Source organism: Solanum dulcamara, chromosome 9 (assembly GCF_947179165.1).
Source record: "Solanum dulcamara chromosome 9, daSolDulc1.2, whole genome shotgun sequence".
Classification (NCBI taxonomy): Eukaryota; Viridiplantae; Streptophyta; class Magnoliopsida; order Solanales; family Solanaceae; genus Solanum; species Solanum dulcamara.
The window spans coordinates 16,746,696-16,818,784 of NC_077245.1; the positions used below are offsets into that span (position 1 = coordinate 16,746,696).

The 72,089-nt window shown below is 35.5% G+C and overlaps 2 protein-coding genes across 4 annotated transcripts; one reads left to right on the forward strand and one right to left on the reverse strand.

Annotated features, from left to right (window-relative positions):
* Positions 1–12,387: 12,387 nt before the first annotated feature.
* Positions 12,388–15,084, forward strand: LOC129904370 (glutathione S-transferase TCHQD). 2 transcript variants are annotated; one of them, XM_055979934.1, is made up of 3 exons: positions 12,388–12,602; positions 13,607–13,850; positions 14,246–15,084. In XM_055979934.1, exons 2-3 carry the CDS (start codon positions 13,642–13,644, stop codon positions 14,838–14,840), a joined length of 804 nt encoding a protein of 267 aa, XP_055835909.1. In that variant the 5' UTR covers positions 12,388–12,602; positions 13,607–13,641; the 3' UTR covers positions 14,841–15,084. The 2 variants fall into 2 exon arrangements, with proteins under 2 accessions (XP_055835909.1, XP_055835910.1); XM_055979935.1 differs by lacking the exon at positions 12,388–12,602 and having other exon boundaries at positions 13,589–13,850.
* Positions 15,085–15,693: 609 nt separating this feature from the next.
* Positions 15,694–49,204, reverse strand: LOC129903115 (histone-lysine N-methyltransferase ASHH2-like). 2 transcript variants are annotated; one of them, XM_055978609.1, is made up of 18 exons: positions 49,025–49,204; positions 46,457–47,993; positions 46,080–46,287; positions 44,880–45,046; positions 44,692–44,771; positions 42,848–42,976; positions 42,645–42,761; positions 31,241–31,333; positions 30,605–30,682; positions 23,630–23,686; positions 20,952–21,792; positions 20,816–20,871; positions 20,278–20,357; positions 20,081–20,163; positions 19,919–19,998; positions 19,393–19,472; positions 18,704–18,749; positions 15,694–17,101 (listed from the first exon to the last, which is right to left on the reverse strand). In XM_055978609.1, the coding sequence occupies exons 2-18, from the start codon at positions 47,661–47,663 to the stop codon at positions 16,292–16,294; spliced, it is 4,212 nt and encodes a 1,403-aa protein (XP_055834584.1). In that variant the 5' UTR covers positions 47,664–47,993; positions 49,025–49,204; the 3' UTR covers positions 15,694–16,291. The 2 variants fall into 2 exon arrangements, with proteins under 2 accessions (XP_055834584.1, XP_055834585.1); XM_055978610.1 differs by lacking the exon at positions 49,025–49,204 and adding an exon at positions 48,151–48,172.
* Positions 49,205–72,089: the final 22,885 nt, after the last annotated feature.

Consider the following 72,089-nt stretch of genomic DNA (forward strand, 5'->3'; position numbering starts at 1 on the left):
TTTGAAGTTGGTGAAGCCGAGTTGATTAGGCCTGATTTTTTTCATCAAGCCATGGAGAAGGTGCGAGTCATTCGAGAGAGGCTAAAGACAGCCCAAAGCCGCCAAAAATCTTACACCGACGTGAGGAGGAGAGACTTAGAGTTTGAGGTGGGTGATTGGGTATACTTGAAAGTGTCACCCATGAAGGGCGTCATGAGGTTTGGAAAGAAGGGGAAACTTAGTCCTCGATATATTGGTCCTTACCAAATTTTGAGGCAGATTGGGAGTGTTGCTTATGAGTTGGAGTTACCCTCGGAGTTAGCTTTTATCCATCTGGTATTCCACGTTTCAATGTTGAAGAAGTGCTTAGGCGATTCTTCGTTGGTAGTCCCCATTGATAGTATTGGAGTTAAGGATAGCTTATCTTATGAAGAGGTTCCGGTCCAAATTCTTGATCGCCAAATTCGCAAATTGAGGAACAAAGAGGTCGCCTCAGTCAAGGTCCTGTGGAGGAATCAATTTGTTGAGGAATTCCACATGGGAAGCGGAGGAAGCCATGAAATCTAAATATCCACATCTATTCGTGCCTACCGAGGAGAATGTTGAAGGTAATGTCCATTTCCTTGACATTGAATTCATTTGTGCATTTTGAGTCTTGATTGATAATTGATAGAGAATTTGATTGATCGATTGACTGAGTTTAGATTGTGATTTGCACCCCGAGTCTATTCTTGATTTCTCGCCATTCGAAGACGAATGATCCCAAGGGGGAGATAATGTAACACCCCTCAAAAATTTTCCCTAAGATTCGGACCCTTCTTGTGTTCGGGTAGGGTTGGACTCAAGTATTGTGGAGAATTCGCGTGAGTAAGACGAGTCTTTGAGAAATGTAGCAGCATTTGAGGTGATGTCGGGTCATGAAGGACCCCTAGGACCAAATTAAATCCAAAGAATCGTCGTAGCTAAGTTGAGGAGGAGTTTGCATAAGGGGTTGACTTCTAACAACCTTATCTTTTGAAAGAAGGCAACCTAGGTGGCCCACGATCTATTAAATCAAAGGTCGTCGAGTCTTCTTTCCAACGCCACCAAGAATGTAAATTTTGGAGTTCGAAGTCGAAAGATATGACGATCCTAAGACGGACTAGCACGGCAGGAATTTCAGGCCTGGGGCTCAACTACTGGAAATCTGGGCTTGGCGCCGCAGTGGCGCGATGCGACACTATCGCGCCAGGAACACGCCTCAGTAGTTTGGCCCCTGGCGCGATGCGCCACTAAAAGTTGTACATGGTTTTTCAGGCCAAATTTCTAGAACCCAGAAACTTTAACCTTGGCGCTATAAGGGCGCGCCGCGCCACTATCGTGCCATAAATATGCCTCAGTAATTTGGTCCTTAGCGCGGCGCGCCACTACGAGGTGTGCAGGTTTTAGGCGTAATCGGCCTGGCGCTGCAATGGCGCGACGCACCACTATCGCGCCAGGTGCATTTTTGCCTATTTTTCAGAATTTTTGAGGAGGGTTAATTTGGGAATTATCCCAAATTATATATGTATCAGCCTTAGCACATTTTGGGATTATTTTCAATCCCTCACTCTCTCTCTAAATGCCCTAGAAACCTCTCTCTCTCTCTCTTTTTCTTCTTCTTCTTCTTCTCCATTTCCAACAAGAAGAGTTCCAAGAGCTTCAAGGTTTGAGTTCTCCATTGAAGACTCAACCACAAGGTTCTCTTCAAGTCTTCACTAAGGTATGTAAGGCTATCCAAAACATGGTTTGAGTCCACCCATGTGCCCTATTCTTGCCTTGAGGTTAGATGTTCATGAAAATGGAGTTTCTTGGTATGGTGCATGTTTGAATGAGTTTTGTCCCCAATTTATTTGGTTCTTTGTGTGTTGATGTTGTTGAGCTAAGAAGTTCCTAAAATGAGCCCTTATGTGAGTATGAGTTGATAAAAATGAGTTGTTAAATATGTTATTGATCTTCTCAACTATGTAGATTATGATAAAGGATGTTATTTTCTTAAAACTGTTGCTTATTATAAAATGTCAATTTAAAGTCTTGAAATTGTGATGAGTCTCAAGGATTTCTCAAATGGATGGAGGGAATGATTGATTATATCTAGATGTTGCTATATATGTGCATTTAAATTTCTTTTGAAGATATGATTGAGATTGATCGGATAGTATGATTAGAAGAGGTTTGATTGTGATAGAGTTGATGAGTTGATAAGGTTGTAATGAGACTTGTCGATATGATTTGATTGAGTTGATCGGATGGAGTTTTATGAGCATTGAGTCTTGGGAGGAGTATCGAGCATCGAATTGGGCAAGAGTATAGTCCATACTCGAACCCAATAACTGCGTCGCCAAACGTAGGGGGGATGCAACCGTTAAAGTCGGATGCTTCCCCGAGAGATTTCTCCTGACATTATAGGACCTGGTTGGATTGGATCCATGATTGATTGATTCGTTCATACCCTGGCAAAGTATGAACGGACGCGGCAACAATGTAGGTTTGTTGTACTTTCACTGGCTCATAAGTGATGGTTGTCGGGTAAGAGAAACTCCCAAATAGGTCTTGATAGTACTCTGAGTCAGATTGAGTTTTACATACTCGTACATTCCATGTACTGACGCCATTTGGCCTGCATCGTCTTATGATACAGAGACAGGTACTAGAGATCATCAACCGGCGCTCCGTTGAAGATCCACATACGCTCTCAGCTAGTTGGTGAGTCCTCCTAGTTTCCGGAGGATGTTGAGCTTTCTCGTACAATTTTGTTGTCGTTCCTTTATTTTGATTGTTGGTAGCCATGGACTTGTCATCGGCACCTCTTAGACTTTGATAGAGGCTTCATAGACTGGAGTGTGGGGAGGTTGAACTGTTATTTTGAAGAGTCTTATTATATTGTTTTGATGGCATGAAATGTTTGGCCTTCGGCCTCCATATTGTAAATAGTATTTCCTTAATTGAGTTTCCGCTAAGAGAATGTGATTGTATGAATGTGTGACTGGACCAGGTGGTTCGTTCGGAAGTCAGAAATGGCCTTCGAGTACCGGCCACGCCTAGGGTACCCTCCCGGGGCGTGACATAGACATAGATACAAATAAAACACATCATACGAGAGAACATACATAGTTTCACTTCCGTTTCTCCTTTCTTCCTTCATATTCTCTCTGTCTCACTTGATATATTTAGTTTATTTTCATTACACATTATCAGCACAAAGCTCTGCTATTTATTCAAGGTAACAAAAGTGGTAAGAGTTTTATTTAAATTTATTTTTCATAAAATATCAAATATTTCAAAAATTGAATTTACTGCTCTTGATATCTCTGGAAAAGGCTACTCATCATGGGCACTTGATGCCGAAATTTATTTAGAATCAATGGGTCTGGCAGACACCATTAAAAATGACAATATGGCATCCAATCAAGACCGTGCTAAAGCCATGATATTTCTCCGTCACCATCCTGACGAGGGGCTAAAATTACAATATCTCACATTAAAAGACCCCCTTAAATTATGGAAAAATTTAAAAGAAAGATATGACCACCTGAAGTTGGTCATGCTTCCACAAACTCATCATGATTGGCTAAATCTGAGATTAATGGATTTCAAAAATATAATTGAATATAATTTTGCTCTGTTTAGAATTATAGCTTAGTTAAATTTATGCGGAGAAGAGATCACTGAGCAAGATAAACTTGTAAAGACATACTCCATATTTCCACCCGCGAATATGCTCCTACAACAGCAATATCGCGAAAAATAATTTAAAAAATATTTTGAATTACTTTCTCACCTTCTTATTGCTGAAAGACATAATGAACTATTAATGAAAAATCATGATAGTCGGCCAGTTGGTTCTTTGCCACTCCCTGAAGTGAATCAGGCAAATTCTAACCAACGAGAAAGAGGCCATGGCCTCAGTCGTGGTCGTGGTCGTGGTCGTGGTCGTGGTCAAAGAAGAAATTTTAATCATGATACTCGGCTGGCACCGAGAAATGACCAGCAATATAAAAGACAGGGTAAAAAGCCAGAAGTTTTACCTAAGAAAAATTCAGAAACAATATGTCATAGATGTGGAGGTGTGGGGCACTGGTCCCGGATTTGTCGGTCATCAAAGTGCCTTATTTAGCTATATCATGCATCTCTAAAAAGGACAGAAAATAATCCAGAGACGAATTTTATCTCTGAAGATAATATTGAGCCCATGCATTTGGATGTAGCTGATTTCTTTAATTTTCCGGACGAAAATATAAATATTGATAAGACTAATAATATGTAAATATATTTCTTTTTATCTGTATTAAATATAATGTTTGTATTTTCCTAGTCAATGTAAATAAATAAAATTTGTGTAATATATCTTGTGTTAATATGTATTTTATTTCTTATTGAAGAAAATATGAAAATGCCTCAAATCGTGTTTGGATCAATGATAAATCAAGAGGATGTTTGTGTAATTGATAGTGGAACAACTCATGCTATTTTAAAGACAAGAAATATTTTTCCAATTTGCTTAGAATAAAAGCTAATGTTAATAAAATATCTGGTAATTCAAAAATCATAGAAGGCTCCGGAAGAGCTACTATAATTCTGCCTAAAGGAACAAAAATTATTATAGAAGATGCATTATTCTGAATATCTTGGGATAACCAAGACATTATAACAAAAATTGTTATAGAAGATATTCGCAGAAATGGATATCATGTTAAGACACTAAATGAAATGAATACTGAATATCTTGGCATAACCAAGAGTGTCTCAGGCCATAAATATATTTTGAAAAAATTACCAACTTTGTCATCGAGCCTATATTATCCAAAAATTAGTGCATTTGAAGCACATATGATCGTAAACCAGAAGTTTACTGATCCAAATACACTTGTGCTATGGCATGATCGAATAGGTCATCCTGGATCAATAATGATGAGATGAATTCTTGAAAATTCAGCTGGACATCCGTTAAAGAACCAAAAGATTCTTACAAATGATGAATTTTCATGTGCTGCTTGTTATCAAGGCAAATTAATTGCCAGACCATCGACCCTGAAGGTTGGCATCGAATCTCCTGGCTTTTTAGAGCGTATACATGGAGACATATGTGTACCTATTCATCCATCTAGTAGATTGTTTAGATATTTTATGGTCCTAATAGATGCATCATCTAGATTGGTCTCATGTGTGCTTATTATCATCTCGCAACCTGGTGTTTGCGAAGTTGTTACCACAAATAATAAGATTGAGAGCGCAATTCTCAGATTATCCAATTAAGACCATTCGCCTTGATAATGCTGGAGAATTTACATCCCAAGCTTTTAATGATTATTGGTTATCAATTGGGATAAAAATTAAATATCCGGTTGCTCATGTTCATACTCAAAATGGCCTTGCAGAGTCATTTATAAAGCGCCTACAATTGATAGCAAGACCTCTACTAATGAAAACAAAATTGTCAATTACTGTTTGGGGTGATGCTATCTTACATGCAGCAGCACTTGTACGTCTTAGACCGACACATTATAATAAATACTCTCTCTCGCAATTAGTATTTGGTCATGAAACAAATATAGCCCATTTAAAATTATTTGGTTGTGCGGTATACGTGCCTGTAGCACCACCACAACGTACAAAAATGGGCCCTCAACGAAGGTTGAGCATATATGTTGGGTTTGACTCACCCTCCATAATTCGATACCTTGAACCGTTGACTGGAGACTTATTCACTGCTTAATTTGCAGATTGTCGGTTTGATGAAATAATTTTTCCGCCATTAGGGGAAGAGAAAAAAGGAACCCGAAAAAAAAAGAAATTGCATGGAAAGTTTTATCACTATCACATTTTGATCCACGTACCCGCACATGTGAACAGGAGGTCCAAAAGATCATCCACTTGCAGAAAATAGCAAATCAAATGCCAGATGCATTTACTGATTTGAAACGGATAACTAAGTCACATATCCCTGCAGTGAATGTACCTATCCGAATTGATGTCCCAAAAGGACCATCTACAAGTATCATAGCTTCTAAATTCCAAACACGCCAGAAGCGTGGTAGACCGTTAGGTTCAAAGGATAAAAATCCTAGAAAGAGAAGCGTGAGAAATAATAAAGATGATACTACAAAAGAACCTCCTGAAGAAGGTCAAGATTTGAGTAATTCTGATATTCCTGAAGAAATCAGTGAACCCGACACTCAAGTGAATGAAGAAATTTCAATAAATTCTTCTGGTGATGAGATAAATTTAGATCGATCTAAAATCACGATTGATAATGTTTTTGCATATAATGTTGCACTTAACCTCATGCAAGATAGTGAAAGTCTTGAGCCTAAATCCGTCGAAGAATGTCGACGTAGATGTGATTGGCCAGAATGGCAAAAGGCAATTCAATCAGAATTAGACTCACTTGCTAAACGTGAGGTTTTTGGACCAGTAGTCCAAACCCCTGAAGGTGTAAAACCAGTTGGTTACAAATGGGTTTTTGTGCGAAAACGAAATGAGAAAAATAAAATTGTAAGATACAAGGCACGCCTTGTTGCACAAGGATTCTCTCAAAGACCGGGAGTCAACTATGAAGAAACATATTCACCTGTTATGGATGGAATAACATTTCGATATCTCATCAGTTTAGCTGTACATAAAAATCTTGAAATACACCTAATAGATGTAGTTACAGCTTACCTTTATGGTTCACTTGATAATGAAATTTACATGAAAATCCCAGAAGGATTAAAATTGCCTGAAGCATGTAATAAATCTCGGGAGATGTACTCAATAAAACTGCAAAGATCATTATATGGTCTGAAATAATCAGGGCGCATGTGGTATAATCGCCTAAGTGAGTACTAAATAAATGAAGGTTATATTAATGATGTTATTTGTCCATGTGTTTTTATTAAGAAAACGGAATCAGAGTTTGTCATACTCGCCATTTATGTTGATGACATAAATCTCATTGGAACCCCTGAAGAGGTCCAAAAGGCAATTGAATATCTAAAGAAAGAATTTGAAATGAAAGACCTTGGAAAGACAAAACTTTGTCTAGGTCTACAAATTGAACATTTAGCAGACGAGATTTTTGTTCATCAATCTGCCTACACTAAGAAAATCTTTAAAAGATTTTACATGGACAAAGCACATTCATTAAGTACTCCAATGGTTGTTCGATCACTTGAAGTGGAAAAAGATCAATTTCGACCTCCAGGAGAGGATGAAGAAATTCTTGGTCCTAAAGTACCATATCTAAGTGCTATTGGTGCACTTATGTATCTTGCTAACGCAACTAGACCTGATATAACATTTTCTGTTAATTTGCTAGCAAGGTATAGTTCATCCCCAACGCGAAGGCATTGGAACGGTATCAAACATATTTTGCGATACCTGAAGGGTACTATTGATATGGGTTTGCAGATGCAGACCTTATTGGTTATGCAGATGCAGGTTATTTATCAGACCCACATAAAGCTCGATCTCAGACAGGCTATCTATTTACACACGAAGGAACTGCTATATCATGGCGATCTACAAAACAGTCCATTGTTGCTACTTCTTCAAATCATGCTGAAATAATAGCAATTCATGAAGCAAGTAGAGAATGTGTGTGGTTGAGATCGATGATACAGTTCATCAAAGAAAGATGTGGTCTGGAAAATAATGTTAAAAGTACCCACAATTATATTCGAAGACAATGCCGCGTGCATAGCTCAATTAAAAGGTGGCTTCATAAAAGGAGACAGAATGAAACATATTTCACCAAAATTATTCTTCACACAAGATCTGTAAAAGAATGGTAATATTGATGTACAACAAGTTCGTTCAAGTGATAATCTTGCAGATTTATTCACAAAGGCATTACCAACATCAACTTTTGAGAAACTAAGATATAAGGTTGGAATGCGTCATCTCCAAAATATCAAATGAAGTTTTCATCAGGGGGAGTAAAATACGCGCTGCACTCTTTTTTCCTTAACCAAGGTTTTGTCCCACTGGGTTTTTCTTGTAAGGTTTTTAATGAGGCAGCATTCAAGGCGTATTACCATATATGTGTACTCTTTTTCCTTCACTAGGCTTTTTCCCACTGGATTTTTTCTAAATGAGGTTTTAACGAGGCACAACATCTATGGAGGTTCAGAATAACTATTTATATTTATTTATTTTCTAGAATATTTTTAGACATCCAAGGGGGAGTGTTAAATTGTGTATGGATGTCTTTGTCCCAAGTGGGGCCCACTAAAAATGGGCAATTTGCCTACTTGGTATTCATTTTTCTTTGTCCCACTATCTTCCTCTTTCTGCCTATATATAGGCATAGACATAGATACAAATAAAACGCATCATACCAGAGAACATACATAGTTTCACTTCTATTTCTCCTTTCTTCCTTCATATTCTCTCTGTCTCACTTGATATATTTAGTTTATTTTCATTACACTTAGTAAATTATTTAGCTCTTGAAATCTACTATTCATTGTTCTTATTAATATCAATAAGATTAAACTTATCCAATGATGTTGTCAGCTACCAGCATCAGATCTCAAGCTCATTCTATTCACTTAATTTATTTTTTCATTTTAATTCTATATTTATTATTTATTTTATTGTGTTCATACTCTTAAAGACAGTTATAATATACAAACCACATGTTTTGATCATCTTAATATGTTTTTTCTTGAGCCATGTCTATAAAGTTGATTGTACCATTTTAAGAGTAAACCGTTTGTGGCGGTGCTTTAATGGTGGAAGGGATGAATATCTAGTATATGTTTGATGTATGTTACTGTATGATTTATTATACATAACAACAATATAGACCTGACATATGGTTACATACAAAGGCAAACATGTGTGTATATACATATCACTGTATATTATGTATATGGATTGTGTATATCAATATAGATTTATTGTATATCAAGTGTAAACGTTGGCATACGCATGACATCCAGTGATATAACAGCTACACGGAGAAATTCTAAAAGCCATGAAAAGAGAACTTCACCAAGGAAGAAAACTTCAATAAGAAAAAAAAGCTTTGAACAAAGGACGAAAATATAGAAGAGCATAACATAAAATAGGCTTATGATCTAAACTCTATCATGTTGACAACTTATATAAAATTGGTTGCGTGAAAACGACTAATTTCCTAGATATATGAAATTCACAAAAATGTGGAAAAGAACAAGAATAGTTGATTATAATCAAGTTTTTAGTAGATAAGAGATAGTGAGGTAAGTGCCCTTAAGAGTTGCACAAAAAATTATAATCAATCTCTAATTTGTTTGCACTTAATGAATGTCAGAATCTGAGTAAGTCAAATCTTATGTTATTAAATGAGTTTGTTTTCACTAAGATTTAAGCATTTAATTGATCTGAATATGTCTTAGTCATTAAGATCGTGAACAAAGTTTTAAATTATTGAAAGGTATTCTTGTGTCGATAATATTCATCATCTCTCTATCCACAAGCATCAGTCACCACCACTAACCACTTTGGTCATTACAACCACCACCACCATTATCAGCTACTATTATCGTTGTCGACCATCAACCACCTCTGGAATCACAAACACCATTTGGCAACCAACATTGTTGCCAACCACTATTGTCAGTCGTTATCACACTTACCATCTCTGTCATGATAATATATATCTATTGTCATTATCATCGCCGTTACCGCCTCCACCACCAACCAGTAACACCACTGCAACCAATGTCTACTATCAACCAACTCCACCATCACAACTACCACAACCATCAATGTACTACCACCAACACATTGTCAATCACCCCACATTCTTCAGTCAACTCCATCAACACTGTCAACTGCTAATATCAACCAAATTCACTATCACAATCATCAGCTCCACTACGAATCGGCACCATCATAACAGTTAATACAACATCAACCACCTCCATCATCATAACTATTATCACTATTGCTAGTCACTAACACCAATCATTACCATCACTACAAATCATCTCCTCCATCCCTAGCGAACATAAATGTTTCATTTTTTTAATTAAATAATAATTTTATTTTATTAAAATAATTTTTCCTGATATTTGATTATTTTTTTATTTAAATATGTTTACAAATTAAATAAATAAATTATGTACATTCAGTTGTTGAAAAATAAACAGTATTAATCATTTAGTGTTCAAATCTACAGATAACATTTTAATGATTCAAATGTACATCAAGATTCAAATATCTTAATCTTAATAAAACAAAATGAAGCCTAAATATCTCCGTTATTTTACTAATTAATTTAATAACTTGGTAAATAAACACTAAAAATAAGAATTTGTTATGAAGTTCATCGCTAACTATAGTTAATAATAACTTTTTTTATGAATTGATTGTCAAATAAGATTTTTAATTTTTAACAATAGAAATTGGCCGTGGAATTTGGGTGAATCAATTTTGTTTTGAGTGGAATTGGAACAGAATAGATGAATCTGAGGAGGAATTTGGCAAATCAAACTAGTAGTTTCCTTCCTTACCTGATACCAGTCTACTCTACTGCACTCAAAAGGATATCCTACAATAGATGGGTTGGTTTCTTTATTAATCAGAAGTCTTGAATTTGAGCTTTGAATATAAAAAAAAAATTAGTATAAAATATTATTTTGAAATAAAATTTTACGCAACATAAATTCAAATTAGTCTGATTTCAATAGAAATATTGAGCGAATATCGGATAAGAAACGGAAAAAATATATATCAATCTACTACACCTTATTCGACTCCGCGTGGCTGATGGAGAAAGCAACTTGTAATTTATTTATTATTTATTGAATGACTTTTTAGTTCTAACTTATTTTTATACTAAAGAAAAAGGGAAGGGGCGGCGGAGGTTGGCACAAGGCTTGCAGTTGACTACATTATTGACGGTACTTAGTTGCCTTTCTATTTTACTCATTTCTCCCCCTTTCTATAATTGATTGAGACCTCTTTAGTATACTTTTCTTTTATCCTTGGATTTGTCGTCATTAAAAGTTTTTAATTTATAAACTTTCGTTTGATTTGATGTTCTATTATTTCAATTCAAGTGCTTTATTATTAATTATGTATATTGTGAGGAGATTAATGAAGAAATATAAAAAAAATTATATATATGATGTTTATTGACTTTAAAAAGAGCCTACGATACAATTTTTAGGGAAGTTCTCTAGAGATTTCTAGATGCTAGAGGTGTATTGATAACTTACATTAGCGCGATAAAATACATGTATGATGGAGTCCTCGAATTAGAATGGTGAGAGAGACGCAGAGTACTTTTCATTTGAGATGGGATTGCAACAAAAATCAGTTCTTAGCACGTTCGTATTTGCTTTGGTGATCCATAAATTGATACATCATATTCAAGATAAGGTGTTATGATGTGTGTTGTTTGCGCAAGATATAGTATTGATTGATGAGACAAGCCACATAGTTGATGCTAGATTAGAGGTGTGCAGACAAGTCTAAAGGGCTAAGGTTGAGCAAGATCAAAAATAAAATATGTTGAGTGCAAATTCAGTGATGCAATGCATGAGGCAGGCTTGGAAGTGAGGCTTGACACACACACGATTCCCAAGAGAGATAATTTTAAGTATCTTGGATCTGTAATCCAAGAAAGTAGTGACATCAACTATGATCTCAAGGCTTTCCTCATGAGTCTTGTGATAGAAAGGTACCAATTAAACTTAAACGTATGTGGTGGTTGAATTGACTTTGTTGTATAAGGTGGAGTGTTGGTTAGTCAAGAACTTTTATATTTCGAAGATGTAAGTTGTAGAAATAAAAATATTAAGATGGATGTGTGGACATACTAGAAATGATAAAATTAGGAATGAGGATATTAAGGGTAAAATTTGCGTATACTCTATTTTTTTCTATATTTCAGTTGTAAGATTTCAATGATTATGCCATGGGTGAAACACTTCTCCCAAAAAAATTATGAAAACACACTAAAAGTATATCAATATGTTTGGACAGTCGTTACATATTCACAATATATCTTATTATATTGTATTGATGAACGTAATACAATACACCATCTTATGAAAGGCAAACATCTAATATTATAAAGAAAAGGTAAGGTACGTATAAAATTATTATTAAAAAAGAGGGTAAAGAATAAATAAAATTATTAAATAATAAATAAAATAAAAAAATAATAATGTAATGACACGATCACATCGATAAATCAGTGATTACATAAAAAGACACACTCATAATTATATAACATCAATTTTTTAAAATACAATGTAATATATTTAAATAATAATCAAAATAAATATATAATATTTAAGATCATAATTTAAAAAAATCTAAAATTAAATTATTTTTAATATATTTATTTCTTTGAATCAATTTAGTAAGGAATTGCTAGTCGCTTTCCCATTTCCATGATTACCAAGAAAAAGGCAATTCGAAAATTGCTTTTCTTGGTTGTCAAATTCTCTCATAATTCCACTCTTTTTCTCTCTCTCTCTCTCTCTCTCTCTCTCTCTCCACAAAAAGGTATAAACCCCTTTAAGCCAATTTATACTCTTTTCTCCCTCTGTGTGTGCGCGCGCGACCCCCAATTCTCTTACACAGCTTTTTACCAAATTGAATTCTCTACTGGATTCCATTAGGTATGTTCTGTTTTTGCTACTTTTAGTTTCAAAAAGTTTTTCTTTTTATGCTGATTAAATTTGTTAATTTAACCAATTCTTGGGTTTTCTGGATTGCTCTGTTAGTTTCTGGAAATTGTGGGTTCTGATAATAAGAGAGTGATTTTTTTTATAAAAAAAAAATTACGGCCAAGCTTATAGGCTAGTGGTACTGATTTGAATCTTGTACACAGCAGTTGTGGCATGTTTGACCTTGAAGCTTGAAAAATTGAGTTTTAGAAGTTTTGGAATTTGAATTTGTGTTTGGACATGCATTTATTGGGAAAAAAATTTGAAATTTTGTGAGTGGAAGTCCCAAAAACCCATGATCAGTTTTTTTTTGGGAACTTGAAAATATTTGTAGATCAAATTTCATGGTAAAATAGATACTATTTGTAGATTTTTTGAAAAACTATTCTCAAAATATATGGTCAAACGCTAGCTTAGTGTATCCAACTTTGTGGGTGGGCATCAGTTTGATTTATAGGGGTAGTGATTAGAGAGAGTTCTTAAAGTTGTAGATGAGTATGTGAAAACAACAAAGGTGACAAAAAGAAAAGAAAAAGGAATGTGATAATTTCTTATGAAGTTTATACATATGCATTAGTGGTTCTCTTTTGCTCTGAGTTGATTGCAGAATACCAATTTGTCATTAATCTTCAGATCAAAATTTGAGAATTAGGCAATATCAGTTTTGTGGCTTATTGTTGTTTGCTGACATACTTATATGATTTCTGCCGTCTTCTGTTTTGTTGCTAACAATCTTCATAGGATTTATCAAAATTAGTTTTCTCCTGTCTTCACAAAGTCCCGTAAGAAGAAATGCTGTTTTCAAGTTCTTAGATTACTGCTTCCATGTCACTGTTGTTGCATACTGAAGCCAGAATTACTAACTTGTGCTAGGAGATTATTTCTTTCTTTCAATTTTAGATAAATTTAGATATTCGGAGGTTGTTTAACTGATGATTTTGTTGTAACTGGTGCAGGTATAACATTCTTGGCATTCTATGTTGATAATACCATGCAGCTATATCATCATGCTTTTTCCTTGGACAGCCAGAAGGTGAGACTTACTTTGGAGGAGAAAGGTATTGATTACACGTCACATCATGTGAACCCTTTGACGGGCAAGAACATGGATGCATTTTTCTTCAGTATGAATCCAAGTGCGAAAGTTCCTGTATTCCAGAATGGTTCTCACATCATATATGATACAATTGAGATAATTCAGTAAGTCTTCTCTTCACCTTGCTTCTATACTTTTCTCCTATCAGCACAAAAATGTAAGCATGAAGGGTTAAAAAGGAGTATTGCAAACTGTGTCATTAAACATAATTGATTGATTTAATAGAGGAATAGTCATGAATTGTATTTTGATCACCGGGTTGTTACCCTCTGGGGATCCTTTCGCCTAACAAGAATAGAGTTGCACTGTGCTCTCATGACGATAACGTTTTAGAATACTTATGATCTGTAGAGCATATATCTAGGCAGATGGATAGATAATGTACATCTTGATTAGTATAAGTATATTGGCTGAATGATAGTTTGTATTTTCTTATTTTCCGACTTTTTTAGGGAGGTGTTTGTAGAGGAAGAATATTTAACTGTTCCAACATGCACAGGTATATTGAAAGAATCGCAGAAAAAGTGTCGTCTGGCGGAAACAATCTGAACCTCAGCAGCAGAGAAGTTGTCGGATGGATGCATAAAATACAAGAATGGGATGCAATGTACTTTACCCTTTTCCATGTCCCTGAGAAGTATCGGCTATGTGTTTCTAAATTCTTGAGACGTGTAATAATTGCCCGAATGGCTGAATCTCCCAACTTAGCAAGTGCTTACCACTGTCAGTTACGACAGGCATATGATACGGACGACAAGTTGAAGAACGCTGACGTTTTGAGACGAAGTGAAAACCATCTAGTAAGACTTCTTGATGAAGTGGAACTCAAACTTGGTGAAACATCATATCTAGCCGGGGAAGAGTTCAGTCTAGCTGATGTAATGCTCATTCCTGTTCTAGCTAGAATAGAACTCTTGAACTTGGAAGAGTACATAAACAGTCGTCCAAACATAGCAGACTATTGGGTGTTGGTTAAGCAAAGACCTAGTTATAAGAAGGTGATTGGTAAGTATTTTGATGGATGGAGAAGACGAAAGACACTGCTGAAAACATGGTGCTTCATCCGTGTCAGAAGCATGCTTCGAAAATATTGAGAGTTCAATGTTGGAGAAGACAAGCACTTATCTAGTGCAATACAACTCTTTTCCTTTTCTTGCCGTCCAGTTTATTGTCTGTCTTTGTTTTTTGGGAAGGAGGGGAGAACTCACAGCTGCATAGTACAACAATAATTGTTAAGATGGTACTATATTGTACTTCGTTTCTGTTTGCACTTTTTTGTAACCAGAAAGAAAGTCATTTGCAATTGTTAATATATATGAAAAGTTGAACGTTTGATCATTGTTGAGGTTTGAGATTACAATATTCTTCTTTACTAAGTGGCTCGACTTCTTTGAATATTGTCAAGAATGCCTGAAAATCGGAGTAGAGACGATCAGTTTTTGTTAAAGTTAAATGTAATTGTGTTGGCAGCAGTATAGACTAGAAACAACTTGATGTGCTGATGACCAGTGCACTTTATCTGATGTACGTCGAAGGTTTAATCAACCTTTTGCTCTTTTTCAATGGACTTTAGCAAATCTTGTTATAGATTTTGTATCTCATTCCTGCATTTTCAGCCCCCACAATGCAATTTAAACCTGAAAGAATCACGAGGACGTTCCAACGATACATGAAAGAACAATCTCTAATCAAGTTAAGCCTGCTGCAAGTACAGATCGAAGGAACAATTTAATACGAGACCTTGCTGAATATCTGTCCCTTTTTCACTAGTGTAACTCAATAATTTGTTTCACAGGAAGCGTTTGAACGTGTTCTGGAACAAAAAGAAAAAAAAGGATCACAACTGAGATCATATACTTCTAATGCCTGTAGCGGGATCAGTTTTCAAGGTAAAAATGATACATTTCCACAACAGAAAAAACGCCAGAAACCAGATGGGGAACACAGTTTGGCACAGCAACAACTAGAATGTAGCAACATAAATATATCAAATTTTTCTGACACTTTCCATTTCAAGAATAAAATAAAAAGAATTAGGAAGGTTACCTCTGTGAGGCATGAATAATGATATTGCCAATGCAGCACACAGTCAAATAAGAGTTTTTTTTTTTTTGGCTAAGCCTTAACAACAGGAAAAAGGGAAAAAAGAATTATGGACTCAGACACCCAAAAGAAGAATAAGTGCTTTACAATTCTGTTGGTGGCAAAGAATTATCAGTACAAAGGAGCACTGGAGAAAAACTTGGAAGCTCCTGAGGGCTTTCACCTATGGAAGTTAAAAATAAAAACTCTGTTGTGAATGATTCTGTTGAGAAGTATACCCCAGATTATCTGTTCAACGGATATGGAAACTCCTAGATTCATTCTCTCTGCTTGCTACACCTACACTGCACATACTATCTTTTGAGTTGTTAAATGTGCATCCCTGCGCCACTTCTTCCCCTATGCCACAGAGGCCTTTCTGAATTAATACACTTCTGCTGCCAAAAATATTTTCTTCCCAAGTTATGATAGCCCCTAGCTCGTTCAACATCAAATTGATTATTTACAGAGTCTTCCGGAGGCTTGCCCCAGATAGGCATGGAGGATTATGAGCAGAGTGGCCCGGAGAACAAGAATGGCAATCTTGTCCAGGATTTTGAGGTGGCTCGCTAAAAATTCCAGCATTATCTGCAGGAGATATAGGATCTCTTCTACCACGGGGATACGTAGGCAACGGAGGAAAAGGATGAAATGGTACTCCTGGGGCAACAACCCAAGCATCACGTCTTTCTTTTTGAGGTGACCCAAACTGCTGTACTTTGGAAAGTGGAATACCATAGGAGACTGGCAATCGTGAAATAAACCTCTGCTGCAAATACCCTGTGACCATTGGATGTGGATGCTTCTTGCAACTAGGTTCTTGGAGACTACAATCTGCACTTGAAGAAGCACCACATGAGATTCTAGAGGCCTTCCTGGGGACTGAAAACCCAGGGGGGGCATCATCTATGTCCTGCATTCGATCATCAGCCGCATTGGTTTCAATTCTTTGATCTAAATTTAGTTCTGCCTCTTGATCCCATCGACTCTTACGCTTACGCTTCCCTGCCCCATTAGGTGCCCCATCAACACATGAAGTAGATGAGCCATCAAAGAAACCAGTATCTGTCGTAGTAGATTCTACCATTAGATGTGAAGTACATTCTTCTGTTTCTGAAGGTTTCACACCACAATGGTCTTGTAATGGTGAACACCTATTGTACCGTGGACAAGGATGCAAGTCAACCTGGCTGTCATCTCTGTCATTGCAGCTACTTTTCCTGAGAGGTCTACGTATCCACCTATCTCTGAAGGTCCTTGCAATTTGATGAACCTGAGACACCGTAAACACAGTAAATCAATCAAACTAATGTCAAAAAATTTAATGCACAAATGGTATTATACATGAAACCAAGACCTCCGGATCAAGATAGGTGATTTCAACTACTAGAACCACACCCACACCCACACACCCACCCACACCCACACACCCACACACCCACACCCCAAAAAATAAAACACAGAAACATTGCATGTCCTTGAACAATCATTTTCATGGTAATAATCAAACTAGCAGAACAACAGAAGATCCAAGGAAAAAGTAGAATCAATTACATTATGCTTATCATATCTATAGGAGGACCTAGCACGCTTCACATATAAATATAGATCAAGCCTTCCAGAAACGAGCCAATAAGATCTCGTATCCCAATCAAAAGCAAGAAGCTAAAACATCAAAGCAAATTGTATCCAAGTTCTCTAGAAATTTCCTTCTAGTTTTTAAGTCAAGAGTTCCTTCCAAGTTATCTTGATCTCCTTAATCAAGTTCTAATAACTTTTTTCTAACGAAGATCAAAAGAGAAATTGTTCTTCAACATAAAAAAAGGGCAGCCAGGTGCACTAAGGCTCCCGCTATGCGCAGGGTCCGGGGAAGGGCCTGACCACAAGGGTCTATTGTACGCAGCCTTACCTTGCATTTCTGCCAGAGGCTGTTTCCAAGGCTTGAACCCGTGACCTCCTGGTCACATGGCAGCAACTTTACCAGTTACTCCAAGGCTCCCCTTCAAATTGTTCTTCAACATAGACATGCAAAATCTGGAGCTAGAATCTTTTTCTCTTAAACTAGTTCCCTCTTCTGTTAACCACTCCATTACTTTTTTGGGCGGCTCTGGGAGAAGGTTCCATCCTGAAAAGTCAAGAGTTTCCTCTTTCCCTCCATCTAATTCTCATTAAAGCTATTTGCGAAGTATAGACACTTTCTTCAGCACACAAATGAATCATCAACAAATGCACTTACCTTTTAACATAAATAAGAGGTTTCCAACCATAAAACCAAACTCTGGGGCTTTCAGGTTGTTGGACTGAAGAATATGTCATTGGTAGTCTCAGTTATTTGAGAAAAAACATAAAAACAAAACAAGCTCAACAATGCGGGTACAATCTTGTAAGGCATCTAGTATCTGTGATCTCCCCTTGAAACAATATGGTGAAAACAGTCTATAGGCCTCTGCATGTTTCCCCCTGACTGCCACATTAGTAGAGCTTCTTGTCCGTGCGGGGTAGTGTCTAAGTTTTGGTCTAACAGATTCTAAAGATTTTTGAAGACAGATAAGAGGTGGTGGTAATGTGTGCCCTCCCCTTTATATTCACCTCATTTTGATATTAACTTTCTTGTATAGATTATAATTATAATGCCGACTTAGGAGAGAAGAAATCAGTATTTTTACTTTAAATACATCATACAGCCATAGGTTTCTCCAATCATCACACAAGCACAAAACGGGAAGCATTTCAATTCGCACTCAAAACCAAGAAAAGTAAGGGGAGAGGAGCAATACAAAAGAATCAATCAAACTGAAATATTTTGTTAAGTATAATTAATAGAACATTTACAACTTGATGAAATGAATTGGTGCATAAAGCAAGAACAGATTACCTGTTTGTCTATGTGTTCTGTCAATCCCAAAATTGAGACCCTAAAGCTGCAAGAGAAATAAAAACATACCTTCAGTATCAATTTTGAAATCTCAAGTTTTCGCTTGATAAAATATGGCCAAAAGTTAAGAATTGAATATGCTATTCCAGTGACTATCTCATCCACTATTCCGACAACTATTCCAGTCTCTTCCAGCCATTATTCATGCAGCATATTCATGTTCCTATAATTCTTATTTATTCATATTTTTTTAAGACTGATTCACTGTCCATCTTAGCAGACCTATCAAAGTAGCTTAGAAATTCACCCTTTCAATGCTCTTATATTTTTTTGCGACTGATTCACAGTTCATGTGACCTTTCAAAAGTAGATCCTTAGCAGCGCATTTTTCCTTTTATCATAGGATTTTTTAGAACTAGTTTTTTTAGATCATTAACCTTTCAAGTTGCAACTCTTTGAACATTTAGAATCTCCCATCTAGTGATTTCTGTAGTCATCCTGATTTATCTCTTTCCCTTTTTCTAAACTGTATAAGAGAAGACAATCTATGGATTGGCGAGTTGAGTTTTTGTGCTTTTTGTTCATGCTGTGATTCATATAAGGCTTACGGTGGAGTTACTTTAGATCCTTAATAGCGCAGTAAGTTGAAATGACTTCCATGTATGTGAAATGCAAGAGTATATACTAACCTCTCTACTCCTGGTCTAGAGGGACCTCCATTAATGTGCTCATGTGAAAGAATCTCTCTCACAGCCAGATACTCCAAAACCTGTAGAAAGGAAAACAGTTGACATATTATGGCCAAAAGCTTGATAAGATCTTAATAGCCACATTGAGTCTACTGAGCATTTCCAAGAGCACACTCTGGCGCCAAAATAGTTTCATCCATATAAAAAGCAAGAAACAACTTTGTCCTCCCATTGTAGTAAAAATGGGACCTAAGGAAGCTATGGAAACAATGCTCAACTGCATATCCTCAATTGTTAAATGGCTATTCGATGCTTTAGCCATCCTATAAGAACTTATGACCACATAAGAGTGATGTCAATGAATACATTTTTAAGACACTTTGACTTCTTGCTCAAACCAATTCCATCAAGATTACTAATAAATATAAAGCTCTCTCCACAGCCTCTCTCAAATCCTGGTACTGCTAAAACAGCTAGTTCATCAGTCAGTAAAATTACTTGGACTGCATTATTCTAAAGTAATTACCTTAAGCAACTTTCGGAGGATTGGGATCTTATTGAATTCCCTTCGATATCGTTTCATTATGTTGTGTAACATCTGCAAACCTAACAAGCAAGAAACAATCACACTCTTAGGGACAAAAATAAAAAGAAGAATTGTAGCATGCAATAAGCACCACATTACTACCATTCTTGTTAATAATATCCACCAAAACAGTGCGCGACTTGGTCTTCAAAAGTGCATCAAGGATCATAGAAAGATCCCGGTTACTGCATATAAATATATATTAAAGAAGAAAAGGAGAAAAATAGATTATCGAACAAAAAGTATCACCAATTAAGCATGGCAACTGAAGAATTTCCAATAGAAAAGCCATCTACTACCTCTGAATAGCTTCACCATTGCAGTTATCCCCTGAAGCAGCAGTTAAAAGGAGGAGCTTCAAGTAGCACCTAGACGCATCCTGCAGAGAAAAATGGTTAACGCATTCAAATGGAGAGTAATCTAACATTAATCAACCGCACATTAATCATAGCATAAGCGAGACTGTAAAGCGGACAAATGAAGACCTAGAAATGGAGACATCACTAAAACCTATATCAAGTGCCAAATCATAAGCCAACTTTCACCCCTCTATGAGCACCAACCAGGACTCCCTTCCACAATTTTTGTCTATGGTGTTTCATCAATACACAACAAAGAAGCCACGACAAATGGCAGTGGAAGGATGGACAGAAAGCTGAGGAAATGTGCATTCCATAAATAAATAATAAAAAAAAGGAATGATTACTTTTTCCAAAATCCGTGACCTAAGCACTAGAAACACAACCTGACGAAAAAACAAAGCAGCCACTACTTCTGATCCCGAGCAGAAGAAAAGAAGGTAATATAGACTTCATCCGGTAGCTTGGAACTACTTACCCTGCGTTTGCTTATTCCACCATCATGATCCAGCAACTCATTAAGCTTCTCTTCCACTGCAGATTCAGGTGCAAGAGGTTATTTAAATGATATTTCCAAATCCACAGATTCCAAAAACTTGATAATAATGATATACCTGCTTCAAAACGACCATTTGAGGAATCATGTGTTGGTTTCTTGAATTTAGATTGTGGAATTTGCGATTTGTTGTTCACATCAGGTACAGATGTTAAATTCACAGCACTATCCTTCGACTTTCCCTTTTTAACCGAAGATGATCGACGAGAAGATTTCAACGATTCATCACTGGCTTCCCCATTGCCTGATTTCTTTCTCAAAGACTTGTTAAGCACAGCATTTGGAGATGGTAGTGCAGAAGAAATTTTTTCAGCATCTAAGCACTCTCTTTTGACTTCAGATATGGTTTTAGTGGTTATATCTTCCGATTGCAAGGAATTTCCCACAGGTCGTACAGAAGAATGCAACTGGCTCTCTAGCCCCTCCATTGCCTCAGATGATTCCTTCTTCTTCAGAGATAACGAAGGAGATTCATTATGGAACTTGTTGCTTTCCTCCATGATCTTCAAGCTAAAAGCAGCAACAGAGTTATCCATGTTGGAATTTTCTTGTTTCATTATATTCCCTGTGTATGTTTGGGTGGTATTCTCCAGGTTTCCAGTAAAAGGTTCATCCAATTTATATTCGTTTTTAGGTGTTTCCCCTGGAGTTCTAATTTCTGTGACATCAAATGAACTTCTTGCAGATAGAATTTTGTTTAGTTCATCACCCATGTCACCATCCTCGCAGAAAACAACGGGTTCAGGATAGTCATCATCTGAATCAGCCTGAACTATCACTTCTGCATTCTGCAGATCTCCACCTATATAGCCCCGACAGCGAGGCGAGCCACAGACACATTTTTTCGCTGCAGCCCCGAAGACACGCACATAATTGTAATCAAATGTAACCTCCTCACCCTGTACAAGCAACCCATAAGCATATATTAATTGGGAACATAACAGAAACAAATGAAAAGACATTTACTTAGATTGCTAATTTGTGATAACTCAAGATGTGATCCATAAAGGTTATGCAATCAAAAGCCTAGTAAGGAAACAGCTAGCAACTTGTGAAGCAAATGGGTTCCAGGAACCAGTTGGAGAAGCATACCTATTTACTCCTTCCCATCACTCTCACTCGCCTCTCACCAGAAACATGAAAAGCAGAGAAGGAAAAAAGGCTTCTCCTAAAGTAGGGGAAAAAGATAAAGACAGCAGAATAGGACAGAATATTCCTAAAGCAGAAAAAGCACAAGAGGTTTCATTTGGTTTCACGCCTTTAACAAATTTAAGGGTAGCAGGTGACGGCTCATACCCAAGCACTTAATTTGTTGCACTATAATGATGTTGGTTAGAAAATTAGATGACAAACAAGGTCAATGCATATATATTACGTAAATCCTATTCAATGAGGGGAGAGGGAGAGAAGAAAAGGAAAATACTTAAAGTATATTCCCGAGTCAAAAGTACTTAAACTTTCCTTCAAGAATTCAGCAGCTAATACAAGAGTACTATTAAAACTACATCATTACTTATTTGAAGAAGAAGACTTCCTAGATAACAAGTGACAACAGGACTACAATTAAAACCCATAGGCAGATGATCTATCATAAAGTCATCAATTAAGTGCTTGAAGAAACAAACTCGACAAGTCGGACTCAGACTACAAAAATTAGAGCATTTGTATTTAACTTTGAAACACCAACAAGTAGCTACCTAGCAATACCGATGGTTAAACTTTCTTGTCATTGAACCTATTCAGACTTGGAACTCATTACATAGAAATATATGAATCCTATAAATAGTGTAAAAGACTGAAGGGCGAGGAAACTTATTGCAGTCCACAAGAAACAACAGGATAAACCTCGAAATAAATTATGAGTCTTTCAAGTCTTGGGTTCCAAAGTTTTAACAGTTAATCCGCAGTTTATAATGGTGTGTTACTCTTATAATTCTCGATAATCATGTATTGAGCACAACTAAGAATAGCTACTAAACCCTCTTCAAGAGTCCCTAAATAGAGTTTTGACAAGCCTCTCTTCCAATCTGGAATTGGGGTCTACTTACTACCATGCAGATAAGTTTTCAAAAAACTGAAACCCTCAGATGTATGATTTTTATTTTTACCTGAAACTTATTAGCAGTTACGTTGATCATTTTTGTTTGAAACTGATGACTGTTAACATAATCTTGATATATTTCAGCATAAAATTCCTTTTTTCACAAGAACGAAGTAAGAGAGAATGCAACCCAAAAACATCTCTGTATTCAAGGCTTAAAGGCTAGAACAACTAAATGAACCATCTAAAACTAGACCCAGATTCTACCAACAATTCCACCATGCACTGCCCTCTACAGCAAATCTTAAACCATAACAGTGTCTTTTTTGGCTATTCATACTTTTTTGTAAGAGTAAATTTTCTTCACAAGCAGTATGGCATATATTCATTGGCAAGCTAATAAAATTAGAAGCATATAAAATATCACCGAAGGACTGGCTAAAAGTGATAATGGAATGGTGATTTTAACAAACCAATAACTATCACGAGAACCATAATGCAACTGTCCTCAGCTTAGGTGCTAAAGATCTCAGAACTACTTCTAATGTGTTTGTTGACCATACATATAACTGGAATGTCCATTAAGATGAGAGAAGAATCCATTTTTCTACTTCACTAACCAGGAAAAAACAACAAATATCCCGTAAATTGCACAACAGTTAAAGCCAAATTACAATCAGAAGGAGACACTTTACCTTCTTGATATCCCTTAGAGCAAAGAGTCCAATGCAAACCTCTCCATTGACCATCCACTGTGTTAGCAAGTGAAAGAAAGTTGAGTTACAACAGTACTCAAAAATATATCAAGTAAGAGCGGGGGCAATTGATAGTTCATTCAATTAACAAACCAGCGATAAAAGAAGAAGATGAAAATCAATCACAGAGAGTAGATATGCAGGGTTATGCATGTATTAGTAATATATGAATTAGTTATGAAGAAACCTATGTATTATTTTAGTTATTCATGTTACTTGTTCCACCCTCTATCCTGCAAAATATAGTACATAGATTCCCTCATAACTTATACATATATTAGTTATGGGGGTTTCTAAATTGCAAACCAAACACTATTAATTTTTTTTGAGAAAGGTCCAGAGAGAGAATCTAAAAAGAAGGGGGAAACAGCGGCAAAAGGCTACTATGCTTGGTGAATTATGATCAGAGGGAGATGAAGCAAAACAGGAGGAAATACCAGTCTTTTTCAGGATGAAAGTCAAACTCCTAAGTTGGAATGTTAGGGGGTTCAATGACAACAGGAAACGGGACACCATCAAATCTCTAATAAAAGATTGGAAGCCAGATATTCTCTAACTCCAGAGAAACAAAACTGGAAAACTGGAATAGGATTCTAGCAAGACAGTTATGGGGTACAAGATGGGCTGATGGGGAAGAACTCAAAGCCAGTGATACTAGGGGAGGCATCATTATTACGTGGGACATAAGATAGTGGAATTGCATTAAAGCTCATCAAGTAATTCACTCTATTTCAAGTTTGCTGGAAAACACTATTGAAAATCTCAGATACTTCTTCACAGGAGTGTATGGGCCACACGCAAACTGGAAAAGAGAAGAATTATGGCATGAATTGGGGGCTGTCAGAGGAATCTGAGATGAACAATGGGTGACTGGAGGTGATTTCAATGTGTAGCTTCGGAAGCGAAAGACATAATTGTGTTAGAAGATCAAGGGCAATGACAAGATTCTCAGATATTATTCAAGATCTTTGCTTAGCTGATCTTCCATTACAAGGGGCCCGCTACACCTGGTCTAGAGGGGAGGAGTTTATCCCAGCCTCAAGGATAGACAGGTTTCTAGTATCATCTGAGTGGAATGACACTTTTCAAAAGATTAAACAAGTTGCCCTCCCAAAAGTCATCTCTTATCATTCTCCTTTAATGTTGGAAAGTGGAGATTGGGACAAAAATCCATCATACTTTAAGTTCGAGAACATGTGGTTAAATTCAGATGGTTTCTTGGACAAGATCAAGACATGGTGGCAAAGCTATGAAGTCAATGGAAGTCCTGACTTTATTTTGGAGACCAAATTGAAGCTTCTTAAAAAAGATCTCACAATTTGAACAGAGAAGAATTTGGTAAAATAGCAACAAGAAGAGCAAGAGCCTTGGAGGAGCTTTCATTTATTGCAGCAACATTCTGAAGGTAGAGCTCTAGCTCAGGAGGAAAAAAAATCCAATTCAATGAGACATCAAATCGAGATTCAACTGTTGGCTAAAGCAGAAGAAGTCTCCTGGAGACGGAAATCAAGATGTCTTTAGCTCAAAGAAGGGGACAGAAACATCAAGTTCTTTCAAAAGGTTGTCAATGCCAATAGAAGATCTAGCTGCATTGACACAATCAGAGTTGGAGAAGAGATCATTGAAGACAAAGCTTTAACCAGAGCTGAAATTTTAGATTTCTATCAAAAACTATACACCGAAAATGAAAGCTGGAGACATCAATAAGGTTGGAAAATGTTGCAACACTAACTGGAGAAGAGAAAGAGGGGCTGGAAAGACCATTTGAAGAAGAGGAAATTTTGGCCATTATTAAAGCTTTTGCTCCTGATAAAGCTCCAGACCCAGATGACTACACTATGGTTTTTTTCCAGAAAGCTTGGGTGGTTACAAAAAATGATATCATGGGATCCCTCCAACACTTTCATAAGAATAGAAATCTAGTCAGATCTTGCAATGCCTCATTTATAGCTCTAATCCCTAAAAAGAAAGGAGCCACTGAATTGAAGAATTACAGACCAATTAGCTTGATTGGCAGCCTCAAAGATCCTAGTTGAAAGGTTAAAAAGGGTGATAAGGAAGGTTGTATCAGGACACCAAAATGCCTTCATCAAAATAAGGCAGATCACAGATGCAACCCTAATAGCTAATGAGACTTTAGACTAGAAGATGAAATCTGGGCAACTTAGTCTACTTTTCAAACTTGACATTGAGAAGGCTTTTGACCAGCTTGATTGGCATATTTGATCAACATACTCAGGCAGATGGGATTTGGAGAATGTTGGATTAGATGTATCAAATTTTGTATCACTACAGTCAAGTACTCAATTCTGATCAATGGCGGACATGTTGGGTTTTTCTCTCCCAAAAAAAGGTCTTGGACAGCGAGATCCTCTTTCACCCTTCTTGTTCATTCTTGCTATGGAAGGGCTAAGTAAAATGTTACACAAACCTAATCATCTTCACATGGATGGAAGGTTTTAAGGTGGGGGATGCAGATGGCAACTGTGTGATAGTATCCCATCTTCTCTATGCAGATACACTGATTTTTTGTGAAGCTGACAAAGCACAATTCCTATATCTTAATGCCACTTTGATGATCTTTGAAGCTATCTCAGGCCTTCATATGAATATGCTGAAAAGTACCATATATCCCGTAAATACAGTTCCAAACTTGAAGAGCTTGCAGAAGTTATGCGTTGCAAGGTGGGTTCTTTCCCTACATCATATTTGGGGCTTCCACTGGGAGCTAGGTACAAGTCTTTGAATATTTGGGATGGAGTGACTGAAAAAATTGAAAAGAAATTGACCTCCTGGAACATGCAGTATCTCTCTTTTGGTGGCTAGTATGTTGGACAACATTCCTACCCACCTCATTTACCTATTCCCACTAGCAACAAAAATTCAGGAAAGACTGGATCGGTTAAGAAGAGATTTCTTATGGAAGGTAACAGTGACACACACAAATATCATCTGGTTAAAAGGCCAAAAGTTATTCTGCCTAAGAGACATGGAGGGCTAGGGACTAAAGATCTGCTCTTGCACAACAAGAGTATGCTAATGAAATGGCACTGGAGATACAACATGGAAAATCATGGGCTATGGAAAGTTGTAATACAAGCAAAGTATGAGGTGGAAATCAACTGGTGCACAAGTCAAAGTAGAGCTCCCCATGGCTCATATCCCTGGAAACACATTTCAAAGCTATGGGGGAGTTCCAACTCAAGTCTTCACTTAAGCTGGGGAATGGAGATCATATCTCTTTCAGGAAAGAGAGGTGGTTAGGGGCAGAGATCCTGAAAGATGAATTCCCATCTATTTTTCTAATTGCCAATAATCAGGAATCCACTATTTCTCAGTACTGGCGGGACAACTCTTGGAGCCTATAGTTCAGAAGGGAGATTCAGGAATGGGAGTTGAATGACTTGAGATTGCTTACAAGATTATTAAGTGTTAAGGTCCAATTACATGACAAACTGGAATATGGAGAATCAAAAGACAAAGCATATACTCTCAAAAGGGGATATGACGATCTATGTTTTAACAAGGAATTGATTGACAAATGGCCATGGAAGCTTATATGGAAAACTAAACTACCCCAAAAGTAGCTATCTGGACTACCTTCTATGAAGCATGGCTTACCAAGACAATCACAGCAAAAGAAAAATTCAGATTGTAAATGGATGTTATGTGTGCCATCAGACAAAGTTGGAGAGTGTTAGGCATCTATTTTAACACTGTGAAGTAGCAGCTGACATATGGAGTGTGTTTTTATCAGTTTTTGGACTTGCCTGAGACATGCCAAATACCATTAAAGAAGCCTATGAGAGCTGGTGTTCATGGAGAGTTGAAAGAAATGGAACGGTAGATGTTTTGATGGGATTTCAACTTCCAAGCACATTCTTAAATCCAACTGTTTGGTCATCTTAGATAGTTGATCAACCAGGCACCTGTAACTACTTTTGAACCTTTTTTTGGACTATGTCTGCTCTTTAGTTATTTAATAAGTTCTTGTACAGAGCAGACACCTTCTTTTGCTGTAATTTATTTATTTTTTTGAGCAAGGTGACAATTGAATTTCTATTAAACAAAACTTAGACACCCCCAAAAAAGTGCTAAGTTGAGATCTTTACAAAAACAACCAAAAGGTACAAAAGACCACTGTCCAATAACCTATATTCTTATACACAGCCAATTAAATCAACTAAGTCACCTACTGTCCAATAACCTATAGTGCCTGCTGCTATCTTTTGATGCATCTGGAATGAAAGAAATGGAACCGTAGATGTTTTGATGGGATTTCAACTTCCAAGCACATTCTTAAATCCAACTGTTTGGTCATCTTATATAGTTGATCAACCAGGCACCTGTAACTACTTTTGAACCTTTTTTTGGACTATGTCTGCTCTTTAGTTATTTAGTAAGTTCTTGTACAGAAGCAGACACCTTCTTTTGCTGTATTTTTTTTTCAGCAAGGTAACAACTGTATTTCTATTAAACAAAACTTAGACACCCCCAAAAAAGTGCTAAGTTGAGATCTTTACAAAAGCAACCAAAAGGTACAAAAGACCACTGTCCAATAACCTATATTCTTATACACAGCCAATTAAATCAACTAAGTCACCTACTGTCCAATAACCTATAGTGCCTGCTGCTATCTTTTGATGCATCTGGAATGAAAGAAATGGAACCATAGATGTTTTGATGGGATTTCAACTTCCAAGCACATTCTTAAATCCAACTGTTTGGTCACCTTATATAGTTGATCAACCAGGCACCTGTAACTACTTTTGAACTTTTTTTTGACGATGTCTGCTCTTTAGTTATTTAGTAAGTTCGTGTACAGAAGCAGACACCTTCTTTTGGTGTATGTTTTTTTTCAGCAAGGTAACAACTGTATTTCTATTAAACAAAACTTAGACACCCCCAAAAAAGTGCTAAGTTGAGATCTTTACAAAAGCAACCAAAAGGTACAAAAGACCACTGTCCAATAACCTATATTCTTATACACAGCCAATTAAGATCTTCACAAAAACAACCAAAAGGTACAAAAGACCACTGTCCAATAACCTATATTCTTATCCACAGCCAATTAAATCAACTAAGTCACCTACTCCCCCCCCCCCCCCAAATATACTTTTGCTTACACCAAAAAAGAACAGACTAGGACAATTTTATCCTAATTTTATGGATAGAACTGCTAGTGCCTTCAAAAAATCTGGAATTCCTTTCTTTCCACACACTCCACCAGATGCAAGCAGGGATGCTCTTCCACCAATCCTCCTCCCCTCTTCTGTACCCTACACTCCACCAGCTGCTCAGAAGCCCCAGAGTAGAGCTAGGTATTACCCATTTTATCCCCGAAATACAAAAGAACATATGCCACAGATTTATAGTTGTCTTGCAGTGTAAAAAGAAGTGTTCATTGCTCTCAACCTCCTGGTCACATAAAAGACATCTTGAACAAATCTGAAAACCTCTTCTTTGTTAGTTGACTTTAGTTAGGCATGCTTTCCTAATCACCAAACAAACAAAACAAGACACCTTCATTGGAATTTTTACTTTCCAAACTTGTTTCCAAAGACAATTTACCTTAATAGGGCCTCTCTGATTCAGGTTCCAGTAAACAGATTTTACTAAAAAAAATCCCTTTGTTAATCATTTTCCATCTAAGACTGTCAGGGCAATCGGATGTACCACCAAAAGATCCCAGGTACTCTAACACTCTGATAAAACTCTCAATTTCCCAATCATTTAGAGCTCTTCTAAAACGCACATCCCAACCTTGTAGACTCCACCATTGAATGATCATGTTGCTGTAATTTTTTGCCTTGCATCTTCTTGATGCCTTCTAATGAAATTTTCTTACTTCATCAAAAACTAATTATGTTATAATGGAGTACTCAAAATTTTCTAATTTCAACGGGCTCCTAGACTCCACTCCAAAAATTTATTATGCATCATATGTTAATTATATTAGCTAAGTGATGCCCCAAACTCTTTCAGGAAGTTCTCTCCCTTAAATTAATACTCCTAGTACACTAAAATAGTTAATGGTGTTATGTCATCTTAATAAGAATTTTCTAAAATTTTAATCATTTTCCTATTGAGCATACTATGCAGCAACACACGACGTTCACAGTCTTTAATTAGTTCACAGTTACAAATTAAGCGTAGGTCCAGAAATCCCACTGATATTTTTCCATTTCGAATCTTGATTTTCACAATTATTTAATTTGGTTTGAATTTTGTTAAAGAATCAACCACAGACAACAAATTGTGATAGATCTATTAAAGAAATTATGATACTTAAAAAGTAGATAACTATGTAATGAAAAAGTCTATCATTGGGCTATGTTTTCTTTCCTCCTCATGTTTTTAAATTTCCCATCAAGGATATGCAAAAAATAAAATTGGTTTTATGACAGGCAGACAAAAGAAACTTGAGATTATATACATTCATGTAGAAATGAGTTTTGTTAATGTGCTTTTCTAATCTAAGTAGATCAATAGTAGCCGAGTTTCACACAGCAAAATCCAGAGGTAGTACTTAATAGAACTCTATTTCTATTACTATGTTTTTACCAAAATAACCTATAATTTTATGTATTTTAGGGCTATTTTAGTCAACCAACATTGTATTCGTGATTCTATAAATATAAAGATAGATTATGCATCAATTTTTCCCCGAAGAAAAATGAAAGAAAAGCACCATTCGGCTTCGCAAAACAATATTAATCTTCTGTATTAACAACATGTCCAATCAAGGCAAGGTATACATAAAAATGAGGCAGCAAAAGGCCAGTGGCAGGAAAGGAATTTTGGGTTTTCGCACAAAACCTTTTCCTGAAGAAATTGCCACTGATTGTGAAGCTGAATAGAACATGAAAGCAAATTTTTGGACCTAGTGTAAAGTGCAGTGGAAAGTACAATCACCTTTTCTGTGCAGCAATTAGGATCACAGCTATGGTTAATGAAACGTCCCAAATTCCCTTTAGCACATGCATCTATAACCTGAAATATGAGGCATGAAAACGACACTACAAAGGTGAGAGAGAACAGATAGATTAAAATGCCACAATTATGGGTCTTTACAATCTACACTAGCCACTGGAAAGTGATAAAGATAAATTAGTTCATACAGAATATTTCACAAAATATAAATGACTGATAACAGGATATGTATCCAAATAAGATAATTCATAACTTCATAACAACAACAACTTACCCAATGTAATCCTACAAAGTGGGGTTTGGGTGGGGAGGGTAGAGTGTATGCATACTTATCCCTACCTTGGAGGTAGAGAGGTTGTTTCCGATAGACCTTCAATTCAAGGAAAAAACAGTGCAAAGCAGTACGGGAAAAGGAATAACAGATGTAAAGAAGCCACAGCAAAATACCATAGAAAACATGACAAATCATTCTGAACAGTAATTACAACAAAATAATATGACAATTGAAATACAAGAAACAACAGGAAGTAACCGAACTCAAAGGACAAGAAACTACATGAGTAATTCACAACTTCATCTAACCAAAAAGAAAAAAAGAAACAAGGCAAACATTAATACCTCACTGCCATTAAGTGTCATGAAATAAAAATGCTTATGACCCTTCAGGGCATACTCCTTTTGTCTTGCCTCATACGCATGCAAGTCCAACACCTAGAAAAAGCAACTTATAGAAATTTTATGGAACATTCATCAAACTTATAGGTAACCAACAGCCTGTTATATATCAAAAATGCAATGGGAAACTATGCTTAATTATACAGATGCACAAGCAACTTATAGAAATTTAAAAAAATTATCAAATTGCTACCCCGTATAGATTCTCTCTCTGTAACTCTTTCTAAACTCAAGGGGAAAATGGACGGATGATTTTTTGTGCTCTGCTTTTATTCTCTTTTTTTATTTCCTCTGTTCAAAAGATTGCCTTCTTTTTCCTTTTCATGGATGCCCTTTTATTTCTTTATGAGTTTCTAGGTTGTATATTAGGCAGCTGGTTCACACATATTTAAGTGTTTTTTTTTGGCATATTCACATGTCTTATTCCATTTTGGGCATACTATTATAAATAGGGACTACTAGTTTGGCTTGTCTTCATTGCAGTTCAGTACCATTTCTCAGTTCACTTTGAAGAAAGAAATATGAGTTATTTAAACCCTTCAACTGGCTCTGGTTAGTTGCAATGTACAATCTTTTCTTTCTTTTTTCTTCTTGTTATTGGAAAGAGCCTCTCTACCTGCACGAGGTAGGGGTAAGGTCTACGTACACTCTACTCTCCGCAGACCCCACTTGTGGGATTTCCTAAGTTATGTTGTTGTTGTTGCTTCTTGATATCCACCTAGCTTAGCATTGAGGGTTGTTCTATTCTCCTTTGGAAATGTTATAATTAGCTTATGCCTTTATGATGGTATAAGATATTGGTTTGGGATCAGGGGGCGGAGCTAGAAGTCGATGTACGGGTTCTGTCGAATTCAGTAGCTTTAATTCAAACCCTGTATTTTCATTGTGAAGTTAAATGGTTATTAACACATGATATCACTATCGTAGAATTTAGAATGCATAAAGTTCAAATCTTGGCTCTGCCTCTGCTTGAGATGAGTTTAAATGAAGCAACATGAATAGTGAGGATTCACATAACATATCATGACTTGCTTGGGATTTGAAACAAACTCTAGACCAGGTTGCGAGTACTGTTTGAATTCTAGCTTTTTCTAATACTATGTTACAAATCAATTCTGCCAATGAAATTCACAACCTATTAGCTTTGCATCTCTACCACCAAGACCAGATAAAGGTGTGGTTGGTTGACTGCCAACTTAAAATAAGGCAAGTTATGATGAATACCCACAATAATGAATGTGTCCAGATGTCCAGTCATAGGAGTGCACACTACAACAATACCATGGTGCGGTATAAAAAGGGTATATAGTTCCATTGCAATGTTTGGGTGTGAGGGAGTATGAGTAAATGGTCTCCACGTCATGGACAGGTGAGGTAAGAAGTCAATTCAACCATATTGACACTTGGATATGGTATAAGACATGAAAGGCTATCCACATTTTCATGGCATGGTGAAGGTAAGAGGGTAAACTCACATTGGAAGATACTCTAAAGACGACAAAATATCGCGTGTCTTTAATAGACTAAGAGAACATGCAAAAGGTTAGAGAGATTGACAAAACAAGTTATAAATAGTAGTGATGTAGGATAAAAGAATAGGACAGGGAGAAAATCATTGCAAAACCAAGATTTAAGGATAAAAATACAGAGAAAAGAATTTGATGGCATCAAAGGTAGCCATCATGGATTATGGAACATTCATCAATCCATCATGGACTTGAGGCTTAGAGGAAGCATGGGAAGAAGACTTAAAAGTTTACAACATGCTCAGATGGATTTTTTTTAATTTTTTTTGACAAAGGTAACAGGATTGTATATAAATCTTCAGCACTAAAGGCTGGGATCCCAAATTTACACCATGAAGCTACATACAGTTGAGTAGACTCAACAAATCTAAAAAAAAATATGTCCTACTTCATCTTACAAAGATAATAGAATATCTATAATAGCTACAAGATCATCTACATACTCAGAACTGCAGCAATAGCAAAAAGTGATAATGCAGCTCATTTTAATCTTATGTTAAGGACTGCTAATGCTCTCAAAACATCTCAAATTTCTCTCCTTCCATATGGTCCACCAAATCACTGCTGGGACAATTCTCCATCTGCTTTTGTCTGTACAGCCACTACCTTCATTGTTCCAGCTTTCTATAGCCTGACTTGCCCTCTTTGGCATGGTCCAACTTATGCCCCTGAAGCTGGTAACCAAGTTCCAAAGTTGTCTGACTACCCTGCAGTGAAGAAACAGATGGTTGATTGTCTCTGCCTGTTGCTCACAAAAAAAGCATCTTGGACACATGTATTCCACTCTTCAGAAGATTCTCCTGAGTTAGTGCTGCCTCTTTTACTACCAACGAGTTAAAAACTGCCACCTTATATGGAATTTTGACTTTCCAGATAAGCTTCCAAAGCAAAAATTTGAGTTGAGTCCCCACCTGGTTCAGATTCTTATAGGCAGAGTTAATTGTGAAAACACCTTTGTTATGATGCATCCACCTGAGAGTGTCTTCTCCCTCTTTCAATCCTTCAAATTGGTCTAGGGTGCCATAAAATTCAGCTAGTCTATCCACCTCCCAGTCTTGTATCATCCTTCTATATGTTAAGTTCCATCCATGAATGGACCAGACTTCTTGCACAGTGACCTGTTGTTGCTGATTCAACAAATAGATGTCTGGAAAGAGCAGCTTGAGGCTGCCATTTCCTAACCAGTTGTCATCCCAAAACATAATCTTCCTTCCATTGTTTATGTTAAAACTAATTCCTTTGAAAAAACTATGCCACAAATTTCTGATTGATCTCCACAGGCTGATACGATAGGCAGAAGTCACTTCCTTAGTTTTCCAGTGGTCTATCTTCTAATACTTGGCTTGAATCACTCTAACCCATAGAGCCTGCTCCTCTTTAGGAAATCTCCACAACCACTTCATCATTAGACTTCTGTTTTGTTTCCTCAAATTTCTAATGCCTAAATGACCTTGTTCGTTTGAAAGAATTACAGTCTTCCATTTAACCAAATGAAATCCTTTGTTCTCTCTCTCCATTCCACAAAAAGTTCCTCCTTAAAGCATCAAATCTTTCTTCCACCTTAGGTGGGAGGGGAAAAACTGACATCAAGTATGTTGGCAAAGCATCTAAGACTGAGTTGATCAGGACCAATCTTCCACCTCTAGACAAATATTGTGCTTTCCATCTAGATAGTCTTCTTTCACATCTCTCCACCACCCCATTCCAAATCTCTTTGGATTTGCTTTTGGCTCCCAAGGGCATCCCTAAATATGTTGTTGGCAGTTGACCTATTTCTCCTCCCAGGATCTCTGTCAGATGCTGCATTCTGTTCACATCACTAATTGGAAAGATATGACTTTTTGTTCACATCTCTGTCAGTCCTTAGCATATTGTTCAAGCCTTCCATTGCTAGTATGAAAAGAAAAGGTGAGAGAGGGTCACCTTGTCCTAGTCCTCTATTTGAGGGGAAAAAACCCTTAGGAGATCCATTTATCAGTATTGAGAATCTAACAGTGCTTATGCAAAATTTTATCCAGCTGAGTAATTTCAATCCAAAGCCCATCCTCTGCATGATTTCCAGTAAAAAGCTCCAACTAACATGATCATATGCTTTCTCTATGTCCAATTTGCACATGACTCCGGGGGACTTTTCCTTCACTCTTGAGTCTAGACACTCATTGGCAACTAGGACTGGATCAGTGATTTGCCTTCCTCTTAGGAAGGCCATTTGTTGAGTATCTACTAGCTTGTGCATCACTTTCTTCAACCTTTCTATGAGAATCTTGGCTATCAACTTGTATACACTCCCAATTAGACTGATTGGTCTGAAATCTCTCAGTTCCTTAGCACCACTTTTTTTTTGGAATGAGAGCTATATATGTCGCATTGAAGCTCTTTTTGAAGAACTCCAGGGAATGGAAGTTCGGCATAGTTGCCATCAAATCTCCCTTCACTATCTCCCAGCATTTAATAAAAACCCATAGTGTATCCATCTGGCCCGGTGCTTTGTCTACCGCACAAGCTTTAAGCCCTAATAGGACCTCCTCTTCATCAAATCCCTTCACTATCTCCCAGCATTTAATGAAAAAACCCATAGTGTATCCATCTGGCCCGGTGCTTTGTCTACTGCACAAGCTTTAAGCCCTAATAGGACCTCCTCTTCTACAAAAGGCTTTTGTAGTTCTTGTTGCTCCTCTGTGCTGATGGATGGATACTGGTTCATGTTAAAAGATGGTCTCCAGTTCTCACTTTCCTTATACAACTTTCTATAGAAAGAAATAATTTCCATTTTGATGTCCGTAGGATCCACCAGTTCATGGTCCTCTACCACCAGTTAATCGATATAGTTGATCCTCTTATGAGCATTTGCCATTCTCTGAAAAAAACTTAGTATTTATATCCCCTTGTTTTATCCACAGAGTTCTAGATCTCTGTCTCTAAGCTATCTCCTCCTCCTTTGCATAATCTTCAAAATCCTTTACCACACTTGCTTTTTGACAAGCCTCTCTTACAGTTAAAGGCCTGGACTATTGAATGTTGTCAAACTCATGGACTTTGTTGAGCAGTTCCTTCTTTCTTTTTTCCAGATTCCCGTAAGTGCTTACACTCCAATCTTTCGTCTTCATGGATTTCAGCTTACAAGCTAGAATGAAATCTGGTCTCCCTTCAAATTCAAAAGATGTCCACCAGTCTTTAATTCTTTCATTAAAGCCACCACCATCCTTCAAATTTGAAATATGATTTTGTGTAACTCCAACTGCCACTTTTAAGTGCAATTCGTGCGTGATCAGAACACACACTAGGTAGTAGCTCTTGTTTCACATTGCAGAACTTCTCCCCCCACTCAGAGGAATACATAATTCTATCTATTCTCGAAACAGCTTCCCTGTTGGATCCCCTGGCCCAAGTGTAGTTCCCCCCTTCTAGTGGTGGATCGATTAACTCCATGTCCTCAATAACATCAGAACATTCATTCATGTACACAGAAGTTTTGGAACAATTTCTTTTTTCTGAAGCATATCTGACTATATTGAAATCACCCCCAAGGACCCAAGGCCCTGTAAATAAACTCCTGACAGCCCCTATCTCCCACCACACCTCCTGTCTTTCTATGTTGCAAGTTGGTGCATATACCCCTGTCATGTGCCAAGTAAAGCCATTTACCCTTGATTTGAAACTACAATTCAGGGTGTAAGAGCCTATCTCCACTACTTCACCTTCCCAAACCTTATTGTCCCACGACATCAAAATACCTCCCCTAGTGCCACTGGCCTCCAATTCCCCATATTTTACCCCTTTTTTCCCTGCACCTGTTTGATTGCTTCCCCATTGTTTCCGTCAAGTTTTGTCTCCTGTAGACAGATCACATCTGTTGTCCAGTCCCGAATCACACTATTTATCATCCTCCTTTTATCCCTACAATTTAACCCCCTCACGTTCCATGAGATAATGGAGACATTCATCATTTAACTAGACCCTTTCCCCTCCCCCTATTTCTCGTGCCTTTGCTTTGGAAATTCATGTCTATCATCAACCCTTTGAGCTCCTGTATGCCTTTGATTTTAGTGTTTTCCCCTGTTTCTCGCTCTGTTTCTATATTATTTGAGTGTCTTCTTCTGTCTATCTTCTTGAAAAGTGCTAAGGCTTCCTTTCTGCACCCCTCAAACTCAACCCCGAACTCTTTGCTCATCTTAGTTATGTTTTGATGAAACCATAGTGATACATCCATCTCCCCGTCACTTTCTTCATCAATTGATTGATAGTTCAGCGGTTCTGCTTCTTCGATGTTCCAGGACTCTTCCTCATTGCAATTTACCAGCTGCATGTTGGACTGTAAATTTTCGGTGCCAGATCTATTTTCATCTTCAATAATTGTTACCGCGTCAACATAATCATCTCTCTCTTCTGTTCCTGTGAATTCCGCTATGTATTTTGATTGAAGTTCTGTACATGGATCAGTGTTAAGTTTGCCATTCTCACTGTCGAAGAAGGTTGTATCTGTGGAGTTTGCTTCAATCTCAACTAGCATGGAATCTGTCTTTGTTGTATCCATGTCTTCTGATTTTTTTAACTCCAGGAATTGGGCCTCATTATAATTTGGGCCTGACCATGGCATCCCATCCTGTGGTCGTGCCTGAGGAATGAGAAAGTGTGTCAGAGAATTTCCCCAATCAGTTTTCCAGGCTCTCTAGTTACTTTGGGACTTTCTGACTGCAATCTAGGTGATAATGCATTTCTCCATGTTGATTTTAGCAAGCTCAATGTTCTGAAAGACTTGGATTTGAGCAGAAATCCAATTTCCTGTCCCCCAGAGAGCATCATACATCTTAAAGGACTTGAAAACTATCACTAACTTCGTGTACAAGGCTAAAATCAATCAGTGAAGTGCCAAATGGTGTCGACATTGTGGATGCAACTGATTGTATATCCTTGGAGAAAGTATGTGGCCTACCTAGTTCATGTGGCGTACTTTACATAAATTGTGCTAATCTGGTTGAGATGGATACTTATTTCAAGTTAGAACCTCTTGAAAATGCTAATGAAGAAATTCTCAGATATTTGAGTCTGTCAAACTTGGAAATAATTTGAAATCTTGCGTTTAGATTAAGATTCGACATTGAGATATTGTTTTCCAATCCTATGGAACTTCCTAAATTTGTCCAAAATGATATGACAAATATACGACGTGTCTCACCTACGAGGCTTTCAGCTCAGGGATTTTACTGCAACGGCATTTTCTCCACATTTTTATTGAGTGAACACATGCCAAGTTGGTTCAACACAAAGTTAAGTGAGCCTTTCCATACATCATATATGTTGCCAGCTAATCATCAAATTTGTGGCTTAAGCTTTTGCTTAGTGTATACATGTTCGGAGAGGAAGGAAATTGTATCCGAGGGATTTTTACCATGCATTTCAATCAATAACTTGTTGCGAAGTATGAAGTGGAAGTACGATCATTTGTTCATAGGTATTCCTGAAGGTGATCAAGAGCGGATGATGTGGTTAAGTTATTGGGCTATTGGGAACTCATTGCAACCCGGTGATAGTATAGAGGTTTCAGCCAGCGTGGGAGACGCTAAAACGCGTTTCAGTATCAAGGAGGTTGGGATGAGAATTATATTCTTGGAAGAACAACAAGAATCAGCTAATTTTGAAATCGAAGAATTTCCAAGTCCATGTCATCAGGATTTGCTCTTTGTTAAGAGTCTTCCGAAAATGATGTGAAAGGTAAGTAATAAATGATTAGTAAGATGTTAGAATAATATATGTTATGTGTTGGTGTCTGATTTCTAACTTTTGGCTTTTGACTTAAAAATCAATCCAAAGAGGCTCTAAATATTTTCATCCTCTTTTAATTTACTCTTTGAAGGTAGTTCTCATCAATTTACTCTTCAAAGATTAATATGACTAATTCTTTGTTAGAAAGTACTTGCACATGCATCAAAGTTGGTTAATTTAAAGTTAGCTGGAAAATTATACACAAATTGAGGTGAGTTAAATTTGTTTCTTTTTCTTTTACTTGAATATTTGCTATGAAAAATATTCACGAATTAAGGTAAAAATGGATGATAAGATCAAATAATTCCAAAACAAAAAAGGTGTCACTTCTAGGGATAATGATGGTGCACAATTTTCATCAATTTCAGCAAAAGAACAAATTCTCTCTCATTACAGTAACTACATTATTTTTCCAGCAAGAGTTTTCTCCTTTTCCGGCGAGGTTTCCTCCGGCAAAGTCTACTTTTTCTTCTTTATTTCTTCTTCTACTTCTTCTTCTTCTTCTTTATTTTTCCGGCGAAGCTCTTTTTTCTCCGGCAAGAGTTTCTTTTATTCTTTACTTTTATCCAGCGAGGTTTCTCCCCAGCGTAAGGCTACTTCTTCTTTATTTTTTTCCGGCGAATTTCTTCCTCGCTTTCTATCTCTCTTGGCGAAGCAGATCTGAACTTCCAGCGGCGTACTGCAGATTCCGGCGGCATACAGTAAATTCCGACAGAGTACAGTAGATTCCGGCGGCGCACAGCAGCTCCAGGTCCTATCGTTCCTCAACTGATCTTCTGTTTAACAGCTCATCTTCTATTGTTTTACTTCTTGACCTCAGTCTATTGTTCTTTTGCACTCTTGTTTATATTTTAGTATCAATTTCTAATTAGTTTGTTTACTGTTCTTCTTCCTTAGTTCTTCCCGTTTCCTTCTTCACTTAGTGTTTGGTGTTCTTGATTTGTCTATTAGCTAGTGTGTGTTGTCTCCATACTATACATTCTATATTGTCAATTAGTTTCTCGTTGCTCGTCTGTAACAAGAATCTGCAGATTCTTACAAATGATAAATTTTCATGTGTTGCTTGTTATCAAGGCAAGTTAATTGCCAGGCCATCATCACTGAAGGTTGACATCGAATCCCCTGATTTTTTAGAACATGTACATGGGGATATATGTGGACCTATTCATCCACTAGGTGGGTTGTTTAGATATTTTATAGTCCTCATAGATGCATCTTCAAGATGGTCTCATGTGTGTCTCTTATCATCTTGCAACCTGGCATTTGCGAAGTTATTGGCACAAATGATAAGATTAAGGGCGCAATTTTTAGATTATCCTATTAAGGCTATTCGCCTCGATAATGCTGTAAAATTTACATCACAAGCTTTTAATTATTATTGCTTATCAATTGGAATAAGAATTGAACATTCTGTTGCTTATGTTCATACTCAAGATGGCCTTGCAGAGTCATTTATTAAGCGCCTACAATTGATAGCAAGACCACTACTTATGAAAACGAAATTGTCCACTACTATTTGGGATCATGTTATCTTACATGCAGCACCACTCGTTCGTCTCAGACCGATTAATTATAATAAATACTCTCTGTCACAATTAGTATTTGGTCATGAGCCAAATATAGCTCATCTATAAATTTTTGATTGTGCGGTTTACGTGCCTGTAGCACCATCACAACGCACTAAGATGGGCCCTCAACGAAGGTTAGGCATATATGTTGGGTTTGACTCACCCTCTATAATTCGCTACCTTGAATCGTTGACCGGAGATTTATTCACTGCTCGATTTGTAGATTGTCGGTTTGATGAAATTAATTTCTCATAATTAGGGGGGGAGTACAAGCAACCCAAAAGGAAAATTGAGTGGAAAGTTTCATCACATTCTCATTTTGATCCACGTGCCCCTATATGTGAGCAGGAGGCAGAAGATCATCCACTTACAGAAAATAGCAAATCAAAATGCCAGATGCATTTATTGATTTGAAACAGATAACTAAGTCACATATCCATGTAGTAAATGTGCCTATCCAGATTGACGTCCCAACAAGACCATCTACTAGTGTCATAGATTCTGAATCTCAAACACGCCTGAAACGTGGTAGACCATTGGGTTCAAAGAATAAAATTCTAGAAAAGAAGCGCAAGAAATGATAAAGATGACACTATAAAAGAAATTCATGAAAAAGTTCAAGATCTGATTAATCCTGATATTCCTGAAGAAATCAGTGTATCCGAGACTCAAGTAAATGAAGAACTTTCAATGAGCTCTATTGGTGATGGGATAAATTTAGATCGATCAAAAATTATTGTGGATAATGTTTTTGCATATAATGTTGCAATTAATCTTATGCAAGACAGCGAGAATCTTGAGTCTAAATCTGTCGAAGAACGTCGACGAAGATGGCAATTCAATCAGAATTAGACTCACTTGAAATTGTCATTCTGGGCTTGTCTGTAATAAATGGACCTTTTGTATCTTTAATGAAGTTTGCTATCTTTAATGCTATGTCTCCCCACCCCCTATTTAATGCATATTCAGGTAGTATAATAACAGATCTATTTCCCCCTTGTACTGTTACAATACTAATGAATCTGCCAAAACTGTTGTGCTTTCTGGAGCAATACAAAACTGCAAATTGTTCATTCATCTTCCATCTTCTCATATGCGTACCGTTATCGCTTGACGCTTCTCGTAGAGCAAAAACGATCCATTCCATGGTTTTCTTGTTGAAAGTGGTTCTGCGCATCAAGTTTCTGCTTCTTTCTACCCATTCGAACCAAGTACCTGACCGCTCTGTGAGCTTTGTTATGTCGTATGACTTAAACTCTACTGCAAAATAGATTCTATACTCCTCTATCCTACAATCTAAGGTGTATGCAATAATCATAGTGGGTGATTATTGTTGGCCTGAAAGAAAAGGGCTTGGATTCCGGCAGGAGCTGCCGGAAAAGTAAGCTTCTACAGTCCTAGAAAGTAGGAAAGAGAAGGTACATTGGTAACCGTGCCTGGGAGAAAAGAAGCAAGTGATTCCACTATTATTAGTAGATGGATATTTCAACGGAATGAGACCAAGAATAAGATCAATTAAAGGCTACCTTTGTAATTTATCCATTCAGCTATATTTATAATTTGGCCATCTAACTCTTTAAGACTAGTTTTGGGGTATTTGGGTCATTTGCTAGTCTAAATACCAACCCTACTGTAAATAGTCTTTATGTCTTCATCTTTAGGGTTAGGTTACAGATTTTGGAAGTTCTCGGAGAGGTTAATGGTGGAATATAATGGTTGATGACGACTCAGGAAGGGGTGTTTCTAAAAGCTACTCCTAGAGATTAGGTTCTCTTTGATGAAGAAAATTAGGGTATTTGATTTATATCAAATGTTCTAATTTGGCATTAGACAAGATATGGCGCAACTTCATATCACCAAGGACATGACCTTAGATAGAAAGGAGTGGAGATCGCGTATTAGGGTAGAAGGCTAGTAAGGGTAGAAGGCTAGCAGGGGTAGATTGTGGTATTGCATTGTGACGGTCTTAGGCCTAGGCATGCCAGCTTAGTTGTGTTGTTACTGCCATCTGACTACCATTTTCTTGCTATTAGTATTGTTCTTGTCTTGTAGAATTTGTAGCGCTTCTTGTTTTAGCCGATATGGTGTGTATATATATATATATATATATATTGTTGCTCTCTCTTTCTTGGGACAGGTACTTTTAAGCCGAGGGTCTTTCGAAAACAGCCTCTCTACCTCCATGAGGTAAAGGTAAGGTCTGCGTACACTTTACCCTCTCCAGACCCCACTTGTGGATTTCACTGGGTATGTTTTTGTTGTTGTTCTAATTTGGCATTAAAGCTGGGTCTGCTCCAAATTCCTTACTTGATTATCTTTGATTTGTTTATCCAATCAGAATTGATGATAGGATAACCTCGCTAAGACTAGTATGGAAAAAAAAAGATGTCTTATATCTCCTTTTCCATCCTTACCTAGCAAAGTGTCACGGACTTAGACTTGGCGGGTCATAACAAAAGACTGTTAAATACTGTGGAATAGTGAACTCACCTCCCCAACATATTCAATAAGAAACTGCCCTTCGTAGACATCCTCAAGCAGCTGCAGGCCGTAACCCTTCTTTCCACATTTGAAGCACTTCAATTTAGCATAGTTACGTTTCTGGAACTGCAAGCAGACATAAATGGAGGATTACACAACCTGCATAATAGAAGCAATATACAATATACTGAGTGTCTTGCAAGTTTAAATACCTGCTGATTCGAACAGCGTTCTCCACATGGACAAGTCCCTCGAACACACTCAACATTGAGCATCCGATTCAGGCATCCATCTCCACATCCCATTCGGCGGTCTGAAGGCGTGCAATGGCAGACCATGATCTAATACAGAAGGATAACAGGGAAATATACAGAAGATAGAGAAGGAAGCAAATCAGATTTTATTACTTTGAACATCTGACATCATAAGTTGATTCAAAAATAGATGATACATAGATTTGTCTGTATGCAAGGAAACAGAAGTACAGATGTTAAAAAACTACAGATTTCTTGAAAGGTGTACAAATGTGTTAAACCTCAGAAGCAGGACCAACTATGACAATGATGTGCACCATATACTTTAGCTTCATGTTAAAAAGGGTCTGGAAAGGCCTATAAAATGTCAATCAAGTATTTAGACACTGTATTGACAACTGGAAAATCTTACTTTCCACCTGCCTAGTAAACAAATGACATGGAGCTGCTGAATCACTAAAGGATCGTTTCAAACAGTAAAAACTTCTGTACAAACTTGAACTTGCTAAAATAATGCTCAGTAATCCTTCTTCTGTGCTACTAGATAATTTTTAAAATGCAAAGAAACCACAACTACTGGTGAAGAGTATAAAACACCTTTTTGATGGAAAGTCCAAACCAGAAAATTGTGTTGCTAAGAAGAAATTAACTCAGGGATCGTTGTTCTTTTCTTTTGGAAGACTAAACTCTTACATTCCAAGGGTGAATCAAGCTACTTTCTTTTAGAAGCTAATTACTGCTCATATCTATTTTTCATGCTGCATTTTAGCCTTAAATCTAATGATAGTGAATTACTGGTAATAGAGAAATTTGCCTTTTGATGACATAATTGAAGGGACACCTAGAAGTACCAGTCTCCCTTGTCAACATGCAATATTCTTAAAGTGAACTAGTCCATACAAGTAATGTCTACAGACCGTGTTAAAACTGTCGGCTTTACAATCTAGTAAACATTGTGGCACCCACTAACCATGACACATCATCGAGTGTATGAGCAATTGACCTCACAATAACAAAGATCCATCGTTTAAAGACAAGGTAATTATTTAAGGAAACCATATACCACACACGGACAACATTCTTTCAAATTATTTACCTAAAATATCTTTACAAGCCAAAAGTATGCTTAAAGCCCAAAATAAGACAACATCAAGGAAAGACAGAAAATGTGTGAAGGAGCACATAATAGACTAGATGGAGAAGAGCTTAAGTAGTTTATAGTTACATTTGACCAAATATTTTTCAAGACGACTTTGACAATGCCAAAAGAAAAGATTGATAGAATTATGTAACGTAGAAAAAAACATTTGATAGCTAATCTGAAGGAATAGACAACTCCAAAGGCCAGAAAATTCCAGAGTGAACAGAAATTATGAGTCAAGCAAGTTACCAATAAGTAATACACATAACTATATGTATTCAAAAACATAACTCCCCAATAATTATTTTAATGGAAACACATAACTATCTTGCCACACCTGGAGAAAAGGGAAATTTTTGTTATTTGTGAAATGGAAACCAGCAGTGACAATGATCCAACTGTCTAAGCATGAAGCAACTTTACTGAATATAAAATTTCTTTTTAAGGAAAGCTTTCCACAGAAAAAGGTGATAGGTTAATCGTTTGATGAATAATAGGGTAAATCCAGCTTTATATTAACCCTTTCCTGATGAATTTTAAGATTTAGAGATCAGTCAAGTCTAAGAACACTGCAACATGGGGCTTATTTTCCTATTATTTTTTATTCAAGATATAGACCCAGATGTATCAGATAACAATGCAAACTGGATAAAGCATTCACCTCATCAATAGTTTGACTTTTGCGGCTACGATGCAGGAATGAGTTTCTCTTAATCAGAGTCCAAGATGATTGAAGGGAAACTGTAATGCAGACATGTATGGAAGATATGCAAATTAGCACAAATTTCTTTAGTGAAAATCTACTCAAAGTCAACATCACCGCTATTCATTACTACAATCATTAAATACCAGGTGCCTTCTTCTGTCCTGATCGATTTGAATTCAAGCGTTTACCGAGGGCATCTTCCTCACCAGAGGCATCTGATATTTCCAGCTCAGCATTAATTTCTGAATTTGATTTTTCTTGTGCAATCGAGCAATCAGCCAAGTCTCTATCCAAATTATCCTTACAAGTCCTTTAATGTTACATGAGATAAATAAGCAACTAACTCTTGGAAACAAACAAACAACATAACATTTGCTTAACCACAATAATCTGCAGATCCATTAGTAAACCTCAAATATTTCAAGAAAAATGCAGTAACTTGTATACCTGAAAGCTATTTACTATGTATTCGTGTTAATAGGTCAAGTTCAGTTTGCAGAAAGCAATCTATGCGCGTTAAAATTAATGTACTTTTTTCTGCAAGCAACATGCTAATATTCTAGCATATAAGAGTTAAAAATCTTAAAAGACAAATAGACAAGTATTAATATGTTTGTAAATAAAGTTGGTTAATGAAAATAACCCTTTCTCTTATTTTATTTTTTATTTTTTATTTTGTATTATTAATTATTGGTGTCCGGACTAGCTTACATGAACCATAACGAATCCACCGAGTAGCCTGTCCAAACACAAGCACAGGTTGCCAGGGTAATGCCCATCAAAGCTAGAGCAGAAAATGGGCTCATATCAAGTTTTTTAGCTGGTATTCAAACTTATACAAAGTTCAAGAGGAGTCTGTCTTAATATATAAGTGGTTAGACACGTATACCTCATAGAAAAGGGCCATTTTTTTCCAATTGGATTAGGTAGAAGAAGAAGCAAGTAGTTAGGTTTTCACTCACATACAGAATCACACATAGCATATAAGCATCAAAGATCTGTATATTGGTCGTGCTAAACAGAATCTTCTGATTAAATTATGGACTCCAAAAAGAGTAGAACTTACAAGAATCACTTTCTCAGCTTCTTTATTTTTTTTTCTAGTAATAAGTGAAGGGTCAAAGATCCGTTTATTAGCTTTCTAACTTAAGCAACACCATATTCCAGGATGCAATTGTGAGCTAGTACAGTTGAGCAACAAAAAATTGCTTCATTAGTTTACAAAGTAAGGGTAAAATCAAAATCCTCTTACAGGAATAAACTTCAAAGAAGCATGGCAGACAACTAATTGGAAGAGCAGAACATCAGCGCATTCATGACGTAGAGGATGGGCAATCACATACCATTTGCAGTTTGTTTCTTCAATTTTATCAGCAAGTACAGAAGCTATACGCCTCCATTTCTGGCAATCATCACACTGCACCCAGGCATTTCTTGGCTGTAAATAAGGCTGACTCACCTCACTCCGCATAATGTCCAAGTCTGAGATGCCTCCACTTAAGGCTTTATTTCTGGATCCAACTTCTCCAAACCCGTATGGTGCTTCATTTTCTAAGACATTAATTTAATATGGTCATTTAATACTACATTGCTTGAGCAGTTTCAAAAATAAATACTACATTGCTTGAGGGTCAGTCCAACATTGAACTCATAAAATTGAATATTACCATGGTTTTTCTTTTGGCAAGGGGGAAGCAGAAGCCTATTCAACTAATCATACCTGTTCCTTGGTGGTGTTTCACCTCAGATAAACTCTTGACTTGGCCATTCTCATATCTCACTTCAAGCTTATTATCAGGCTTTTCTTTGTTTCCCTTCTTTTTAGAAGCACTTCCTCTACTTTTGGATAACTTCGGATTCGTGACCTGTGACCTGCCTTTGCCAGATAAATTTGATCTTTCACTTTTGGTAATATTTTGTCCATCATGAAAGGACACCACTTTTTCAGAAAACTCAGTTTCTGGTGATTTGGTGCCAAAGCTAGAACAAACATTACCCTCTATGCCACTTCCAAGCTTTGAAGTAGCACAGGAGATATTGAACTCTGGCACTCCTGAACAAGGTAACAGTTCCCCTGAAAAAATCTCAGTGCTAGATATGTTGCCTGAGCCAATTCTACCTATTGTTAGAGCAGAAGTATCAGCATAACAAGAGCCACCTCGTACTTTTTCTCCTTGGATGAGTGGCCCAAGTATTTGGGAATTGCTCATACTATCTGGATTAAGCAGATCTTTCGAACCAGAACTGGCTAACTTTGGGAGCCTATCTTTTTTCCTTCCTTTCTTGCTCCTGTCATACACACGCAAACTCAGAACGTCCCCAGGAGCAACTGATGGCCTAGACAAGATTAAATCATTCAACTCTTCTGGGTCTCCCTCAATAATTTGAGTATCCGGAACCAGGTTGATAACTTCTGAGTCAGGCGAAGTTCCAGAATCTGAGCACCTGTTATCAATTGATGTTCCCTCCTGAGAAGGTGACTCATGGTGAAAGTCCGAAAGCTTGTCCACTGGTTCTTGACTGATGTTCTTTCCAGATTGGCATAATTCGGATACAGAAACATACACAGTATCCAAATTTCCGTTGCAACTGGAGAACTGCAGACTGGGCAACCCTGCCTCCAACCGATCATCAAAATTTCTGGCAACATTTGGCAATTCTTTGAATTCTTTTCCAGTAGTACACTGTTTGTCCATGTGATCATTAATATGAGGAACAACATCTATCAGGCAACGTGAACCAAATTTAACTTTCAAGGAGATAGGGCCTGTAGGAATGGAGCTTTTTCCTTTTGATTTCTGTGAGTTTTGACCAGTGTGATTCTTTCCCTGCCTCCCATTTCCCTTACTCTTCTTTGTTGTTTTTGATTTTTTGTGCTCACTTTGAGCTATCTCGAGCACGCCCTTATGTTCAACAGCTTGCACCATATTTCCCAGCAAATGCAAAATAGAAGAACGAACTTGCTTACTAAAATAGCTTCTTCTCTTTCTTGTAATTTGCAAGGAATTGAAATCTATAGATTCTTTCTTAACTGTTTTTTACCTGACACTTCTTGCTGGTACTGTAGCTTGATTATGGTCAACTTAGTGCTGTATCCAGTCCTCCTCCCAGGGGTAAAACACTTACTGGCAGGAAAAATTTACTTTCCAAAGCATCAAACTTTCTACTAGTTTTTTTTTTTACTATATCATTCTTCTTTTGTAAACACGCCTTGGTTATGCTGATCAAGTCAAAAGCAGCAGTGGCGACATCTGTTCCTGAAACATCACATGCAACCATTCCCTGAGACACATAATCGATTTTTATCTTACAGAGATCAGGTGATTGCAAAGAGAAAGATAAATTTTCAGTGGTGCAATTGGGATCCATGACAAATTAACTTTGATGATTGGGCAAGCATATCAACAGTTTTACCTAGCAACACTAGAGGAAGTAGAGAACTCAACAATCATTTGTCCTTATAACCACACAAAAAAACGGTGGCATGTAAAACCCGCAGTAATCTGTGACTGCAAACAGCAGTTAAGTAATCAAATAGGCATTTACAAGCTTTTTTAGAAACCAGACACACGAAAAGGCACTAATGCTCACCCGATCAAAGACAGTAAATTGCAGAGAGACTAATAATCAAATTACCAATCTTTCAACTTGCAAGTGGCATCTATATATTAAGCAATTAAACAGTGCATTATCCAAAATTCTCTTCTCTACCAACAAATTAACAGAAACAACAAAAAGCCCAACTCTTTCAACCCACTTACAGAAGATTTAGCAATTCAACAGTGAACAACCCGACTCTTTCTACAAGCAATTATAGTCAACCTTATCAAAAAAGGGAAAAAAACAAATCACAAGCCAGATATATCCACATACTTGCAGAAGGTTAACCAATTCAATTGCATAACCCCCAAAATTAGGATAAAAAAGAAAAACACCAAATTGCATAAGAAAATAACAAAAAAAAAAAGACAAACCCAACAAAAAATAGATTATTTCTAACTACATTGAGCTTTGTATGTCGTCTGTACGCGTGTGAAGGCAGAAATAAAACACGTCCCTTTTGCACTTGCACCCACAAAAATCCAAAAACGCCAACCAAAAAAAAACCCTAAGCAGCTAATGATTATCCAACCCATCAAAACACTAAATTAAAAGCTGCAACGCCAATGCCGATACATACACACATACAAATAAACCACCCACCATTGACACCCAAAAAAATTTCAAAAAATCAGGAAAAAAAAGCTCAACTTAAAACCAGAGATCATACACGGAGAAGATGACTAACCCGTTGAGAAAAAAAAATCAATAGAGAAAGAGGTTGAAGAATGGTCAATAGCAAATTCAAGGAATTTTAGAGAGAAATTAATTGTTTTTTTTTTCGTTTTTCTGGGTTGGTGCAGAAAGAGAAAGTAAGGAATCGCTTGGCGGTGTCTCCAAACGGTTTTTATGGAAAATGGAAAAGGGATCCGACCGTACCAAATTCTAATTTCTATTTATTGTGAATTGTATGATTATCAACTTTATCAATTACCGCTCGATCGGTTTGAAGAATAAGGAATAACTAATTTTAAAATTAAATTTTAAATAAATTTATTTTATATTTGATTGAAATAAAATTATTGAATAACTCATCTTGAAGTTAACTATCTTAGAATTATAATATTATTTTTATTTTATATTGAGGATGGAATAATTAATCTCAAAATAGCATTAAACTACCATCTAATAATAATTAACTAATCTCTATTTTTTATTTACGATTTAACGTTTAGAATTCTCGTAGTTTTTTTTTCAAATAATTTTCTAGTTCACTTTCGCTCACACCAATAATTCTATCAAACTAGTTAAGTATTTACATATGTGTATCACATTAGTTTAATAATAAATATATATATTTAATAAATAAATTATTATGTGTACATTTTATATTAAGGATAAAACTTTTTAAAAAATAAAGTAAATTCTTAAAATAAAAAATATACTAAAAGATGTGGTTCTCTTTAATTATATGTATGTTTCTCTATATGTGGTCAGACCAATCCCATTTATCCTGATTTGATCCGAACAGACCTGGTCCAATGGAAAGGGAAAGCGGAACGAAAAGAGAGTTTCATGCGAGAAGATAGGCGAGACTCTTCAGCCTTTCTCCGATTATGTTTCTTTGTAAAATAAAAAGACATATCCCTCTTGAATGTCTCTTTGCAAGTGAATTTGATTTTAACAATTAGGGGTGGGCATAAAATACCGAAAACCGAATTACTGAATCGAACCGGCTATTTCGGTATTTCGATATTCGGTAATTCGGTATTTCGGTTCGGTATTCGGTACCGAAATTGATATTTCGGTATTTCGGTATTCGGGATTTCCCGAATACCGAACTTTTTTTTTATTTTTTTTTTATTATTATTTTTACAAAAAAACTGGAAAAAAAATTACCAAAAAATAAGAGTATAGTAAGAGGAAACTATCTCATTTTTTCATTTTCCTTACCATTTTCATTTCAACTTTCCCACGTTTACCGTATATTATATCATTATATGCACACTTACACGTACATTATGGATAACTGCTAAAATTTAATTCATGTACATGTAAAAATTATAAATTCTAATTTCAAATTTATGCAATTGATTAAGAATTCTAATTTCACTTTGCATGATTCCCACGTTAGTTATCTACATAAATTGTTTGGTAGTTACATTGAAAACGAAAGATTCCAACTCTTTCATATCTTTGCAGGAACTAATTAATAATTAGTGCAGTGATGTAGAGTTTTTGGATAATTCAAAGAAAAACATATGTATAAAAATTATGTATGATATATTAGAGATTTTTGTTTTCACTCTTTTTCATTATTTTTATTACATGGTAATATTTTTTTTATTCCGTATCGATTCATAAATTATTTTCTATTTGTTTACGATGTATCATTTCTCCTCCGTAGAATGTGGCTTACGAGCAATTTCAATTTCGATATTCGGCAAGTTAAAATGCATATATTATTTAATTATGGTGTAGTAATAAAAATGTAAGTTAAGATATGTATTCTTTAGGTTAATGTAAATATTAAATGCGGATAAATTTTTATTGTATATTAACTATTAAAAAAATATGGTATTACCGAATACCGTACCGAACCGAAGTTTTATTTACCGATTATCGAATTACCGAACCGAAGTTTGAAAGTTCGGTATTTGGTATATACTTTGAATTACCGATTACCGAATTACCGAACCCGAACTTTGAAAATACCGAACCGAATACCGAACGCCCACCCCTATTAACAATAACTTATTTTATATGGACATGAATATACTTTGTAGTAATACTCCATTACGAATATACTTTGTAGTAGTACTCTTGAAATGGAGCGTGGAAAATGTGATGATATCCATTTTGCACGTAAAAGTATGTCCAAATTAAAAAAATATATGACAATTATTTATTTGGTGAATTTATTCATGAGGATTTTCAAAGTGATCTTTGTGTTAATAATGTGAGTCATTTTTTGAGTTCTTATTCTTATTATGTGATTCACATTAATCATAATATGAAATTTGAGTTTAAAAGTGTGAACTTTATTGATGAAGTTCAATTGAATAATATATAGAGACTCTGGACAACTATCGAGAAGGGTAAAATGATAATTTTTTTTAAAATTTCAAAAATAACCTTCCGGGTAATTACAAAAACACAATTAGATTTTTGTGTAGCTGGAAAAAATTTGACATAAAGTAACCAATAATTTTTATTATTATTTTGAATATTTGCTTTTTTGGAAAATTAGAATAAAATCTTCTCTTTTTTTTGAATTATGAACTATCAAAAGAAATTTAAGAAAATCTTCTTCTTTTTGTGATTTCTCATCTTGAATTTTCTACCAAAAACGAATTATAAAAAATAGCCAAAGAAATTTGTTTTTATTATAAAATAGAAGAAAGTAGATGCTCCATTTGTAATGGGGACCACTTAATGGCAAATTATTGATGTAACTCCTTTTTCTTCTTCATGGAAGTTCGGCTATAAATAGCTACCTGTTTTGTGTAATTGTACACACATAGATATCAAATTCTCTCTATATCTTTCTGTCTTTCTTTTTGTTTTGACAATTTAATTTGTTTTATAACAGTTTTATGAAATAAGGAATAAAAATCTTTTTGTATCTTTTTCTTGTTTTTGTGATTTCTCTTCTTTATTTTTTCTTTTTATTGTTTGAACAAAAATCATCGAACTCAAGAAAGATTGCCTACGTGCCTCATCAAATTGAGAATCATGTGTATGTAGTTCATCTAAATTCGCAAAAAGATTTGACTTTTTTCTGAATTTTTCAAATAAGGATCAAAACTTTCTTCTTCTTTTTTTGAATCTATATCCATCTATATCTATATCTATATCTATATATGTTATATATATATATATATATATATGTTATTTATGTTATGTATGTTATGTTATCTTATGTTATTTATGGTATTTATGCTATTATTTGACGATATCTACTGTTTTTTGATGTTTTGACTATACTATTGTTTGCAACTCTTCCGTTATCTACTCTCCTACTATTAATATTCTTGTCTGACCTTTTTTTTTCCTATGCTTCTATTGAGCCGAGGGTCTTTCGGAAACAGCCGTCCTACATTGGTAGGAGTCAGGTCTGCGTACACTTTATCCTCCCCAGACCCCACGATGTGGGATTTCACTGGATTGTTGTTGTTGTATATATAATATAAAGCCAAATGTAGACAAGGTGATTGTAACACCCCAAAAAGATTTTTAAAAAGACTCAAATATTTCTTCACGTGTGTGTAGACTCGAACCGTATGACTTGTAATTTTATATATGAGTTAGGATCAATTTCTAAATAATTGAAGTGTATTAGATGTGTTTTAGAATAATAAGCGATCTCTAACACCAAGTCGAGTCCAAAGAATTCATTTCGACCAAGTTTCCGAATGAGTTCATATAAGAGTCAACTTCCAACGACCATATCTCTTTGTATATAACGAACTAGGTGGCCCATCACCTATCAAATTAAAGGCCTTTGAGTCTTCTTTCCAACACCACCAAAATTGTAATTTTTGGAGTTCGGAGTCAAACGTTATGACCATTTTACTACAGACTAGTACTGCAGAAAAATTCAGGCTTGGACGATCACTGCAGGAATTTTAGGCCTAGCGCTCCAGTGGCGCCCGACGCCACTATAGCGCCAGAAACTAGCCTCAGTAGTTTGGTCGTTGGCGCGATGCGCCACTATTAGGTGTACAGGGATTTTAAGCCTATTTTTTAGATTTCAGAAATTTCAGGCTTGGCGTCGTAGTGGCGCGGCGCGCCACTATAGCGCCAACAGGATTTTTGCCCAGTTTTCCAGATTTTTTATAAAGGGCAATTTGGACATTTTTCCTAAACATATATACATAACTTGGTCACGTTTTGAGAGCATTTTTTTTAGTCTTCTCACCTCCAAAGAACTCTAAACTTTATCCCCTCTTCTCTTCCAAATCATCCCCAACAAATTCTCTCAAAAGCTTAAGGATTCGAGATCTTCAAGTTATGTCTTTGATTTTTGGTGAGATGTTCTTCATTTTCAGGTATGTAAGGCTAACCTAAAATATGGATTGAGTTCTTTCATATGCCCATAGATGTGTTGGATGAAGATGGTGAAAGACTTGAACCTTCTATGAAGGTTTTCTTGAAATTTTCCTAAACTCTAGAATATTTTTATATACTAGTAATTGATTGATGATTTTCATGACTTAAATTCTTGAATAATTATCTTTCATATTTATTTCACAAACCATAGTTACATATTGACAACAATGAATTTTTGTATATAAATTAATATGTATTGATGATGTTCTTGAGTGGAGTTTTGTTAAGATTATGGATTCATGTCTTCATCTACATGAAATCAAGATGAGATTTCTTTTTGTTATAATTTATCTTGAGGTTGAGATTGATAGTTTTTATGTAAATATTGCTTTCAAAAGGGAGATGATGTATTTTTGTTAATGAGTGTGAATGAAATTGAATATAGAGGTAAATGGGGATTTTGGAGAAAGATGTTTGATGATGATGTGAATGATGAGGTGAATGATGTTTATTTAATTAAGGAAAAATGATTGATGAAGAGGTTATGTTGATGATGACGTTTTGATATGAAATGGATTGGAGTCCAAGGTGACTACATGATATGTGATTTGCATAATTTGATTTGATTGGAGTCATATGAGTATAAATGATTGTTTGAGAAGGAGTTTTAAATAAATAATTTGTGAATATTTTTGCATAAACTATTTATACACTATTTTGAGTTTAAAAAATGATTATTTTCATCTTTGATTTAGAAAGAGTTTGAGCATGATTTGAGTTTGAAAAGTCTCTTAATTATTATTTTGAGTATGAGTATTTGGAGTATAAACGAGTTGACAATTTTTACATCTATTTTGAGATTTGTATCAATTTTAAAGAGAAGAGTTTGACAGTTTGAGATGAGTTGATTTGAAAGAAGGTCCAATGAAACCAGATTTGATGGAGTTTTGAAAAGAGTTCAATGAGACTAAATGAGTTGATTTGAAAATAAGTCCTAAGAGACTAAATGAGTATTTTGAGTATTTTACTCACTTGATAGATATGAGCATATTGAGTCTTGGGAGGAGTATTGAGCACCGAATTAAGTATGAGTATAGTTCATACTTGAATCCCATGAACTACGTAGCCAACGTAGGAAGGGATTGTACCATGTCAGATGTTTTCCTATTTCATTGTCCTGAAATGATAGGACTTGATTGATTGATGGATCCATGATTGGATGATTCATTCATACCTTGCAAAGTATGAACGGATGTGGAAACAATGTCGACTTGTTATACTATCACTTGCTCATATGGTGATGATTGTCGGTTAGAGAAACTCTCAATTAAGTGGATTGTGCTTGATATGATTGGTTTGATTGTGATTGTAGATGATTGAGTCGAATTGTAAAGCATTGTTAAATTTTAATTTGCATATCTATTGAATTGAGTCCTTTGACTTGAGATGAGTTGATTATATATGATTGAATTTGATTGGATGATATGTGATTGGATTGGATCGGGTTGCATATGATTGGATTGAATTAGATGATATGTGATGGATTGTAAACGATTGGATTGGATCGGATTGTATATGATTGGATTGGATTGGATTGTATCGGATTGTATATGATTGGATTGGATCGGATTGTATATGATTGGATTGGATTGAATTGTATATGATTGGATTGGATTGGATGGTATATAATTAAATTGAATTGGATTGTATGTGATTGAATTGGATTGTATATAAGTAGTCTCTGTCTAAACCGTATTCCTACTTTAGACTTATGACACCTTGACTGAGTATCTCTTATCTTTATAACTTGAGATATTTGAACCGGTATTGTTTCATTCTGCCATATTACATACTCATACATTCCATGTACTGATGTCCATTTGGACCTACATCATTTCATGATGCAGAGACAGATTTAAGAGATCATCAATAGGTGCACCGTTGAGGATCTATTCACACTCAGCTTATTGGTGAGTCCTCCCCTACATTCGGAGGATACCACTTAAGTTATTCTTGCGTCGAGTTAGTCTTTTCATTCTGATTTGAGGTAGCCATGAACCTGTCATTGGCGCCAATTAGATAGTAGTGATAGAGGCTTCATATACTAGATAGTGATGGGTCGATTGAGTATTTTATTTCTTAAATTATCCTTGTCAAACTATTTAACGACATAGATTGGAGTTTGATTCGTTGGCCCATGGCCTTTATTATTTGAGTTAGATTGATGATTTAAGTTGCCCACTAAATTATTTCTTTATTTTAAACTTTCCGCTGATGGATTGATATGAATGGATGTGTGATTGGGTCAAGTGGTTCGCTTGGGGACCAGCAATGATCTTCGAGTGTCGACTACGTCTAGGGTACCCTTTCGGGACGTGACAAACTTGGTATCAGAGCACAAAGTTTAAGAGTCCTAGAGAGTCTATGAAGTCGTGTCTAGTAGAGTATTGCTTATGGGTGTGTTGTGCACCACACCTATAATCAGGAGGCTATAGGACATTAGAAATTGTTTTACTTATTTTATATTCTGAGTTCATGCAATAGAGTTTAACTCTATGAACGTTTTCTTCTAATTCGTGCGCTGCTCAAATATGTTTAACTACCCCTCATACTCAATTGGCTTTTATAAAAATAAAAATATTTTCATGTCATTCTTAACTATTTTTATCTTTTTATAAATTTTAGTATAATATACATATTTTTATATAATTATATCTTTGATTACTATTTATGTAGTTATTCGAAAATCATCTCAAAAAGATTTTATTTTTAACTAAATACAGTGTTAGTTAGGTGAGTTTAATTATAGTTTGCATTTTTGAATTTTTTAGTTTTTTCTAAAAAATAAAAAATAAAAAAAATCTCAATCTCCACATCAAAAATCCTTGAGGGATTTGAGTTTTTTTGAGCCTATATAAAGGCTCATATTCTTATTAAGAAGTGGGAAGAAGTGAGAGGTTCTTTTAGTCATTCCAAAGTTAGAATTTTTTTTAACTTGGCTAGGATTTTGGACTCTTGTCACCAGCCTAAAAATTGTGAAAATTTATAACTTTCAATCTATATTTTTTTCGAGGAAAATATGAGATTGGAGTCTAAATTTAGGCTAAGAACAGTGTTCTTATAACGTCGAACCCACGAAGTTTTGAGTCGAAATTTTCAATTTTTTTTTTGTGGATTGGAGTTCCATCAAGCTCTTGTGTGGTGGTGAAATTGTCTTCCGCTCGTTGTCTTCAGTCTCGCTGTCTGGAAAGAGGTAAAAAAAATTCTCAGCTTTATTTTATTTAATTATTTCATGTTTTATATTTAGTTGATTCGTATTCTTATTTTTTTTAGTTAGCATGTATTAAGAATAATTAGATTAATGATAGAAATTTCTTATAGTTAACATGTGTTAGGATTAATTAGCTATCATGTGTTAGGATTATTTCATTAAAGTTCTTAGTTTTGTTCATTATTTTTCCAAGTAGTTTTCTTTGACAATATAAATTTTCATGTTTTCAATTTCTTCTTTTTACATGATTTAGATAATAAAAATATGCTTAAAGTTGTTATTTAATTAGAACTTTAATGGCCTAATTGATTTAATTTTTTCTTTAAAATTTGGGCTAAAATAGCGTATATATTAAATCCGTGTTCTTTAGTTACTTGAATATATTTCTTCTTTTCTTTCATTTGTCTACATATATGCATGTTGTTAGTCACTTCTAGGATACTCATCAATTTGATAAATTAAAATATAATGATTTATTCCTTAGTTTAGCTTAAAATGAGTAAAGGCTTATGTAATTTTATTTTGGTGCATGTGATATTAATTCGAATCCATCTTTGGACTCCATCCTTGCATATCATTGAGTTTTGAGTCTCTCATCATCTTGCTCGAATTGCCGAAAAGTTGATACATGGAAATGAAATTAATATACATGGTTTGAATATTGATATTGGGTTGTATACATGAAATAGAGGTGGAATATAGTGTTGTATACATTGATATACAGTATCTATATAGTCCGATGTGTAAGAAAACAATGTTATATATACTGATATACAGTGTATATACAATTTGATATATAATGATATATAGCAGATACAGGAACAAACAGGTGATATACTTTGTATATATAGTTTGATATACAGAAATAATATTGTGTACACTATATATAGCATATATACAGTTCGATATACAGTATATATACAGCCGCGATATATAGTAGAATTGTGCTTAAGGCCCAAAACACAAATAGCCCAACAACTTAGTTTAGGCATACAGAAACTAAGTGTCAGGCCATATTTTAATGTGTTATTTATTGTTTATTTATATTGATTCGAGTTGTAATAATTTATTTACTTATGTTATTTATGTTTGCTTATATATTAATTTTAATTTGTTTTAACTTAATTATATTCTCCTAAAGATAAAGTAATTCATTTTAATTTACTCTTTAAATGATTTTCTACCTTTACTTAGTCATTTGATAAACTTTTTTTTTTATATATATACATGTATATTATTTTCAATGTTTAAGTTTCATCATCTTTTCTAAAAATAATTTTAAAGTCTTTGTTTCCTTTAAATTAATATTTTCAAAACTTAGTCAAATTATTTTTCAAATTATCGGATAACCGCGCGTTAGCGGCCACTTTAAATGCTTAACACCTTCTCAAAGTGGAAATAAGAATCTCATACGGTTTTCTCTGAATTTTTAAGACTTAAATCCGTTATGGTCTTTTAAATTAAGTTTTTAATTTCTTTAAAAAATTAAGTGACAACTTTTCTTTTCTAAATTTGATTTTTTCTCTATAAAGTTAAAATTAATTTTAATCCGTCTTTTTCTACATAACAACAATATACTGATGTTAACTGTCATGACCCAAGCCTAGGGCCTAGATGCGACATGGCGAATGAGGAACCCGAAAGTACCTCAAACAAGCCTCTTAGCATTCTTTTAGCCTTTCATAGGTAATGATGATAAATAAACAAGCGAAAATCATAATTGTAAATCTTCAACTTACATATGTCCAAAAATACCTCTAACTATTAGATTTAACGGGGCTAAGACAAGTTCCTAGCTCGCCTTCAATAATAATAGAAGAAATGCCATAGTAAAATATCTTAACATATCATAAGCTAGAAAGATAAATGAGTATTGTTTCCGGAACATGGAAACTCACCAAAAGTAGTCTTCAATGAAATCTCAACTAGCCACATGGAGGAGAATGAGGAGGAGCACTGGTCCCTACATGGTTATATCATGTAGGCAAAAGAGTATGCGTTAATACTTTGAATGTACTAAGTATGTAAGGATGCATGAACATTGAGGAAACATTATAACATTTATGTAATATGGAACATAATGTAATGCATGCATACTAAATCATATAGATATCCTTTAAAACATTCATTTTGTGGGAAAATAACCATAACCGACATTTAAGACCATGCGAGCTATTACATGAAATCCAACATAACCCCCTACGTTGGCCGGGGAGACTACTTGCCAGGTAGAACTCCGTCAACTTCATTCATTTCTTTAACTTTAACTTTAAGGGATATTTATGGATCCATTAGCCTAAGCCTAAAAGGACTCCTATGTTGGCACATAGTTAATGAGACAAGGGGTTGCTACTAGGATTCCCTTACCGAATCCACCTCAATGCCCCATTCAGTGCTAAGTCAATCCCACGGAATAGTTTAATACTTCAAAATATTCATAGCATATAGCTTGAGAATTCAAAACATCATATTCGGTGGAATAGCTCATTAAAACATTTGGTAATTCAAATATGCAAGAATTGTCCTTATTGCATAAAGAATCCATTATTCATATCATTTCATCATTCTTTTATTTTAATAAGATTTCCTTTTGATAATAGATATTTCTTTCATAAACATTCATTTGGAGTCAAAACTTTCAAGCCAAACTTTATTTAAAACATAGTAAAACTAGGTGGGTTCAAATCACTTCAACTTGCAAACATGTGTGTAAATAAATATATACATAAATACTTTGAAATCTATTAATTAAAAATTATGCTTTAAACAACCTATCATGAATTTCAAGAATCTTTAAATAGATAAATAGAGAAACCATCAATTCATACATATGAAATTATGTTGCATCAAAATAGAACAATAATCATTAGTTTAACCATGATTCATGATATTAAGAATAAATAAGAATTTCGCATAAGAAAATATTACTTGAAATCAAGAGACTTAATTGAAAGAGTTTTTGGACTACATGGATGAAAGAACCAATGGATAAACACTCACATAACTTAGAGTAAAGTTTAAAGAAAAAACATAATTTATCATATAATCAAAATAATTTAGACTTGAGAGTGGAAGAAATACTCTCATTGAAGCCTTACATACCTGGAATTCGAAGCTTTAGTCGGAACCGAAAGACTTAATGAACACTCTTGAGTCCTAGCTTTTCTCTTCGCCGAAATGTTTTGTGTACTATCCGGAGTATATGAATCACTGGAATAGTATTTCTTCACTACTAAGAACTAAAACTATATTTGAGAATGTGTAAAGAAGTGTATAGAGAGAAGACTTGCTTGAGAAAGCATGATGAATAAAATGAGGAAATAAGGTGGATATTTATAGATGGGAAAAAGAGACCTAACAATAAATAAAATAATTATAAAGAAAAATCTAAAAATTTAATGGAAAATTGTGATGTCATGGATGATGTTAATTGGAGGACAATTTATGTCATGAGTGATGTCAAATGTATCTAGATCTTTCAATGGTAGGTGAAATGAGTTATCTTTGACAGAATACTCCTTTTCGGAGCTGATTTTGAATAAGATAAATTCCTTATTAGGATTTAGTGTCTTCATAAAAATTGTAGATATGAAGTCTAGTTTCATGTCGTTCAAGAATCAACCAATTTGGAGCATCCTACAGTGATATATGAATTTTCTTCTACAAACACTCCATTTCATCACAGCACACCATCTTATAATAATTAATTTATTTGACCTACTTAACCTCCGATACTTAAATTATGGTCTCACAAAAGTTGTAGGTAATGATCTTGTGGTTACTCAAAAATTTGAATAACCCAATTTTGACAATACTATAAAAAGTTATGCCAAAAATACAGAGGCTGTATCATTTTTAGGCGAGAATTGTAACATCGTATACAATGTTTTTAGGGGATGTTACATTAACGCTTTACGAAATTTGATGCATGAGTGCTCCTCGCCCTAAAAATTTATGACTATAAATCTTTCACCAGGGAAAAAGGTCCACATGGCATTACGCCACGATACAAAAGGCAATGTCATGATGACGCACATCCCAAACAACCTGGTGTGTTAGCCTAACTTTCTAACTCAAGAGATATCTCAAAAATAACACATACGAGATCCTAGAACGGAGCCAGGCCACAAACGAAAGAAAATGAGACATAAGAAAGAAATTCTCAAGATCTGGTATCATAAGCATAAAGAGCATCTACTACAACTTAGAATCTAAAGTACATCACAAGCCTTTGAATCTGAGAGTAAAGTCTAAAATAGATAGAGTCCAATGACGATCCGGAACACAGGACCTCACCACAGCTTTGAATGGACACACTCATAGATTTAATCAGCCTCCATGAGGAATGCTGTGACTAGGATCTGCACCAAAAGGACACAAAAGTAGTGGGTGAGTACAATCCACATGTCCTTAGTATGTTTGACCAATTGAGTATAAAATAGGTAATCTGAACTTATAAAAATAAACTATGAAATGCTTCCACCTGCATAAAGAAAAGTCTCTTTCCAGCATTGGTGCCACCAATTTATATAAGAACGATGCGAGTAACATAAACAGGTAGAACTACACATAACTACTCATAATAGAAGGCAAGATCACAATAACAAAGATAGCCAATGCAATGCAATATAATGATAAAATGATGATGTGGTGGAATCAAGGTTTTTGCACAACCTGTCGTATACATTTTTTCAAGTCTCTAGCTCCCAAGATAAGGACCCATAGAGGACCCACAATCCAAATACCAAATCTCATGATCTCAATATCTTATCAAATTGCCACCTAGCTCGTGGTCAAGGATTTGTAAGGTTGGTGTTTTCTTTCTCAAAAATAATATTTCCACAGTTCTCAACTTCCCATGAACAATGATATGATGAATGAGGATGAGTGCATCATAACATATGCAACACATATGCATAATCAACTCAATAGATGCATAAGAAGAACTCGAATCCTCAAATCTCAATAAATCATGATATACGCCCTCTCATGCCAAAAGTAGTGACAGAAATCATTTGAAACATGCATTTATCTTTTGAAAATGTTCATTTTTATGTTATGAAGAGATAAAACTCATCTTAGGCCCCTCTCTCGAGCATTCTGCACCAACATATAAGAATAATCAGTTCCAACCCCTCTAAAGGGTAATCTCATGAATCATTTACTCTTAAAATAAATAATAATATCACATAAGGCCCCATATGGGCTACTCAACACAAATAAGTCCCCACACGGGGCGAAACAACACAAGTAAGCCCCCACATGGGCGAAGCAATATAATTCACAACTTTCCATAATTCAAAATCATGCTACGATCCCATCACACAATTTAATTCATAAGAACGATTAACAACCTAACCCAGTCTAGAAGAAGGATAAGCCAAACCTACCTTGAAAGTCAAAAACTTCACCTAAACAAATCTACTAGAGCTTTATCCTTAAAAACTAACTTCAAAACGATCTCCAACTATGAAGAATGAAACGTATACATCAAAAAGGTTCCAAAGATACCCATATTGCCAAGGTTAGAAATCAGGGTCAAAATCGTCCAAAAATCTTTTCGAAAATAAGAAGGTCAAAATTAGAGTTTTATTTGAAAATCATGTTCTACAAGTAAAAAGAAGTTCGTGGTTGAAAAATTCATTAAAATCGAGCACGAAACGGGTTTAAAATTTTAAAAAAATCAATTTTTCCAATTATGGGGGAAAACCCCAAAACTCACACTGAAATCATAATTTTCAAAGAGTTTTGGAAGGTAAAATTTGAAGAAAATGATTTAGAGGAAATAAAGAAACTTACTCCAACGAATTTCCTCAAGAAAGCCCTCAAAAATCCCTTCTCCTAAGCTTCCAAATGAGTGAAAATGCAGGAAAATAAACAAAAGGGGAAGGTGTCCCGTCTATACATTGTTTCAGGGATTTGACTGAACCCCCACAAATATAGAACCTCTATGCGAATGCGGCCCACTAGTTAAGCCCAGATCCTCTGCGAACTCGCTACCCCTCACACGAAAGTACGCAAAGGTTTCTCGAGAACCTCTCCGTGAAGGCATCCCAAGCACCCCCGATCTCGGAGCCCTTCATCTTTACCTTCTGCGAATGAGCTAGGGGGCCTTGATCGCAGTTCCCATTTCACTAGATATTTTAAACCAAAGAAGGTCAAACTCAAAGTCTCTGAATAGACCCTCGAAATTCGTTTGGGGTGCGATAAAAATAAATTGGATATGCTACCCTACTAAAATCGATATTTTGGACTCAATGAAATCGTCAGATTTTCAAAAAAAGTTTATTATGACCAAAATAGCCTCATGAACCTCTCTAAGGCCTATACTTCCAACTTCTCGCCTAACCACCCAAAATGCAACCTAAGTTCTCGAGGTTCTAACCAACCACCCCACTAGATCAAACTCAAAGTTTTGGATGCAACAAAACTGACAGAATCATCATTCGATGTTCGGATCTCATAATATTGACCAAAGTCAACTATCTCAATTTAACTCAACTCAAAAGGCTCAAAATCACCAAAATCTCACCCGATCTCATCGGAGACCACACTAAACATTCCCACATCACATAATTAGCATGAAAACACTAAGGAGAAGGGAAAATGGTCATTTCACCTAGAAAAGTAATTTCTCATGAAATGGGATATTATACTTTCTCGACAAAATAGGGTGCGTAGTCGTAATTTCTATGATGGTACTATTAAGATTCTAAGAGAGTGCGTGAGAAAAGGTAGTTTATAGTACAATTGACAATATAAAAGCAATAAATGAGCAGGCAAGTAGCACATTAGTGGTTTTCATACTCTCATGAAACACTCTAAGCACTTGATGTCAAGTAGAAATCCTTCCATGCAATTAGTATTTCTCAGAGTTGCATCACCATGGTTGTTTATCTTTTCGGTTGTCATGTTTATTGGAAATGATTTGCTTCATATCTTACAAATTCAGTACTTGGGGGCGGGTACCTTTGCCTTCTGCTCATGGCGGCTCATGCTAATTGCGAGATGCATGTAAATTATGGTAGTGACTTATAGGGCCCTTTGTTTGGCTAATCAAAAATTTGGGTGAGTACTTTGTGACTGAACTCTAATTCTTGATACATGAGGGCCTGTTCTGACTTATGTGGCATGCTATTTGGATATTCATTCATAATGAAGCTATACACTAATGTCAGTAAAAATCCGTTATTTTTAATTCTAAATGAAAGTGCTATCATTGCACTCGTATCTCTGAGTTTCTGGATCTTAGCAATTATCTTGCCCAGTCCATGTGCAACTGCAATGGTTTTTTCTATTACCTAAATTGTGATATGTTTTTCTTTCAGCATTTCTGAGTTCTAGATCCAATTTTCATGGGAATTGCTTGATCCCAACTTCTGCATATATCACAAAACTTCAAATGGGCTCTAATAACTGACTAGGATTCCTTGCGCTTAGTGAGGAGTGGTAGCCAATACCACTTAGTAGCAATTCTGTCCTATTATTATATATAAAGTTCTTTATTGGTTTAACATTAAAGCCTACAACTAGCAGCTTGGAGAAAATTGTTACTCCATTTACTCTTGACATAAAAAAGAGACCCTTCTGTTTCCACGGACCAACAACACTGTTAATAGTTCAGTTTGAGTCATTTTTATCTTGAGAAAAAACACACTTGACATATTAGTTTGCACTTAATGAAAACCTAATTCAACTAAATGTTATACAAAGTTTGAAAAACATTCAGCCAATAGATGATGGAAGAAAGACAGTGTCTTATGTTTGTATCCAACAAATGAAAATGGCAACCAACCATCCTTACATTCATTGTGGGACATATTTTTGCAAGCATTGACCCTTAATAGAGCAACTCAAAGAGGAGAACAAGGATTCCTCCCCAAACTAACAAAGAGACCTTACTGTAATTGTCACATTTGAAATTGAGCATATGATACCAAATTGAAGGTATCAAAATAGAAAAGAGAAAACAAGAACAGAGATAGAGAGATAGTGAAGAAGAGAGACAGAATTGAGAGAAACTGAGAGAGAGTATTTAGAAATCACTTTTAGTATGCCTTACAAGAGTATTACGGACTCTTACCTATACTACAATCAGGAATTGAAAGCAATTACAATGAAAATAAGGGAGGTGTAAAGGAGGAGGATAACCATATAGGAGCTCAAAGGGAGATGTATGAATAGAAGAATGGGGCCTGGAATTGTACCACCACTCAGCCAAGGGAAAATAGGACACCCAATCAGCAGGAGTATCAGTGTAAAAGCATCTTTTATTTTCTCTCTCTTTTTGATCCGATTTCAAATTTAATTCCAAATGCTTTGTATCTAAAATTAGTTAATTTTGAATGGATGTCAAAATAAGTGAAAAAAAACAAATAAAACATAAAAAGATTAAAACGTTAAAATTTTAAAAGAATCCACATAATTGTTTGAAAATAATTGAAAGTGAAAAGATAAGAAATTAAAGAAAGAAAAAAATAAAAAGTTTAAAGAGAGAAAGAAATTAAAATCAATATAAGAAATGATAATAATTATATATATATATATATTTATGGAAGGTTTAATATCAATAATTATGTGTACTAATTAATTATAATGTCACCAATTAAAAAAGGACTCGTGTCAAATTTTTTGATGTATCACTTGCCTTCAAGAGAGTGTGCACACTTTTTATACCACGTCAGCTTTTAGGGTGTATTTATTTAATTTTAAAATAGTTCAGGAGAATAATAAGATCCTAGTAAAGTTAAGGTGTGTCTCCAAAATTTCGGTCATAGTTGAGAGTGATACTTATTCATTATCCCAAATAAAAAAGATATAGTAACATTAGCAACAAGAGGAACAAGTTATATTCTACAATTTTCTAGCAGGTGGTCTGTGTGCACGCATGCATAAGAGAGGTGAAGCTTTAAAGATCAATACAAAAGAAAAATGATCGATAAGACTTAAATAGATAATTGAGTCATTACACACGCCCTAGATCCACACCATAAAAGGAAACAAAAATTGTATGACTCAGTTCTTCCAACTTGGCTTGGCTTGGTGTCTGCTATTCTACCTGAACCTTTCAAACTGCGTTCTTCTATTGAGATGATGTGGTCACTTATGATCACTATCACACCTACAGGACTCGGGACCTAATTACTCCAAGTAAAACAGATTTCTTGCACTTTACAAAGGATAACGCAAACCATGAAAGTAGGAAATCATAGTAATAAAATAATAATACTGTGAAAATGGGCAAATGGTGCAGCAGCAGCAACAGGTCTCACCAATGAAATTCATCTAAGGTTTTAGTATCCAATAAGGCAAGCACATGTCCAAGTACTCGACTTACTCCCTCATTCCATCATTGTCAGCTTCCTCCTCACTTAAATCAAGATCAACTAACAATTCCTCCAACAGGACAGAAGGAGGATCATCGCCATGAGTTACAGATGCCATTTCTAATGGCTGATACTCTTTGTTACGATAAAGAGATATGTTGAACCCCAGATCTGGATTCTCTTCTAAATCTCTTAAGAATTGTTCATACTTAGATTTCATCTTATCTTCATGATCTGTACCCTTTACATTGTCATCAATCTCCATATTGAGAGATTTCAGCTTCTATGAATGGCCTTCCCACGCTTTTTCTGCCATTTCTCTTCATAGCTCTTCTTAACCAGTATTACATCTGGGAGAACAAAGCTTTTATGCTTGTCCAGCTCACTATCATTACTATTTGTAGCATATAAGTCATACCCAAGTGCATAATCCCAAGGATTTAGAAGATGCCCCAGATGTGTTCGTACGTTTAAAATTATGTCATTCTTTCCAAAATCAGATATACGAGCTACTTGGGCGCCTGCCAAAGTGTACTTAGATCATCCAATATTGACCTTAGAAGAAACAGCCTCAACATCTAGAACTATATATTCCACAAGCTGCCTACTACAACGTAGGGACTTAAAATACGCCCTTCAGTATTGTTCCGCATCCAGAAAATAGTTTTTGAGAGTAAATGGGTCAAGTAAAGCAATGTGGTTACTCACCTTGGTGCAGATCACAAGTGGACCTAGATTCCCCAAACTATTTGAAACTTTTGGTGGAAGACAACACTTAAGTTTTGATAAACTTACAAATAAATTTGTATCAAAGCGGCAAAAAGGATTCTATGGATAATATGAAAAAAGGAAAAAAAAGACTTGATAGGCTAGCAAATAAAACCACTCAAAAATATATCCAGTTAGCCCTTATACTAGAGATCACAATTATTCCTTATGCATATACTTACTTAGTTTAAACAATTCTCTTTGCTTATCTTATAAGCACCAAAAGATTTTTTTGTATATCGTAATTACTCAAACAATACTATCATATTAAGACAAGGACTCCAAATACAACAAAACACTTTCTCATGAGATGGTCTGCACATAACACTTAGGATACGGGTCCGTAGAAAAATAAATCAAATAGTCATTAGGGCACATAAGACACCTCAGGTGGATATAAGAAGCTTTATTACCCGTATACATAATATAACACAAAATAATAAACAGACAAGAATTACCTAACATGAAATATATAGAAATCTTAGAGAGTGAACTCTTATTATTTTTCCTCCTATAATGACTCGGAACTGAACATAGACCAAAAACTTGGTCATTATAGCAACACAATTCAAATAATACTTAAAAATTTAGAAGCTAACTTATCACGTACTTCCTTTTAAAATATTATAAGCTACAAGTACTTACTAATTCTAATCACCAAAAAATAATAAAACATGGGAACTATATATGTATCCAACACTTTCTCAAAGAATTTTATAAATAATCAAGACTACAGACTATGATTAACAACTCAAATATATAATATGGAGAAATATTCAAGATCTATGATCAATAATGTGAGTAAAATAATTATGACAAGTATTCCTTTAATTTTTCATGAAAAATATTTATGTAGCAAAATTCATGTTGAAAACGGTACAAACGTTTCAATACTTCCTATAACATGTAGCATATAAGAGGTTTTTTTATAGGAAAATCAATAGCATATACTTAATAATTCACATAACATACAACTACAAATAAATGGTCGGTGGTACAAAAAAATTGCAAAGCATTAACCCCACAAGGACACTTAGCATGTAAGTTAGGGAACTTATAAAAACAGTACCATGAATACTCTTATGTCATGAAACATGTAGCAACTATAATCTTATAAGTAAATGTACTGTAATATACTCATATATAGAGTTTTTGATTGCTTACTCTTATAGACATCCAATGTCATTTGATGAGGTCATCTTTTTCATGATTTATTATCTACAACATATCTAGTATGTCGATTGATATAATAAAATATAAATTTCTCTATAGAATTCGTGACATGTAAGAAATTTGTCTGAGGTAGTACATTTCCCAAGAAAAAATTACTTACAAATAAATATCATAAAACAAATGATCTTAACATATAACTAGTAAACTTATGAACCAGGCAAAAAGTAAGAGACCTATAATGCACGTAACACACATAATTCAATAACCAAGTAAACTATAACAGACGCACATATGAACTTATAGTAACTAAATTCACTAAATAACTAGTCTCTATGTAAATTATGAAATATTTTCTTTTTCCTTTAGAAGTTTACTGTAACACCCCAAAAATTTCTACGCCAAGACTCGTAGCATTTTTCATGTACGTATAGGATCGTACTCTACGACTTTGAAGTGCATTCATGAGTTAGGATCAATTTCTAAGTAATTTAGGGTATTATATGTGGTTTAGGGTCATAAGGGATCCCTAAAACCAAGTCGAGTCCAAAGAATTAGTCTCGACCAAGTTTCCGAATGAGTTCGTATAAGGGTCAACTTCCAATGACCATATCTCCTAGAATATAATGAACTGGGTGTCCCACGACCTACCAAATTAAAGGTCTTTGAGTCTTCTTTCCAACTCCACCAATATTGCAATTTTTGGAGTTTGGAGTCAAAAGTTATGACCATTTTAGCACAAATATCTCTGCAGAATTTCAGGCAAACTAGCCTCAGTAGTTTGGGTGCTGGCGCGTCGCGCCAGCTATAGCGCCAGCAATGTTTTTGCCTATTTTCCAGATTTTTTTGATGAAGGGCAACTTGGGCATTTTACCTAAATGTATATACACAAACTTGGGCATGTTTGGGAGTCATTTTTCAGCCTTTCACCTCTCTAAAGAACCCTAAACTTCATCCTCTTCTCTCTCAAATAATCCCCTCCAATTTTTCTATCAAACTCAAGGATTCAAGGCTCCTCATTGAAGACCAAGAATTCTCCAAATCTTCTTCAAGTTCCTCCTTAAGGTATGTGGGTTTTCATCCATGGGTTCTTCCACCCATGGAGCCCAAATGTTATCTCAACTTTGCATATCAATTTTTAAATGATGAAATCTTATGTTATTTTACATAATGGTTCCAAATGCATAGATTATAGTATATTTAAGTTTATTTACTCCTATTGATATATATGTGTATTGACTCTTAATTTCAAGTGATGAGAAATTTTAGGGATTTTCATACTACGATTTCAAATGTATAGATTCTTGAATATTTAAAGTTTATCACCTATATTGACTTATGTTGATTCTTATTTACATGAAATGGATGGTTTATTAAGGTGCTTATATGAAGGTTTGAAAGTAGTTTTAAAGTGCATATGGTGGGTTATTTTTAAGATGTTTGATTTGATGCATTCATATCACTCTCATGCATACAAGTGTTCTTTTAAATGTATTTGAAAGTTATATGAAATGAACCCACCTAGTCTTCTTATGTTGAAATGAAGTTGAATTGAAAGTTTGTGAAGCAAATTCCCATGTTTAAGGGAGTCTTGTGAAATGATTGAATGAATGATTGATTGATAAAAGGGCTTCTTAGCCAAAGTAAGGTTTTAATGTGAAAGGACAATTCTCACATTGAATCAAATGAAATGTTTAAGGTTATGATATGACATGTTTGACCTCCCTATAGGCTGTCAATGCTTTTGAACATCTTTCCAAAATGGAAGGTCCGATTAGCATGGTACCCGGAATGCCATCACTGATTGTAGATCTAATTTTCTTGTAAATCAAGGTTCATTAGTAGAACGGTAAATAGGGCATGGTAGTCATGATGATATTATAAACCAAAGGTTTTAATGAGCTATTCTACCGGTGATGATTTGATGTCTAAAGTTATACAATGCTTATGTTATTATGATATTTTAAACGTTATTCCATGGGATTTGACCTAGCACTGAATGTAGCATGTAGATGGGAACTCGACCTAAGGGGTTCTTAAGTAAAGTCTCATGTTGCATTAACTATGTGCCACCATAGGAGCCCTGTCGGCTAGGCCTTTGTAGCCACCAAATGTTAAATAATTAAATGTAATCTGAATGGAGTTCTACCTGGCAAGTAGTCTCCCCGTGCCAACGTAGGGGCTTATGTTGGATTTCATGTAATAGCTCGCATGGTCTTAAATGTCGGTTATGGTCACTTCCCCACAAAATGAATATTTTAAAGTTTCATGTGATGATGTCTAATGCATGCATTCACTTATGCATATTGCTTAATCATGTCTCTCTTATGTTCTTCATTTCATAGCATACTCACATACTTAGTACATTCAAAGTACTAATGTATACTTTTGCCTACATGATATCACCATGTAGGAACCGACGTCACTCCTCGACCCCCTCCACGTGGCTAGCTCAAGTTAGTTAAAGATTTCTTGTGGTGAGTTCCCATGTTTCGGGAACGACATCCTTTTTATTCTAAGCTTATGTTATGTAGAATAGTAAGACTTTTATTAAGACATTTCTTGACACTTATATTGAGGGTGAGCTAGGGACATGTCTTAGTCCCCGCCAAGTCTATTAGTAGAGGTATGTTTGGACATAAATGGAAAAATACTTTTATTTCCGCTTATTATTGTTTACCATTACCAATGAAATGCTTAATGAATGCTAGTAAGCTTGGGTGAGGTACCTTCGGGTGTCTCATTTGCCGTGTCACGTCTAGGCCCTAGGCTCGGGTCGTGACATATACCTTAAGCTTGAATTATGAAATATAACCCGATTACTAAAGTACAGGTCGACTAGGCCATAATTAGAGAATTTGTGGCAAAATAATCATAGGTAAATCAGTAATTCACAATGGATATACAAAAAAAATTCAATGCAAGCCGTCGAGACTACCATGACATCTATAATCACATACAATTGAACATACTTAATTACTCCTGAACTGAGTACATATAGAAGAGCTCACATAAATCACTAATTAGTTAGGTTATTTGAAGTCACACATTCAATAGAAGTCATTCATGTGACTAGGAGTTATGAGCTAGAAACTGCCTTCTTGACAAAACTAACATTTAGCCTTTTGACCTATAAGTTCAGCATTAATAAATAGATTTTATATGACACTAAGCAGAGGATAAATTTGAAGTAACTTCTTATGACTTAGTTCTATCACACGATCTAAGTAATGAAAGAATAGTAACTATATCTAAATGCCTGATAGCCTCCTAATTATAAGTGTGATGCACAACACATCTATAAGCAAGACTCTACTAGACACAACTTGTTGACTCTCGGGGATGTGACTGCTCTGATATCAAGTTTATCATGCCTCAAATTAGAAGAGGTGTCACGACCCAACCCCGTAGGCCGCAACTGGGATCCGACCTGGACCCTTTTATGCGTATTTATCAACTACACTTAAGTTGAACCGTGTGTGATGTGATACTATATACAAAAACCCCAATAGTTTAAAACTTTTTCATGTACATGTAGCCTCTTTCATTTGTATCATATCATGAAAGGGCACGCGAGCCGACAAGGCTGCTATAACAAAAACATTCACAACATATCGAATAGGCAACATCGAAACTAACTCACAAACAACCCACATATACATATGTCTACAGACCTCTAAGAATAGTAACAACAACATATGGCGGGACAAGGCCCCCCCGTACCCCTGAATGTACAAATATATACATTAAGTGACCAACATCAAAATTTAGGCTCTAGAACAGTGAAGCACTTCGGACACAGCTGAGAGGAACTCCTATGCTGATGGATCTCCAGAATAAACATCTGTATCTGCGGGCATGAAACGTAGCCCCCCGAGAAAAGGGGGGTCAGTACGATATATGTACTGAGTATGTAAAGCATAACACATCGTAACTGAGATCATAACTGAAATAGGGATGCAGGGGATAAGTATAACTATTAACAAATTACTGTACCTGCACCTTAGGACACGTAATCCTATACACCATCATATACTGTGCCTGGCCCTCTAGTGAACTCGGTGTCATCATCATTACTTTATAATCACATATCATCGTATCATAATGCATTTTATTTCATCATATCATCGTATACGGTATCATACCATCATATACGGTATCATACCATCGTATACGGTATCATCTTATCATGTATATCATCGTATTATACCGGTTCACTGCGGGGC

Bases quoted from the DNA above. Each gene is read 5' to 3' on its own strand.
- LOC129904370 (XM_055979934.1), top strand. From the start codon at position 13,642: ATGCAGCTATATCATCATGCTTTTTCCTTGGACAGCCAGAAGGTGAGA. The intron at 13,851-14,245 runs GTAAGTCTTCTC...CAACATGCACAG, and splicing joins GATACAATTGAGATAATTCA to GTATATTGAAAGAATCGCAG.
- LOC129903115 (XM_055978609.1), bottom strand. From the start codon at position 47,663: ATGGTGCAAGCTGTTGAACATAAGGGCGTGCTCGAGATAGCTCAAAGT. The intron at 46,288-46,456 runs GTATGATTAGTT...TTAATGTCTTAG, and splicing joins GAAACACCACCAAGGAACAG to AAAATGAAGCACCATACGGG. The intron at 19,473-19,918 runs GTAATTACTTTA...TCCTTTCTACAG, and splicing joins TCCTCCGAAAGTTGCTTAAG to GTTTTGGAGTATCTGGCTGT.